The following is a 65,708-nucleotide window of genomic DNA, read 5'->3' on the forward strand; positions in this document are numbered from 1 at the left end:
CATTCCATTGGGTTATAAGCTACCAGAGTGGAATTTGGGGTGCTGTATCTCACTGTCTTCCTTCCGCCCCCCCCTCCTGTGCCCTATTTCTCTCATCCCCCTCCCCTTCCACCTTCATTCCTTCCTCTAACTTCACAATTCGCAACTCTACAAAATCTTTTTCTCACACCTTTATCCATCTATTACCAGTCAGGTTTTGCCCTTCCCCTCCTAGCTGCCCCCCCCCCCCCCCCACAATCAGTCTGAAGAAGGGCCCTGACCCAAAACATCACCTATTCACATTCTACAGAAATGCTGCTTGACCTGCTGAGTTATTTCTTTGACATATAACGTAGCTGACAATGATCTATGCCAAATATTTCACAGCAAAAATGGACTAAAACAGGAATGTTCCAGTAAGGGGCACTCCATGCAAGCCTATATGAATAGGACACGATTTTCAAGTGCTGAAGCTGCAGTAGAAAATAAACCATTCTTAGTTTTAAAGATGTCTCAATCGTAAAGTGTCCTTGTAAGACAATGCAGTTAAAGCATCAATATACTGAATTAACATTTTAAACAAGATATCAACTTCATCCATGTACACCATGTAGTACTGTTATATTTAGAGCTATAATTTAATAAATCTCCATCTAAATCATACAGAAGCATCAATTAATATCAATTATGCTTTTGAATTGTCTGCAAAAATAGCCTCTTAGCTCGAGGTCAATTCTTAGAGGTTTGGTTACAGCTAAACTGGCATATTCATACATTGTACTTTAGTTAACGCAAAAAACTCACAGGTGATCAGTAAAAAAATTCAAATTTGATATTTTATAATCTAGCTAATTCCCTCTTCAATTCCTTTGTACCCAAGGTATGTTAAATATTCACAGTTGAAGGTTTATGTGGACAAACGATTAACCCAGACACATCTCAGATTGAATTGAAAAGGAATAATGTGTTTCTGGATTAATTTTAGACAATTCTTAAATCAAGTCTAAAAAGAAATGCTTAAATATTTCTCCAGCTTTTAAATTCTTTTAGCTTCTTGATTATTATGTTAAATATAAAGCCCCTCAATGATTTGTTTTTGCCTCCTTTCTCTGAACCCTAATACCTGGCATTTTTATGTAAAAAAGACAACTTAGCCATGCAGTGGTATTTTAAATAACATCACAATTATGTGCAAAATACCATACTATACAATACAAATTAAATGGATTTTAGAATGCTGATTATGCTCTATAGTTCTACTTTCAGAAGCTGGCTTTTTATGTTTTTGTACACTGGCTTAGCAAACTTCAAAGCAGGAAGAGTAGTACACACTGCCACCAAATCCTTCTGCAGTGTGCATTCCATTGAAAATAATTATTCATTTTTAAACGTCTTTATATGTGGGCAACTAATAAGTGTTTACACTCATTTTGTAACTTAAGGTTCTTACTCTTCAATTCACATTAAAGACATAATTTAAATCATGGATCCTGCAAAATGGAGCAATTTAAAAAACAAACGCTAAACCTCATTTGTAAAAGGGAAAATAATGAAATAAATACAAATTTTCCTTAAATCGGTAACTTGTTTTTTATTTCCTTTCACATAACTCACATTTTTATATCCACATTCTGCTCTTGACCATACTAAAAATACCTACCGTTCTACTCATATGCATAAAATAGCCTTACTTTTGTTTGTTCCCCTTTATTATCTATTATCCATCATCCAAATGCAATCAAACTATTGGTAAGACAGCATTACACTGCCTCGCACAATATTAGCATAATTAAAATTTAGTTCCTTGCCTTAGTTGCTGCTTAAACAGCTGTTCAAAAGTTAGGGCAGATCGTGGACACCAAAGATCCACAATCCAAAAATTAACTCTGTTCCATTGTCTTACTGTGATGCAAGTAATCTAATCTCTCCCTCCAAAACAAAATTCTCAACTCTCATTAAACTCATAGCTTTAGTTTAACTATAACAAGCAGTTTGAGATAAAGCATTAAAACCTGGCGAGAAAACCACTTGAAATCAGAGGCTTTGATGGCTTCTCTTATATTACACCGTGTTACACTACCAAATAAGCCGGCTAGGCAGATGCAGAGGGGGGTGGTTCTGGGACGCCAGAATGCACTGCTGAGCCTACTGGAGACGTCGTGGGTCCAATCAGCGAAACGTCAACGAAAGTAGGTGCCCACTTGATAACCCCAATGACGTGTCTGCCTAGCCTTTCTCAACATCGGAAGAGCATAGGTGAGTGCATAAGCCTCCCATCACCACCGGGAGCAAGTTGACATTTGGCACTTTGGATTTCTAACATCTTGTCCTGTGTATTTGGAAACCACTCTGTTATCTACCTTGCAGTATTTTCCACGAGCTTCTTGATTAGCGGCCTACATGAAGACCTATGATTTTTCTTGCCTCAATCTTTCTAAATTTTGACATGTGATCTAAAAAAAATCCAGCAATTCAGCAGCATTTTAAAAAGGCATCACAATTATGCATAAAATACTCAAAGGTAGACACAAAATGCTGGAGTAACTCAGCGGGTCAGGCAGCATCTCTGGAGAGAAGGAATAGGTGACGTTTCAGGTCGAAACCCTTCTTCAGACTGATGTCGGGGAGGGGGCGGGACAAAGGTAGTTGGAGACAGGAAGACTAGTGGGAGAAGGGGGAAGGGATAGAGAGGGAAAGCAGTGACTATCTGAAGTTAGCGAAGTCAATGTTCATACCGCTGTGGTGTAAACTACCCAAGCAAAATATGAGGTGCTGTTCCTCCAATTTGCGCTGGGCCTCACTCTGACAATGGAGGAGGCCCAGGACAGAAAGGTCAGATTGGGAATGGGAGGGGGAGTTGAAGTGCTGAGCCACCGGGAGATCAGATCAGTCCGTTTTGACCAACCTGATCTAACATTTTCTGTCTACCTTCGATTTAAACCAGCATCTGTAGTTTTTTTTCCTACATGAAATACTCAGCATCATTACATTTATACTAAATGCTGAACCTGTTAGCACTGTTCATTTAAGAATTTTAATGCGTTTTCTTTCATGTTATCATCACTCACTTCAGAATCTGACAATGTCACAGGAATTCCAGGCTACAAACACAAAAGCAATATTGTATTTTGGCACACAAGAGTTGACAAGATAATTGTTTAAAAATAGATTTTTCATTCTATTCTGAAAAATACCAGTGCCTTTTCAGTGGGGTTTATTGCTCGATAATCCCTTTCAAATGTGTTCCCTGTTAAGCTCACGGTGATGTCTACTGGATTTCAGCTGCATGTACTCTCTCTCCCACATTACTTCCTTTCAACTGTCATTAAAAGCAGTGGGGTGTTTTAATGATACAGCAAGTTTTGACCTGTTGATCTGAAAATTGCACAGGATGGAAAATTACAGACAAGATGGTGGCTAAGGATGTAATTGGACAGCATTAGCAGTTCTACCAGAGGACAGGGAGAAGAGAGGGAATTAAATCTGTACTTGATAAAATAATTTATTTTACATTTACATCAAAAGTACCACATTGATGTACAATGTAGTAAACCATCCAATTGTATTAAAGGTTATGTATTTAACTCAGCCTTATAATTATGTACAAAGGTTTAAAGCTCAGAGATGCAATCATGCCAGTCTACTCTTTTATGTTTTAATTTCAGAATTAGTTTTCTGCAGCTGAATAAATACATTAATCAGCTCCTGCTTTTGCAAAGATTTTACAGTTAAGATGACTCAGAAGAAGCTTGTGCATCTGTGGAAATGGAAGATGGTTCTTCATTATTTGCAGTTGCCTGGATGTCAGCAGTTGTCATGGAGACAGACGTAGTATCTAAAATGAGGGCAGGGGTCTGATTGGCAGGCGGTGCAGAGGCAGAAACATGAAAACCACCTCCCCTTGGAGAGATAGCTGAAACTGCTTCAGTTAAACCAGCCTTTACCCCTGTAATCATGGATGATTGCGAGGGATACATGGTAGGCATTGTGAGGGGGAGCAGTCCAGAGAGATTTAGTGGCGGCAACTGAGTGGCTGATGGATAACCTAGGAGAAAAAAAAAATCACAATAAAAACGCACTGTAATTACTGTGCATTTCACCATTTGGATGAGCTTTTACATGCGCCACTGTCAGTGGCATTGATTTTAAAATATTCAAAGAATGGAATGTATTACATTTATTTCTAAAGTCAACATTTGGAAGTGTTATTTTAGAGAAATTAGTTGAGACGAAAAAGAAAACAATAATTTGTAAAATTGGTAATAAATGCTACAGCAGGTTGGTGAAAGATATAACACAACAGACTTGGAAGATCATTACCTTTCATGAGAATTTCAATTATTTGAAGGAGGAAAGAGGAAAATTAAAATTCCATTAAATGACCCAGAGATCTGCACAAGAACAGCAAGGTTTTCACATGCAAGTAGTGACGAGTGATAAGCGGATTTCAATTGGAACACTTACCACTTAAAATTACCCAAATTATTTAGCAATAATTATGAGATGTTTTACAATGATTATATAGATTAGGTAAAGGACATTTACAAACTTACCAGTGAGCGGAGGGACTGCACCTATTCCCGGTAAGGTCACAGGAGCAAGGTTCTGTAGAGTGATGTCCACATTAGGTAGTTTGGGTAAAGTAGGCAGTCCACTTGGTAATGGCATTAGACCTGTAATATAGTGAAAAGTTAATATAAAATATAACAAAATATACTGTTAGTACCAATAAAGAATGCCAAGACTGAAAAGTTAACAGTATATTAAATATAATTATTCAATGACTGATACAGAAACATTTAGAAATTAATGATTAATGACAAGCCAATTCATTATAACATTTAAATTTTACTTCAGAGTCAATCACAAACTAGAATTGAATTTTTGTACTCTTCTTCAGTCATTATGTGCACATTTTCATTTTAAAAGTTAGATAACGCACAGCTTGCAGTTCAAAGTAAATTAAATTGTGGAAGGAAATTTTGTGCAAATTGAAAGATAAACACTTTCATTGCATGAGGCCAATTATCGCAGTTAGCAGATTATTAAATTTTTTGAATATTATATACGATCTGGGTGAGTTTACAGGCATGTTAAGCTGCTGCAAGTAACAATTTCACTAAATAGCTGTTGGTGCACGAGACAAATTAAGTACACTTGACCATTGACCAACATCAAAATTCTTAATCTAGTTTTTCAAATTCCCTCTCAGAATTAGTCCTTTCCTTTCTCTGTATATTAAAATGTCCATAATCTGGCACACTCAACTTTGGCAATTTTTTGGGACCATTAGATATTATTCAATATATACCACATATTTTCAATTAATTTTTTGTTTGTTGCAGATGTTACACCATGGATCCAGGGAGAACTACCCAACTGGATAGAGAATTGGCTTCATGGAACAACCTCTGGATTACCTCTCACTCAACCTCACTACACCCAACGGATACTCCTACATCAATAAACCACGCTCGGAAGGCCGAGGTGGTGGGATTGCCGTAATTCACCGACAGGACTTCAAGATCAACCTCATCTCCATCTCATCTGCTCCGTCATTTGAACACCTGGCTTTCAAACTCTCTGGCCACACAAAATTAGTCATGGCAGTTGTCTACCGCCCTCCCAAACCACACCCATCATTCCTTTCTGACTTCTCTGACTTTCTGACCCAGTTCTGTTCTCTCTCCCCCTCAATCCTCCTCCTCGGTGATTTCAACATCCACATGGACTCCACTGACTCCACAATAACCGCTGACTTCACTGAAATACTCAACTGCTTTAACCTCACTCAACACGTAAATTTTCCCACCCATAACCGTGGGCACATTCTGGACCTTGTCTGCTCCACTGGACTAAATCTACATCACCTCTCTGGCTCCGACCCCACCCTCTCTGATCACTTAGCCATCACCATGACCGTCAACATTCCCACCCCAGCTCCAAAGCAAAAACGCAAAATAAACTTCCGCAAGCTGAACTCTGTTTCACCTACCTCGCTCTCATCCTCCCTCTCTGAAATAATGTCCGCCTCTCCCTTCGTTGACCTCCACAGCCCCTCTGACCTCACTGACTACTACAACCGCACTCTCTCCTCCTGCCTCGACCAGCTTGCACCTATAAAAACCAAAACAGTTTCCTTCACCCACTCTGCTCCCTGGTTTACCCCTGAACTCCGCGTGATGAAAACTCATGCCCGTCAACTTGAAAGACTCCGCAACAAAACAGGTCTCACAATTCACTCCCAAGCCTACAAAGACCACATACAGCACTATAAAGATGCCCTCTCCCATGCCCACTCCACCTACTACTCTCAAATAATTCACTCTGGCTCCGGAAACCCCAAAACACTCTTCTCTACAATAAACAAACTCCTCAGCCCCCTGGACACCATCTCCCAATCATTCACAGTTGACAAATGCACCACTTTCCTTTCATTCTTCCAAAGCAAAATAGACAACATCTACAGCACCTTAACCACCAACGCACCTGCTCCCCCTCAAACCACCTGCCCCCCCTTATCCTGTCAGCCCCTGCCTCAGTTCTCCCCAATCTCCACCACCGACCTCTCTGACCTCTTCACAGGAATAAAAACTGCCACCTGCTCTCTGGACCCCATCCCCTCCAGCTTTGTCAAGGCCTGCCTTCCTGCTCTCTCTCCACTTATCACTGCAACAATAAACTCCTCCCTGTCCACTGGCATCGTCCCGCCATCCCTCAAAATCGCTGCTGTCACCCCCATTCTGAAAAAACCTGGTCTAAACCCTGACACCCCAAACAACTTCAGACCAATCTCCAACCTACCCTTTCTGTCCAAAGTTTTGGAACGTGCTGTAGCTTCCCAACTAAAATACCACCTCTCTACCAATAACCTGTATGAAACTTTCCAATCTGGATTCCGCTCAAACCACTGTACTGAAACTGCGCTCCTCAAAATCACAAACGACATTCTCCTCTCCTCCGACGCTGGCAACCTCAACATCCTCATCCTACTTGACCTCAGCGCCGCCTTTGACACCATAAATCACTCCATTCTCCTCACCCGACTTGAAACCTCCCTTAACATCACCGGCACAGCCCTATCCTGGTTTAAATCTTACCTCTCTGACAGACACCAGTTCATCTCCATTAACAACTGTAAATCCCCCACCGCTCCGCTCCCCTCCCCCAAGGTGTCCCCCAAGGCTCAGTCCTTGGCCCCCTCCTCTTCATCCTCTACCTGTTCCCCCTTGGTCAATTAATCCGCCGTCATGGTCTCAACTTCCACTGCTTCGCCGATGATATCCAGCTCCTCATCTCCACCAAGTCAATCTCCTCCACCACACACTCTACACTGACAAACTGCATTACTGAAATAAAATCTTGGCTTCAATCAAACTTCCTCAAACTCAATTGCAACAAATCTGAAATCATCATCATTGGTCCAAAAATGCTCACCAAATCCACCCAAAACTTCATCCTCAACATTGATGGTCTCCCAGTATCCACCTCACCTCACATCCGGAATCTTGGAATCATCCTTGATCAAACCCTCTCCTTCGACAAACACATCAAACACATCACAAAGACAGCCTTCTTCCACCTCAAAAACATTGCCCGTCTCCGTCCATCCCTCTCCTCCACAGCTGCAGAAACCCTCATCCACGCCTTCATCACCTCCCGTCTGGACTACTGCAACAGCCTCCTCTATGGCGCACCCTCAAAAATCATCAATAAACTTCAATACATTCAAAACTCCGCTGCCCGTCTACTCACACACACCTCGATCCGTGACCATATCACCCCCGTCCTTTATAAACTCCACTGGCTCCCCATCCCCCAGAGAATCCAGTACAAAATCCTCCTCATAACCTACAAAGCCCTCCATAACCTGGCCCCATCCTACCTGACCGACCTCCTCCACAGGCACACTCCCACCTGCACCCTCCGCTCTGCCGCTGCCAATCTCCTATCCCCCCACATCCGGACTAAACTCAGATCCTGGGGGGACAGGGCTTTCTCCATCGCTGCTCCCACCCTATGGAACTCACTACCCCAAACCGTTAGAGACTCCCCCACACTCACCACATTCAAAACATCGCTGAAGTCTCACCTGTTCAGTACTGCCTTCAACCACTGAAGGTCACCTCACCTACTGTCTCCTTTCTCTGTTCATTTATTTATTTACTTATTTATCTATTTATTAATTTCCCTATGTTCTCAAAATCTCTGTAAAGCGTCTTTGAGTATATGAAAAGCGCTATATAAATAAAATGTATTATTATTATTATTATTATGGAAGGAAGCAGGGAATGATGCTGGAAGGTGTTTATCAGACTAGAAGCCTGTGACTAGTGGCGTACCTCAGGGATTGGTGCTGAGCCGATTGCTGTTTGTGGTTTACATCAACGATTTGTATGAGAATGTGGAAGGCATGATTAGCAAGTTTGCAGATGACACTAAAGTGAGTGGTATAATAGATAACGAAGATGGTTATCAAAAACTACAGCAAGATCTTGAGTAGTTGGGGAAGTGGGCTGAAGATCGGTTAATGGGAGTTAAGGCAGATAAGTGGGAGTTGTTACATATTGGGAAGTCAAACCAGGATAGGACCTTCACAGTGAATGGCAGAGCACTAGGGAGTATTGTAGAGCAGAGGGAAGTAGGAGTGCAGGTATATACTTCCTTGAAAGTGGCGCCACAGATAGCTGGGGTAGTCAAAATGGCTTTCGGTACAATGGCCTTCATCAGTCAGGGCATTCGGTATAGAAGTGGGATGTAATGCCACAGTTGTACAAGACATTGGTGAGGCCATATTTGGAGTTTTATGTTCAGTTTTGGTCACTGTGCTATAGGAAGGATATTGTTAAGCTAGAAAGATTACATTGAAGATTTACAAGAATGTTGCCAGGATTTGAGGGCCTGAGCTATAAGGATAGGTTAGGCAGGTTAGGACATTATTCCTCAGAACACAGGAGGCTAAAGGGTGATCAAACAGAGGTGTATAAAATCATGAGTGGATAGATAGGATGAATGCACAGTCTTTTACCCAGAGTAGGGGAATCAAGAACCAGAGGACAGGTTTAAGGTGCGTGGGGAAAGATTTAATGGAATCCAGAAGGGGAACTTTGTGGCTGGTATGTGTAATGCGCTGCCGGAGGAGGTAGGTACTAGAACAACATTTAAAAGACATTTGGACAGGTACATGGATAGGAAACATTTAGAGGGATATGGGCCAAATGCAGGCAGGAGGGACTAGTGTAACCGGGCCACCTTGGACAGCATAGGCAAGTTGGGCCAAACAGCTTGTTTCCGTGCTGTATAACTCTGACTCCAAGTGTATTTTGGGAGGTCGAGTGTGAGGGGAAGGTGCACAGATGATGACAAGACCGTTAACAAAATTGATGTGCAAAAGGATCTTGGGATCCGGGTTCATAGGTCCCTGAAAATGGCAACGAGAGTAGACAGAATGGGAAGCAAGGCAATGGAGTGTCAGACAGAGGATCTGGTCATTTGAAAGGCGGGAGTGTGTGAACCGAGCCCTAGCAAACAGGAGCGCAAGAAAAAAAATCACCTATGAAGCCAGATACCGAAACAGTAGTATTCCCAAATGGTCAGTGGATTGTTAGAGTTTTACTGTAATCTCCCCCAGCCCTGTAAATATAAGATATTGCATTCCATCCCCGGTTTTAAATCACGACTGGTTTGCCCTTTGCACCGTTAATGTCTTTTTTTTTAAACATAAAAGGTCAAATTGACATCCAAGTAAAAGAAAAATTCCCATAGTTACCTATCAAATTACAATACTTATGGTTGTAACTTACTGGTCAAGGTAGTATCAACATTTATACTTGGTGGAATTGTGCTGGAGGATGTATTTGCAGATGAAGGCAACAATGGAACCGTTGGAACACCTTTGAAAAGTTTAAAAGAAATGCAAATTTTAAAGAAATTGAATTATTTAAAAAAATTAAATTCCTACTATCTCCTGCAAACGTTAAGATAAATATATAGTATTTCTCTTGGATTGAAATTACTCACTTTTCTCAAATGTAAAAATGGATGGAAATAGATCAAAGCGAGTGAAGTCTGTGTTCTAAAGCAACCTTATTTATAAGTGAATCAGAAACCATGAATGATTTTTGTGCTGACAGCACAATGGGCAGAATATTTCAGAGGAAGCGTTACATTGCAACATACATTATGCAGTCTATTTGTTATAATAGAAACAAAAAAATGCTGGAAATACTCAGGACAGGCGACATCTGCAGGAGAACGTTTTAGTCAATGTTTCAAATCAGAGCCCCTTCATCAGAATAGTTCTAATGAAGGGTCTCCTATCTGAAACGTTAATTCTGTTTTCCTTTCCACGGAAAGACACAAAGTGCTGGAGTAACTTAGCAGGTGTGTACTTGACTCAGTCTGAAGAAGGATCCTGACCCGAAACATCATCTATCCATGTTCTCCAGATATGCTGCCTGACACGCTGAGTTAGTCCAGCATTTTGTGTTCGTCTTTGGTATAGATCAGCATCTGCAGTTCCTTGTTATAACATATTTCCATTCCTTTGTTGTGGCCTGACCTGCTGAGTTTTTTTTTGTTTTAGATTTCCAGCATCAGCAGTTTAATGATCTTCACCATTCTTTATGATGTTTGTTTCAAGTGATCTCGGAGACAAACGTCAAGCTTAAATAGTGTCGTTACTCCAATTTCACCAAAATGGTTTATCTAGTTTGTGTACAGGTCTTCTCCAGGTTACAACAGGGATCCATTCCTGAGAACTGTTGCAACCTAAATAGTTAGCAACTCAGAAATGCAGTTGCCCTCCCCACCCCAAAAGATAATAACATACCAAATAAATCTGTTGGCTGCATTGTGAAATAATTGTCTTGAGAAATTTTGCCTTTCATGTTATTTGTACATATCATAATATTATTCTCTTTCAAATCAAATGCAATGATTTATTGCGAGATAATCTTTATTGCGAGACAGCTTGTACTGGAGCCTACCAGGGAGAAGGCAATTCTGGATTTAGTGTTGTGTAATGATCCTGATCTGATAAGGGGACTAGAGGTAAAAGAGCCATTAGGAGGCAGTGATCACAACATGATAAGTTTTACTCTACAAATGGAAAGGCAGAAGGGAAAATCGGAAGTGTCAGTATTACAGTATAGCAAAGGGGATTACAGAGGCATGAGGCAGGAGCTGGCCAAAATTGACTGGAAGGAGGCCCTAGCAGGGAAGACGGTAGAACAGCAATGGCAGGTATTCCTGGGAATAATGCAGAGGTTGCAGGATCAATTTATTCCAAAGAGGTGGAAAGACTCTAAGGGGAGTAAGAGACACCTGTGACTGACAAGGGAAGTCAGGGACAGCATAAAAATTAAGGAGAGGAAGTATAACATAGCAAAGAAGAGTGGGAAGACAGAGGATTGGGACTCTTTTAAAGAGCAACAAAAGTTAACTAAAAAGGCAATACGGGGAGGAAAGATGAGGTACGAGGGTAAACTAGCCAATAATATAAAGGAGGATAGCAAAAGTTTTTTTAGGTACGTGAAGAGGAAAAAAATAGTCAAGGCAAATGTGGGTCCCTTGAAGACAGAAGCAGGGGAATTTATTATGGGGAACAAAGAAATGGCAGACGAGTTAAACCGTTACTTTGGATCTGTCTTCACTGAGGAAGATACACACAATCTCCCAAATGTTCTAGGGGCCGGAGAACCTAGGGTGATGGAGGAACTGAAGGAAATCCACATTAGGCAGGAAATGGTTTTGGGTAGACTGATGGGACTGAAGGCTGATAAATCCCCAGGGCCTGATGGTCTGCATCCCAGAGTACTTAAGGAGGTGGCTCTAGAAATAGTGGAAGCATTGGAGATCATTTTTCAATGTTCTATAGATTCAGGATCAGTTCCTGTGGATTGGAGGATAGCAAATGTTATCCCACTTTTTAAGAAAGGAGGGAGAGAGAAAACGGGTAATTATAGACCAGTTAGTCTGACATCAGTGGTGGGGAAGATGCTGGAGTCAATTATAAAAGACGAAATTGCTGAGCATTTGGATAGCAGTAACGGGATCATTCCGAGTCAGCATGGATTTACGAAGGGGAAATCATGCTTGACAAATCTACTGGAATTTTTTGAGGATGTAACTAGGAAAATTGACAAGGGAGAGTCAGTGGATGTGGTGTACCTCGACTTTCAGAAAGCCTTCGACAAGGTCCCACATAGGAGATTAGTGGGCAAAATTAGGGCACATGGTATTGGGGGTAGGGTACTGACATGGATAGAAAATTGGTTGACAGACAGAAAGCAAAGAGTGGGGATAAACGGGTCCCTTTCGGAATGGCAGGCAGTGACCAGTGGGGTACCGCAAGGTTCGGTGCTGGGACCCCAGCTATTTACGATATACATTAATGACTTAGACGAAGGGATTAAAAGTACCATTAGCAAATTTGCAGATGATACTAAGTTGGGGGGTAGTGTGAATTGTGAGGAAGATGCAATAAGGCTGCAGGGTGACTTGGACAGGTTGTGTGAGTGGGCGGATACATGGCAGATGCAGTTTAATGTAGATAAGTGTGAGGTTATTCACTTTGGAAGTAAGAATAGAAAGGCAGATTATTATCTGAATGGTGTCAAGTTAGGAGGAGGGGGAGTTCAACGAGATCTGGGTGTCCTAGTGCATCAGTCAATGAAAGGAAGCATGCAGGTACAGCAGGCAGTGAAGAAAGCCAATGGAATGTTGGCCTTCATAACAAGAGGAGTTGAGTATAGGAGCAAAGAGGTCCTTCTACAGTTGTACCGCACCTGGAGTACTGTGTGCAGTTTTGGTCTCCAAATTTGAGGAAGGATATTCTTGCTATGGAGGGCGTGCAGCGTAGGTTCACTAGGTTAATTCCCGGAATGGCGGGACTGTCGTATGTTGAAAGGCTGGAGCGATTGGGCTTGTATACACTGGAATTTAGAAGGATGAGGGGGGGGATCTTATTGAAACATATAAGATAATTAGGGGATTGGACACATTAGAGGCAGATAACATGTTCCCAATGTTGGGGGAGTCCAGAACAAGGGGCCACAGTTTAAGAATAAGGGGTAGGCCATTTAGAACGGAGATGAGGAAGAACTTTTTCAGTCAGAGAGTGGTGAAGGTGTGGAATTCTCTGCCTCAGAAGGCAGTGGAGGCCAGTTCGTTGGATGCTTTCAAGAGAGAGCTGGATAGAGCTCTTAAGGATAGCGGAGTGAGGGGGTATGGGGAGAAGGCAGGAACGGGGTACTGATTGAGAGTGATCAGCCATGATCGCATTGAATGGCGGTGCTGGCTCGAAGGGCTGAATGGCCTACTCCTGCACCTATTGTCTATTGTCTATTGTCTATTGTCTAAAATGAATAAAGCTGTAGCTCTCAAACTAAACTTTTATTGTGTCATATAAAAGCACCAAGAAATTTAAAAACATGGAAATAACATCTCAAGAGTATGAATAAATCTTTTCTTGTCAAACTGAGCCACAATGTAAGGCAGGTAATAAAATATTATTTTTCTTTAGGGAACAAATTGGTCTAGAGAAATTTACTAAAATTTCCTACAGAATGCTGGCAAATCTGTGCAGAATTACAGAAATATACTTCTGATAAGAAGTTTGTATTTTTGCTTCACCCTAACAGAGTCCTACCGTCTGCCTACTGCATTGCTGTTGAAATTAGAAATCAGATAACGGAATACGCTCAGTAGCGCCAATTAGTTTCATGAAAAATGGCTGAAGGATGATAAATTTAAGGTAATGTATATTTGTGATTTAATTTGGTTAATTTGTATGTATTTAATTGCTTTTATATGTATATATTTCAAATTTCAATCGCACATTTAATTTTTATAGCTCTTTAAATGTTTTGGATGTTTATAAAAATCAGAGACTTTCAAAATATTTGGTAGCTTTGACACCCAGTTCAACCTTTATGGTCTCAACTGATTGTCAAAGCATTCCTGTAACATTTATGATTGGAATCCCCCAACTTGCGCAGCGCATCGCCAATAATGTCTAAGCAGCTTTATTTAGTAAATTCTTTCTGGGAGATCTATTCACAGTCAGTGTGATGAGCAATGAGCACATGTAGTCACTCAACCTTTGCAATCCACATTATTCAGTAATTTCAATGAAATAATATTTTCAGAAGGCTTATATTTCACAAAGGGGGTCAGTAAACAATGTTAAGAGTAGAAAGAATTGAGTATTTGGAATTGAATGAAATACTTGCATGGATTGAGTGCTGGTAACGGGTGGAAAATAGTCGGGCTGGCGGGATGAGGTTGGTGATGTATTGCAAACATCAGTGCTGGGACACCAACCATTCACAATCTGTTTAAGAATTGGCTTAGAGAACAAAGGGCAGTGTCTAGAAAAGTTTCAAAATGTTGGAGTAACTCAATGGATCAGGCAGCATGCCTGGAGAACGTGTATGGGTGACCTTTCAGGTTGGGACCCTTCTTCAGACTGCCAGACCCGAAACACCACCAATTCATGTTCTCCAGACATGTTGCCTGACCCGCTGAGGTACTCCAGTACTTCGTGTCTTTTTTTGTAAACCAGCATCTGCAGTATCTCTAAATTTCCTAATGATTTCAAATTAATGGGAATATCAGTAGAGATATGGGTGGAAAGAGGCTTCAAGGAAACATGTGCACCTAGTTTAGTGTCATTATTGCACTGGGAAATGTCGCGTTTGGTCTTCTCAGCCAAACTGTTGATGGCGTTTCTCCTGCAATAACCCACTAATCGCAGCTTGACAGTCTGAGGAAGACCTGTTTATTCCTACTAAGTATTAACCAACTCTCAATCTGGAAACAAAAGGGACTGCAGTTGCTGGATTCTTGAGTACATTTATGGTGGGCGAGCCGGGCGGGCCCTCCTTCCTCGGTCCGTGGACGGCGAGCTGGACCTTGTGGGCTGGTCCTCGGTCTTCTATCTGGGCCTGCTGGTGGATCTGGCCGTGGCTTGCCGTGAAACCGCTGCAGGAATTATCCTGACCCACCGAGTTCCTCTTAGTTTCATATTTCTTTTCAATCTGTTTGAGTTTATTATCCATAACTCCACGTGCTCAAATTGTTTAGCAACCTTCTGATGGAACTTTATCTAAAGCCTCAAGAAAGATCCAAGTTCACCACTTCTACTTGTTTCCCCTCATCTACCCAACTATGTACATGCTCAAAGACCTGGAAAAAGTTGAATTAATGAATGGAATTCTCTACCCTAGAGGCCTGTGCAGGCTCAGCCATCGACATCTTTCACAACAGAGAATGATTGATTTCTGTATGTACAGAAATGAAAGGGATAGAGGGATAGGGCAGGAAAAATTGCATTAGAGATAGAAGGGCAGCCCTGGCAGGCCAGGTTCAAGGGCTGAATGGCCTACTTTTATGCCCTTTTTTAATCTCCTTCTTTGTTGTTGTTTTGATAGAATGCATATTTAAAGATCACTTTACAATTTCCCCCAAATCTTTCAAGTGAAAAAAAATATTTTCAACAATTCTTAGGACAAATGGTAACGGCAAAGATAAAAAGAAAAGTCAGAATCGTTGGTTATGCTCGTAAGACATCTCAGCTGCTTCCTCCGATTGTAAATATTGCAAGCTATTAATCTTGATAATTTGTCAATGGTTCCCATCTAATGAGTCGAGATTTGCTGAACCCGGATGCTCAGAATTAGCTGCAGCATGCCTTTTCTCAGACTATTAAATGAGGTTAAAAACACAGAAACAGGCAGCAGGAAGTGTACAGTAGAATAGACACGTTAGTTTGTCACCCGTGTAGTATCATATATGGTGATAATAATATTTGTATTATTTTAACAAAAGTATTGAAATGGAATGAAATGAATCTGATTATGACCATTATTTTACACTAAGATTTATGAAAAAGTGTAGCCCAATTCATTTTGAACTTAATCTTACCAAATCTTTACTATGACTAGTTTGGAGAGATTGAAATAATATATTTGAAGAATATACAACATTGATGTCAGGTATAAAGCAGAATACTAAAGTTAGTCCTTTTCCCACTGCACTACTGACTAAATATCACTCTGATCGGGCAATTAGATACGAGAAAGCAAGTTAATTCCATAGAAGTAAAATAGTTAGAAAAATGACAGCACTAAATTATAGAATGCAACAGAAGTAGACATGAAATTTAAAATCAAATCAAGGAATTCTTGGCATGTTTAACTCTCAACCCTTCTAACCTGCACTTAAGCAAATTATCATGTGGCATGAACGAATGGGAATCATCCAAAGAATATATGCAAAGGGCACAGTTATAAGCGGTGAGACGGAAAATATAATGGAGATGTGTAGGACAAGTTTTTTTTTTTTTTACAGAGGGTGGTGAGGACCTGGAACACACTGCAAAGGGTGGTGGTAGAGACAGATATGATCGTGGCATTTAAGAAGCTTTTAGATTTGCAGGGAATGGAGGGAAATGGATCAATTGGCCTCTGGCTGGGACCACCTGGGCTCTGGTTCGCAGAGCCCGCGGCCCGGACTCACCACCTGCGGCGCTGGCTGCCTTCGGAGGCTGCGAGAGCGGCTGCGACTCGTCTCCGGAGGCTTCGGCGCGGGCCGCCTGGACGTCGGAAGCCCGCTGGCCCCTGGGTGGGGGCGGACATCGGGAGCTCCGGCAGCGGCAGCATCTTCGCCCGCCCCGAATCGCGGGGCTTGGGTCGGCCCGCCGTGGACCTTTCACCTTCCGGCGCGGCCTAGAATAGGCCGCGGAATTTTCTCCGCCCGGCGGGGGCTTCAATGTCGGGAGCCACGACTGCCCCGACGTGGCAACTCCAACAGCCTGACCGCGGGAGAAGACGGCAGGCAAGAGAAAAAGACATTCTGGCCTTCCATCACAGTGAGGAGGGACTGGAGGAGACTCGCTGTGATGGATGTTTCTTTTGTTTGGTGTTGGTTTATGATTGTATGTGTTATTGCATTTTTATTGATTATTCTTATTGGTCTTATTGTTGAACTGCGGGTAATTTTTCATTTCACTGCACATTGATGTGTATGTGACAAATAAATTGACTATTGATAAATTGACTATTGAATTGCAGGCAGACGAGATAAGTTTAGCCAGGCATTATGTTCGGCGCAAATGTCGTGGGCCAAAGGGCCTGTTCTTATGCTGTGCTGTTCCATATTCTATATTCTTAATATAGGAATAGCTGCAGAGATAAAGGCTGAACTTTAGCTAAGTGGATCTTTTCCGATTTAAAAAAAACTCAGTGATGCTAAACCTATTTTGAGGTACGTACGTGCTAAACAATTATTCTTTTTTGTTTGAAGGAGAGATTTTAAAAAAAGTATTAAATATCCCCCTTTAGTAAGGATGCTATTAATACCCACCAGTATTAAGAACACTGTTGATCGAAGGAGGAGATGGACCGAGTGATAGTCCAGACAGGCTCTGCTGTAGGTTTGTGTTTGTAGCAGTTGCTGCGGAAACAGCAGAGAGCTGAACCTGCAAAGATAACAGCACTATCTAATTATCAGATAAATTAACTGAAAACATAAAACATCAGTACATTTTACAGCAACATCATCTTTAAAAGCATACTGCTACATTTGTCACAAGAATAAACAATTTCTAACAATTAAAATATTTTAGCATATTTGCTGAAAGATATTATGCCCTTAAACAGATAAAGTACAATTAAAATCTATTTAATTATTCTTTAAGATTTTCTGCAATTTTTGAGGATTAAAGAAGAGGAGGTACGGACACTTTTGAGCATTTATAAAAGTGGATAAGTCTCCAGGTCCTGATAGGATATTCCCTAGGACATTGAGGGAAGTTAGTGCAGAAATAGCAGGGGCTATGACGGAAATATTTCAAACGTCATTAGAAACAGGGATGGTGCCGGAAGATTGGCGCATTGCGCATGTTGTGCCTTTGTTTAAAAAAGGTTCTAAAAGTAAACCTAGCAATTATAGACCGATTAGTTTGACGTCTGTGGTGGGAAAATTAATGGAAAAGATACTTAGGGACAATATATATAATTATTTGGATAATCAAGGCCTGATTAGAAACAGTCAACATGGATTTGTGCCTGGAAGGTCATGTTTGACTAATCTTCTTGAATTTTTTGAAGAGGTTACCAGGGAAATTGATAAGGGCAAGGCTGTGGATGTTGTCTATATGGACTTCAGTAAGGCATTTGACAAGGTTCCACATGGAAGGTTGATTAAGAAGGTTAAATCGTTGGGTATTAATAGTGAGGTTGCAAGATGGATTCAACAATGGCTGAATGGGAGATACCAGAGGGTAACGGTTGACAATTGTATGTCAGGTTGGAGGCCAGTGTCTAGTGGAGTGCCCCAAGGATCTGTGTTGGGTCCACTGTTGTTTGTCATTTACATTAATGATCTGGATGATGGTGTGGCAAATTGGATTAGTAAATATGCAGATGATACTAAGATAGGTGGAGTAGTTGATAGTGAGGTAGATTTTCAAAGTCTACAGAGAGACTTGGGCCTTTTGGAAGGGTGGGCTGAAAGATGGCAGATGGAGTTTAATGCTGATAAGTGTGAGGTGCTGCATTTTGGTAGGACAAATCAAAATAGGACGTACAGGGTAAATGGTAGGGAATTTGAGGAATGCAGTGGAACAGAGGGATCTGGGAATAACTGTGCATTGTTCCCTGAAGGTGGAATCTCATGTGGATAGGGTGGTGAAGAAGGCGTTTGGTATGCTTGCCTTTATAAATCAGAGCATCGAGTATAGAAGTTGGGATGTAATGTTGAAATTGTACAGGGCATTGGTGAGGCCAAATCTGGAGTATGGTGTGCAGTTCTGGTCGCCAAATTATAGGAAGGATGTCGACAAAATGGAGAGGATACAGAGGAGATTTACTAGAATGTTGCCTGGGTTTCAGCACTTAGGCTACAGAGAGAGGTTGAACAGGTTGGGTCTTTATTCTTTGGAGCGTAGAAGGTTGAGGGGGGACTTGATAGAGGTTTTTAAAATTTTGAGAGGGACGGACAGAGTTGACGTGGGTAGGCTTTTCCCTTTGAGAGTGGGGAAGATTCCAACAAGGGGACATAGCTTCAGAATTGAGGGACAAAGGTTTAGGGGTAACATGAGGGGGAACTTCTTTACTCAGAGGGTTGTGGCTGTATGGAATGGGCTTCCGGTGGAAGTGGTGGAGGCTGGCTCGATTTTATTATTTAAGAGTAAATTGGATAGGTATATGGATAGGAGGGGATTGGAGGGTTATGGTCTGAGTGCAGGTAGATGAGACTAGGTCAGGGAGAATGGTCGGCGTGGACTGGTAGGGCCGGACAGGCCTGTTTCCATGCTGTAGTTGTTATATGTTATATGTTATATGTTAGCATGCAGTAAACCAACTTGAATATCACAGGTAGGTTAATCACATAGGTTAAACTTGAATTTTATGGAATAACGTGTCCACAGGAGGGAATTTGCAGCAAGACTGCAGAGAACTATTGGTACATATTCTAATCTTGAAGGTGCACTTAACACCAACACATATTTTAGGATGAAACTGCAAAGCCAGAGAGGGTAATCACAACTCCAGAAATGCAATACCAACTGAAATAGCTCGCATGCCAGTAAATCTCCAAGTCTATTTAATTAATCTTTCAGATATTCTGCAAATGCATCAATATTTTGCATTGGATAAAAATAGTAAATTATAAAATTAAAATAAGCTGGTGTCCGTTAACATTTTGCCCATGATGTACCTCTTCACAAATTGAAATAACCAAGTGCTTCAAAATGCTTGTGAAGTGCTTCAACTTTTTTTTACATTGAGAAGAAAAATATAACTGGCAATCTTGCTAATCACTTTGTATAAGTTATTTAGACCAAGTCAGCAAATTTTTCAATAGCACATAATGCAAAAATATCCTATAAATGTTTTAGCAAGTTAAAACAAATCAAGCATTACCTCTGTGAAGCCATCTTTTAATGGACTGACTGATGCACCTGGTCCTGGGAGATTGATCTTTTTACCCTCTGCAAATGGACGGGTTGGAATTCGATGCAAGTAGCCATATCCAATCCCACACCCTAAGCTTAAAATAATTTATTTACATTATTTACCAAATTGAAGAAGACATATTAAACTACGAACAAAAAAACAATCAGCATTTGAAAGTACAACACATAGATTGGGTATTCTTGGTCTATTTTCAAGATAAAGTAACTCCAGCAAAATATTAAACTATTTCTTCCTTCCAGATACCGATGAATAGTATACTTACGACGGCAGTTAAAAATTGTACAATTAGTCTCAACTTCACATTTTCACCTTACCTGCCTTCTCCACCCCAGGTGGTATTAGGTGTGATAACTACTTCCCGGCAGTTATCTGTGTCTGTATTGTAGACGTACAATTTCAACGCTTTCCCTTCATGAGTTTCTATCAGAGAGAAGAGATCCTCGGACTATGAAAATAAAATTTTCATATGTCTCAGTCATGCTATTTTCTGGATACAATTCATGCATAGACAATAACAAGATCATACAAACAAACGTTTTAAATTGCATTGTAGTATTTCCAGCACAGCTGCAGCATTTAAGTTCTATGCAAGATACCTGCAACTGAGAACATTAGCACACAACCTTACGTGAATTATTTGATTCAATAAACACAGACCCATAATTGAAGTTAGATGCACCGCACGAATATTACATCAAGATGAACAATTCCACCTGGTTTTATATAACGTTTTCAGCACCTAGGCCTTGGTGGCAAGGTCATCTTTTATTACCATTCTAATTACTTCCACAACATATTCTCTCTGCCTCTGTTGCCATCTTCACCCTTCCCTCCCTGAGCTGACTTATATCTGCCAATCAAATAATCCTTACCAGTATTTATCCATTATCTGTCAACTCTTACCCTTCCTCAGTTGTATCCACCTATTGCTTCTGTGTCTTCCTCACCTCTTAATACTGGCTTTCCCCCCCTCTGCTCTTTCAGCTCAAATGAAGTGTTCCGACCCGAACGTCAACTGTCCATTTCCCTCCATTGATGCTGCCTGACTCATTGAGTTCCTCCAGTAGCTCTCTTTTTTTTGCTCCAGACTCCAGTAAAGCATTATGTCAGCCACATAATAGTTTAAAAGCATCAAAATTCCACAAATATTCAGCAACAAAATATATGCGCAGCTTCAGCTAATCTCCAAGGCAACAGCCTTTACGGGTTTACATAAAATAAACAATTGTGGAAATTCGGCCCTCACATTTAACACACATTTTCATTCTTTCATTCTGGTAATAGTGTTGATTGCAGATCAAGATGTATTGGCTTCAACATACAAGTTAAACTCTCATGGAATAAAGAGTTTTTATAAATTGGATTGTTTGAAGAAGAAATTTAGATTCCCATCACCGTTCAAGGCTCATAACATAAGCCTTCAATAATACAAAACTTCTGCACAAAAGGTGTACACAAAATTTTTGCACAAAAATAAAAGTTCAGCCTTAATGCTTTAAACGAAAACAAGATACCTTCAATTTCTCAAAACATCTTTTATCAAAGCTTACAAGCTTTACATGCTTTGAGAAACATGTATAATTACCAGAAAATTCCTACAGCCATTCAGGTTATCGAAAACTGTCCTTACAGGATTCACCAACCGCTGCCCAGAAATTTGAGGTACAAAATAAAATTCACCTTCACAGAAAGCATGTGGATGAAAAAAATAATTTGACATTTGTTTCAACTCTTGTTTCTCCATGCAGATGATGTGGCTTTGTATTAGGGCAAAATCAGGATACAGGTTGGTTTCTAGGGACACAACCCGCTCCACCCCCTAACCTGGGAATGGGCAATATATTGCTTGATACGTATAATATGCTCCTCCTACCTCATTCATGACTGTGTCGGCTCCAATTATATAATCTGTATGAGGTCGAAGACCAGCTAGTGCAGCCGGAGAGTTTGACTCCACTTCCTTTATTTTTAAGAAACAGAAAAGTATTTTAGGATTACAAAGTAAGAGGGCAATATTATGACTTCAGAAAACATAGAACAGGAACCCATCGGCCCACAATGTTTGTGTTGAATATGATGCCGTTAAACTGATCTTATCTGCCTGTACATGATCCATCCCTCTTTCCCTGCACTTCCATGTGCCTATCTAAAAGGCTTGAAACGACACTATTGTATCTGAACTCACTATCGTATCTATCGTAATGGACCTTAAAAAGTAAATGACTCAAAAATGTATTCACACTTTGGCTGAAATTTCATTTAAATCCATTAAATAGTCGTCCACTGAAACAGTAATTTGCAAATACCCATTAAAGTACTGCAAATACTGTATGGTTTTCGTTACTGCAACTGGAAGTCTGAATAATTTAGTTCCATGAATCATAACTAATATGCCAAACTAATTTTGTTTTGCACTAAGTACAAACCATATTTCAGTGGCCTGTTCCTCACATTAATGATCCTCTCACTTAAAATGAATGTAACGAATGCCAGCAAAGAGATTTAAAGATGCTCAAAATTAGTTGCACAAATGTTGATAAAAATGTTCCATCTGAACCCCATTCTGAAATCTGTAATATCATATCATATCATATATCATATCATATATATACAGCCGGAAACAGGCCTTTTCGGCCCACCAAGTCCGTGCCGCCCAACGATCCCCGTACATTAACACTATCCTACACCCACTAGGGACAATTTTTACATTTACCCAGCCAATTAACCTACATACCTGTACGTCTTTGGAGTGTGGGAGGAAACCGAAGATCTCGGAGAAAACCCACGCAGGTCACGGGGAGAACGTACAAACTCCTTACAGTGCAGCACCCGTAGTCAGGATCGAACCTGAGTCTCCGGCGCTGCATTCGCTGTAAAGCAGCAACTCTACCGCTGCGCTACCGTGCCGCCCTATAATAAAGATTGTGGATGGATATGCTGCAAGTTTAAGATGGACACAAAATGCTGGAGTAGCTCAGTGGGTCTATGAACTTGTTGCATTGTAAACAAAAACATCAAATATGCCAACAGGAGCTTGTTGATGTGCAAGGGATTTGCTACAGTTCACAAACTTTGAATGGAGGAAGTTGGAAAGCTAGACAAAAGGCAGTAATAACAAAGACAAACAGAAGATTTCAGTGAAAGCAAGTAAACAGTCTGGGGGTCATCCAAAATAGTGTGTTGAACAACTGATGTGCTGCATATCACATTGTTCTCTGCTTCCAAAATTCCCTTCCTATGAAATCAATGCAAGCAATTTCAGAGGCAGACCACAAGGCAGATTACTATTGTACAATCTGTTTACCTCTTGCAATTAAGGACAAGTTTCCACTCCATGGTATCTATGCTTAATATTGCATACAATGGTCAAATGCCAAGGTATACAACGGGTGATGCTAACATTATTCATTTTCATTACACTGTAAAGTTATAGCTTTTGCACTGAAAGTGCACACAAGAAGTCCATAAGTTGTGTCAGAGGTTCTTTACATATGGTGTACAATGATTAATGGATTTTGTTTTGAAAGGAGTCAATGATAGCAGTTTTGAAGTAATATTGCTTCCTGATAGGTGACAGTTAATGACAACTAGCATGTAGGTCAGAGAATATAAAGTGCTGGAATAATTCAGCGGGTCAGACACTGTCTCTGAAGGACACAGATATGAGACGATTCAGGTTGGGAACCGTCTTGAATCTGAAATGCAGCCTATTCATGCTAGTTCAGCATTCAACTTTTTATTCCCCTCTAGCCTCTTCAAATTTCATTCTCCTCCTCCATGTTACTATCCCCAAACTTTGCCCTAGACATGACTGTATTATTCACAAACTTTTAACATTTTAGTTCCAGCCTGCACTATCAGCACGTTTTATTCTGCAATATTTTTCACAATAATATCATAATTTGGGCGATTTATTCAGGATCATATTTATCTCGGTATTCTCCAATTAACTTTAAACAGATAACTGGAGTTGTCAAACAAAACAAAAGCAACTGTTTATGATTAACAAATAAGGAATGTGTTAATTTCTTTTAATCAGCACTCTTCTCAAACCATCACCCACAATTTTAGGTGCATAAGCATCACAACTTTAAAAATTGTTGCCCAAGATCAATATTGGTCATGTTCAGAGAATCTTCCTTAAATTTGTAATACATTTTATTTCTTCCAAACTATTATTTTTAAGTGTGGTCAAAAGCACAAATAGCTTTAAAAATAAATTGGGACAACAAGGCAACGCTGACAAGTGTTTTTTTATAACAAATGGAAAATTTAAACAGTAAATAATTATAATTACTTTATTCTGGTCTTAAATGAAAATAGATTACCCTTCGCCTGACTACCACATTTCCCTTCTGCCTACACTGCAATACACTTACCAACACATGCCAGACATTTTCATTAGCTCCCTCGAAACTGCAGAAACGAATGCTGACTCCAAGCAAGCCTTGACCTCCCCACATGTTGCTAGGAGTGACTGTAGTTTCTCTCAATTTGAGTGTCTTGCTGCTGTAGACGACCATTTTAATTGGTTTCTCCACGTTGGCTTTCAAAAGATCTTTAAGTGTATCATTATCTTGATTCTAAAGTCAAAATGCAATATATTAAAAAAATCTATACAATGATTTTTAATGTTGGTAAAATGCTTCACAAATTAGCCCTTGCACATTATTTCTAGGCCGCACACAAACAAAGTAAATCTTTTATCAAGGAGCAGTGATAATTGCCAGGAACACCATCTGGATGAATGGCATGCTACCCATTTCTCTTCACATACAAAAAAAGCTAATCACAGTGCACACTATCTGGACATTAACAGAATTAAAGGGATCCAATTCATATCATTTAGAGGTTGTCAGATGGAACTTCAAGCGGCAAATGCATTTCATGAACAGCTTCTTATACCTGTGGGAACCTGCCAGTCTGTGGAATAGTTTCCATTTTTGTCAGGATCTATTCAGAAACATACCAACTGAGTTAATGCTCCAGAAAACATCTTCAGTGACCTTCCTGATGAGGAGCAACTGCCTAACTAATATCAAAAAGTACATCTGCTGCTGTCTCGAGTAACCTGGACACAAAGCAAAACTGATGGTGATCTTAACTGTAGCAGATTTCTTCGAGAAAGTGGATTATGGATCTTCAATTAATAACTAACATTTCCCAAATTACCTCAATTGGCAAAATAGGAGAAATGCAGTCTTGAGATACTGATGGATATAAAGATCAAAAATAGAACATCTTTGTCTACATACTTATCTGAGTGGATGCAAGGTTATAGGGAAGATTAGTCTCCTGTAAAGACCATCTTATAAGAGTCTCCAATTTAACCCCTTGCATAGATCCTTTAATGCTTCTTTTTCACAGAGAAAAATGTTTTATAGGTAGTTAGCCACTTAACATGGCAGCATTGGGCTTTTCTGATGAAATCCTGACGTTGTGGTCTGCTACTCGTAATAGTTTGGCCAAAAATGAACGGACACTGGACTTTTCAAAGAGCCAAGCAAGGGGGCATTTGCCCTGTAGTTAAACTGGGAAATCTGCCAAAACAACACAAGGGTCAGGTACAGGGATGGCAAATTCATTGATTTATGTGGGGAGGAATCACTGAGAGGAATTAATTTGGCCTTTTAAAAATTTTGCTCTAAATTGAGTTTAAAGCATAATTTTGACATTTGAGATACAGTAACAATTTCAAAGTGTTTCCAGATGTAGTTAAGTGGCCCCTTCATTGCGGGGGCAAGGGTAGACCTTCATCCCCTGTCCATCTGCTTCCTCACCATCTAAATACATTTCAAAATCGCAGCATTTTTGAACTTCAAAGACATCTTAGGATAAAGAGATGCATGAATGCACAAAATATATTTACAGCACTATTATTTGTTGGATATCGATTAAAATGTATTCATATTTGGATTAATGATTTCCAGATACAAACCTAAAAAAATTAACTTGATTGGACATCTTAAGTCTGAAAATTTAATCATGTGCTTGAATTGAAAGATTGAGTGAAAGATACAACATGGAAAAAGGCCCTTCAGTGCACCAAGTCATCACCAACCATTGATCACCCATTAACACTAGCTCTATGTTATCCCACTTTCACATCCACTCCCTACATACAAGGAGAAATTTATAAAAGCCAATTAACCTACAAACCCACAAATTTTTGCGATACAGGAGGAAACCAGAGCACCGGGAGAAAACCCACGCAAGTCACAGGTATAACGTGCAAACTCCACACAGACAGCACCCAAGGTCAGAATCAAACCCAAGTTTATGGCTCTGTCAGGCAGCAGCTCTACCAGCTGCACCACTGAGCTGAAATGTATCAGTTCAAGTTACCTAATACCACACGACTCTCTGCATTTGGACATGGACTGATAATTGGCAAGCACGAAGTAATGGCACTCTCCTACAAGGGAGAATCTATACATATATGCACTATATTTCACGGAATTGCCTTTGTGTAGTCCCTCATCATCTGCATGCTGGGTGTTACCAATGACCAGAAACTTAATTGGATCATTCACATGAATACTGTGGTTATAAGAGCAGATATCTGTAACAAGTGGCAACCTCCTAACTTTCCACATTCTTTTCCACCTCTTACAAGGCACAAGTTAGGAGCATGATGGAATTCTTTCCACTTGTCAGAATGAGTTTGAGCTGAACACAATGATTCAATACGATGGAATCAGCATCTACCTTATACATAGAGCTTATATTTAAACTAATATTTAATACAATTCATTCATTGAAATTTTGTCAACACTTCTCAACAAAATATACTGGCTTAAAAAATGAAAACAGCAATTTAGTCCAGTGGCACAATTTTAACTCGATCTTTCAAAAGATACACACTTACCAATCGAGTATTGCCAATGGAAACAACAAAATCAAAGAATGGCTCCAATCCAGCTCTGTGGCCAGGGGAATTTTCTTGAACCTAAAAGTACAACAAAATGACATTTAAAAAATAACGTACAAAATTATAGTGGTTTCAAGTCTTCATACATAAAACATGAGAACAATATTTCAAATTCTAGGATAGAAAATCATAATAGCCCAGCAGCTGAATCTAAAGAATGCCTGCACAAATTGATACTTGTCCATAGGAGAATGCTTAGCTGAGTTGGACTACAGGCAAAAAAATAGCTACTCTGATCCTCATGCACCTTGCAGCTAAACACCAGTAAATCTGAGCAACTACCAGATACAATTATCCTGCAAGTTGCTAGTCTCAGTTCACTTGATGTCATGATCCACAACATTTGTCCTCAGGAAGTCAGCTGGTAAAAAAGATGCTTCACTTCTGTGCCTTGTTCAGTCCCTGACTCCAAAGGAGGAAAAAGCTTGGGATTGGTTTATTATTGTCACAATAAAGTTTATTATTATTGTCACAAAAAAGTTTATTGCCACAGGCCATCAGGACTGTTAACTATTATAACTCCAGGGACTAAATTTTCTTTTCTGTAATAATTTTAATTTATATGCTGTAAGATTTAATGTGGGAGGCCACTGAAATTGAAAGATCAGATTGGGAATGGGAAGGGGAGTTAAAGTGTTGAGCAACCCGGAGATCAGGTAGGTTAAGGCGGACTGAGCGGAAGTGTTCAGCGAAACGATCGCCGAGCCTACGCTCGGTCTTGCTGATATACAGGAGTTGGCACCTGGAACAGCAGATACAGTAGATGAGGTTGGAGGAGGTGCAAGTGAAGCTCTGCCTCACCTGAAAAGACTGTCAGGGTCCTGGGATGGAATCGAGGGGGGAGGTAAAGGGACAGGTGTTGCATCTCCTACGGTTGCAGGGGAAAGTACCTGGGGAAGGGGTGGTTTGGGTGGGAAGGGACGAGTTGACCAGGGAGTTGCGAAGGGAACGGTCTCTGTTGAAAGCAGAAAGGGGTGGAAATGGGAAGATGTGGTCAGTAGTGTGATCCCGTTGGAGGTGGCGGAAATTATGGAGGATTATATGCTGTGTGCAACAGCTGATGGGGTGGAAGGTGAGGACAAGGAGGACTGTGTCCTTGTTACGAATGGGGGGGAGGGGGAGCAAGAGCGGAGCTGCGGTTTATCAGGGAGACCCTAGTGAGAGCCTCATCTCTAATGGAAGAGGGGAACCCCCGTTCCCTAAAGAATGTGGACATCTCCGATGACCTGGTATGGAAAACCTTATCCTGGGTGCAAATGCGGCATAGGCGGAGGAATTGGGAGTAGGGGATAAAGTCTTACAGGAAGCAGGGTGGGAAGAAGTGCAGTCTAATTAGCTGTGGGAGTCAGTAGGTTTGTAATAGATGTCAGCAATATATCAAGTAGAAATGGCTCAGCCAAGTGAAGTTGTTACAGTAAGCATGCTAGATTGTGACATTACAAATTCTATTTAGCAATTATGCAGACTTGGTATTCTAAAATGTTTAGCAATATTTTTCCAACTTACTTTATTTAGTACTTGGTTAAATTGACAAATAATTCAACCAAGATTGTCATTAACCCCTAGCTGGTCTATATTTTTCATTACAGATAGCAATGATTGCAGACAACTTTCAATGTTGTGTATAATCTGCTCATTTAATTCCATGTGCATTTCCCCCTTCGTTTGAAGTCATGGAAATATCTTTAACCAAAGCAACAAATTTAACCTTGTGCTACTAACTTTTGCATTTAATTTTAACAATTTGCATTTATATAGTGTATTTAACATCAAGACATTTCATAGATTTGAGGGAAATGAACATTCGAACAGATAAGGAATAATCAAAACTTTCGGCGCTGGAGGCAACTATTAATGAGGGTTTTAAATGAAAAGGGAGGCAGAACGGTGACAGAACGTCAAAAAATGGGACACTAAAAATGCAGCTAAGGAGGTGTGTAGGTAGTTACATGTTACAAGGATCAGAAAGGACACGAGTTATAGGGCTGAAGAAACTGAAAATAGGCTAATCCGTTGAGGATTTTAAACACAAAGATGACTAGAGGAATCAGGAGGCAATGGTGACGAGGGATTTGAAGGAGGGGGAAGAAATCAAAAAGTGTATATAAAAGGAATTTATGCTGAAAACTTATGAAAATCAGTGTCAATTGTCATTAAAGTACAAAACAACATGTAGATGCCATATGCCCAAACACCTTTTTGCATGCACCTTGTCAGGGTTGAGGGGAAGGAGCAGAAGAGGCCTTCAATAAGGAAAACATGGAAATGTCCCTGTAAAGACAAAGGATGTTGCTCCCTAATCACTTCACAACACGCTGCAGGGCCTTCCTGTCTGCAGCTAAACAGGTCCCATGCCAGACAGTGATGCAGCAGGTCAGAATGGACTCGATGGCGCATCTGTAGAACCTGGAGAGAATGGATGTACCCGGACTAACTCTCTTTAGCTTCCTTAGGAAGTACAGGCGTTGTTGCTTCTTCCCATTCCTTGCATGATCTGCAAGGAGTGGAATGACAAATAAATGATTTTTTTTTTTAAACTAAAAATAATAATAATAATAATTCTGCTGGTGCCCGACCGATTACAATACATCAATGCTATTTTCCTCACTCTCTTTGTGCAATTTCATCTGGGTAAAGAGGTGACAAAAGCAACTGCAGATACCTGATCCACTGAGGTCCGTCAGCACATTATGGCTTGAGCATAGGGGTGTCCATTTATTTGTATTGGTTTATTATCATCACATGTACCAAGATAGAGTGAAAGACATGGTTTTGAGTGCCACCTAGGCAAATGATACATCAGGTAGAGCAAAAGAAAATAAACCGATTGTAGAATATAGTGATACAGCTGCAGAGAGAGCATAGACTAAAAACAAGTGCGAGGACCGCAACAAGGTAGATTGGAAGCTCGATAAATTGTCTTTAACATACAATGGGTCCATTCAAGAATCTTCACAGCAGTAAAGCAGCTTTGAATTTTTTTAATAATCTGCTCAACATTCGAGGAGAGGAAAGAATAGAGAATTACCAGGGTGTGAGAAGTATAGATGGAATCGCCTGGAGAAATTTGGAGGGGGGGGTGATGGTTGGAGGTGGGTGAGGCTGGCTTGCATGTAGGACTGGGCTGCAGTCAAGACACTCTAAGTTCTTGTAGTCTTGGGCAGAGCAGTTCCCATACCAAGCTGTGATGCATCCAGATACGATGCTTTTTATAGTGCACTTGTACAAGATGGTAAGAATCATCGAAGACATGCTGAATTTCCTTAGTCTTCTGAGAAAGTAAAGGTTTTGTATGCTTTCTTGACTTGGTTAGACTGTTTGCAATATCATAAGCATAAAAGTTATTTTTGAAACCAATTTTAAAAACAGGGAAGTTAGAAGACTTTAAGGAAAGCAGGGCCAGGACAGCTTAAGAGTGTACTAATGGTCAACCAAAAGAACTGTATAAGCACACAAGTAGACTCAGAAGGCCAGAGTATGTGGGAGGGATATTGTGTGGAAGAGATAACATTAGAGATAGGGATATAAATGAGGAATACAATTTTAACTATCACGATTTGACATAGGACAAGAATACTGGGCAGAGAATTTTGCAGGCATGAGCTTTTGAACCACTGAAGAAAGATAGACCATAAGAAGAATTACAATGAGGCTACTCTTAATGGTTAAGACTGAAGGAGTACAGGGTTCCAGCAGTAGAGGGGAAAGGACAGTGGCACAGCAGGCCTTGATGTTGGAATGGACATGGAATTATAAACTCGACATCAAAGAAAATGGTACGCCTGGTTCAGTACGTAGCAAAGAACAAAGTGTCCGATGATGATGGCACTGATTTAAAGAAAAGTGCCGCAAAAAATCGAGGGCATCCTAAATCTTGATACCAAACTGTATTTGTCATGGTGTGCAATTGTTATGAGAATTGGTAGAGTAGTATAACTGAATACGATAACTCTAAATAAATGTGCTGCAGTAAGCACTGCCAAGGAGAACAGAAACGTAGAAGGGGAACAGGAAAATTGTCTTTCTGCAAGCCCAAAAGATAAAAAAAGTAATTGCTGAAGCAACTTCTTACATAGAGTGGGAACACAAGGGATGCAGGAGGATCCTCAGGTGCTTTATTGTCATATGTCCCAGAACAATGAAATTCTGAGGTGTGGCAGCAAAACGGAAAACGTAAACATCATTCTCTGTAAACAATATCATAAATGAAAATTGTATATACACACACATACACACATTAAAACAAACAAACATTAAAAGTGCAAAAAGACAATACCAATGCCCCAGAGTCAATGTAGTTCAGAGCTTATTTGGAGATTGCAGCTTTTAATTGCCTGTTGGGAAGAAACTGTCCTTGAACATGAACTTTATAGTTTTCGGGCTCCTATATCTTATGATCATGTGAACATTGAAGAGAGATAGGAGGGTGACGAGAAAGATGAAGGCACTATGAAAATGTTAGCCATAAGGTGAAGATGCCAAAATGGACTGAGATAAATAGAACGTTATGAAAGAAATGGAGGAAAACTTGAGGGACAATGACATGTTCAAAGATCTTGGAGATCTAATTTTGCAAAATTGTTCACGAACCAACTAAAACCACCAAATTATTTCAGTGAGCCAATAACGTGACAGCAGAACAATTTTTATTTTTACTGTGCCAAAGATACAGGTGTAATCCAAGAAAGGTCAGTACTTAACAATTGAGCCTGAATATCTTTCACAATAAGACATCCCTGACAAACTCAATTACCCTTGTAACCTCAAAACATGGATCACTTTGATATCAATGTAATTTTTTTTTTAATTAAGAAATAATGTTTTGCTGAAATATGAATATAAAAATAATAAAAGATGAGTGATTAACTTTTTACAATCTATATACTAAAAATCTTGTTTGTTTCTGAACTACAGCCAAAACGGTACACGATAGCACGACAGTTTTAGGCCCACCTCTCTCACCGTCGTCCCTTTGGTGCTAATGGAAGAAGTTTCATTGAAATTGGTGTTATATTTTAAAAGTTATTCACATTTTAAAGTTTAAATCGAACTCCTAGGGAGGGAGGAAGGGGAGAGGAGGGGGGTTGAGGGGGATGGTGGTGGGGAGGGGGGGGGAGGAGTGGGAGTGGAGAGGGTGCTCCACCAATGCAGGAGAGGTTTGGGCCCAACGGGTCCACTTGGTCTAGCATATTAACAAAACTCATGATAAGCTTAAAATTCTGATTTTCTGAAAACATAATGTTGATAATAGCATGGTCCAACCATGGTTGGAGGAGGCTTCAAAATAATTATACATCTCCTGTAATAAGTCATTGGCTTTAATTTCTGAAGCATCAGAAAAAAGACAGGTTGCTGTATGATCTGAAACTAACCTTTATTTGAAAAAAAAGTGTTTTGTGCTCATTAATGTGAGGGATCTTAATGCTCCTGAAACAGACACTTTTACATTCAGGCAGTAATCATTATCAGTAAGGTTGAGCAATCAGATGCCACTCTTTTTATTCTTCTGGGTTTTTCAATCCTTGCCTCAAGAAGGATTCCTGGCAGACAGGAAGCAGCATGTGAGGCTGGGAAAGCACATCTCGGACCCGCAAACCCTCGGCATAGGAGCACCGCAAAGCTGCGTACTCTCCCCTCTCCTTTACTCTCTCTACACCAACGACTGCACCTCCACAGACTACTCTGTCAAGCTTCTCAAGTTTGCGGATGACACAACCCTGATTGGACTGATCCAGGATGGGGAGGAATCTGCCTACAGACAGGAAGTGACACAGCTGATGTCCTGGTGCCATCGCACCATGGTCTTAAGTCTGTGGAACTGATTGTAGACTTTAGGAGAGCTCCCCCCACTCACCATCAACAACATCACAGTCACATCTGTGGAGTCATTTAAGTTTCTTGGAACCATCATCTCCAAGGACCTTAAATGGGGGGCCACCATCGACTCCACAGTCATAAAGGCCCAACAGAGGATGTACTTCCTGCGGCAGCTGTTAAAACACAATCTGCCACAGGCAATGATGGTCCAATTCTATACTGCCATCGTAGAGTCTGTCCTCACCTTCTCCATCATGGTCTGGTTTGGCTCAGCCACCAAGCACGACATCCGGAGCCTGCAACAAATCATTCGATCAGCGGATGGCTGCAACCTTTCCCCCATTGATGAACTGTACACTGCAAGGGCCAGGAAACGAGTAGGTAAGATCATCTCTGACCCCTCTCACCCTGGCCACAAACTCTTTGAAGCACTTCCCTCTGGAAGGCGACTCCGGATTGTCAAAGCAGCCACAGCCAGACATAAAAACAGCTTTTTTCCATGAGTAGTAGCTCTACTCAATAACCTGTAGTCTCTTTTTGTTCTGGTTTATTTCACTCACATGTTTAAACTCTAATGTTGTATTCTTAATGTTTTAATTGTTTTATGTATTATTCTTAATTGTTTACTGTATGTTCTTCTTGTTACTTGCGAGCGAAGCACCAACACGCATTCCTTGTATGTGTACATACCTGGCCAATAAACTTATTCATTCATTTATTCAAGAAAACAGTTTCTCAATGACTTAACAGTTTCTTTGAACAGGGGGTGCACTATTGGAGAACATTTTGTATTAAGAATCACAAAAAAAAAATTAGAGCAACTTTAATAATAATTTGATTGATTTCAAGCAAAACACAAAGTGCTGGAAGTAACTCAGCAGGTCAGGCAGCATCTGCGGGGGGAATTGATAGGCGACGTTTCGGGTCGAGACATTTCTTCAGGCTAACCTTAGAGGGGGGAGAAAGCTGGAAGTGAGGTGGGGACAAAGCTTGGCACGCGATAGATGGATACAGGCAAGGGAGGGGTGGTTTGTTTGCCAGATGGGTGGAGTAAGTGACAAGGGCCGAAAATCTAGGCAACAACAACTTTAGGCACCTCATGTTTTACGTGTTTGACTTATTTGTCAGAAATAACGTGCTTTCTTAATACAAAAATCTAATTGATGCATTGTATTTTTTAAATAACACACGCAAGTTTAAGCTTAAATTTATGTTTAATTTGCGTGTTTTCGAATTCTGCGCTGCTTTTCAGGAACTTAACTGTCGCATAAAACACGAGGTGCCCACACACTCCCCGACTTACGCAAAGGTGACTTACATAAACTCGCACTTATGTAAACAATTCAGTTCCTCGTACAATCAAGGCAGTTTGTAATTTCCATAACTACAATCACCCAAGTTTACATCGGAAACAAGCCGGCAATGGCGGCGATGCTTAAAATAGGCCCTCACCTCTCCTCCACCATTACACTGAGCACCGGCTCACCACAGGGCTGTGTGTTGAGCCCCATCCTTTACTCCCTCTACACTCACGACTGCGCCCCCACCCATCCCACCAACACCATCATCAAGTTCGCGGATGACACGACTGTGGTTGGACTCATCTCAGAAGGAGATGAGACAGCCTATAGGGATGAAATCCAAAGGCTGGCAGCATGGTGTTCAGTGAACAATCTGGTCCTGAACTCCTCCAAAACAAAGGAACTTATAATTGACTTTAGAAAAACCAGTGGAGATTACGACCCACTCTACATCAATGGGGTCTGTGTGGAAAGGGTACCAGCTTTCAGGTTCCTGGGTACGCACATCGCAGAGGATCTTACCTGGTCTACCAACACCATCACCACAGTAAAGAAGGCACAGCAGAGACTCCACTTCCTGAGGATCCTCAGGAAAACCAACCTGCAGGAGAAGCTCATGTTGTCCTTCTATCGCTGCTCCATCGAGAGTGTGCTGGCATACTGTATAACCACATGGTATGCCAGCTGCTCAGAAAAGGACAGGAAGGCCCTTCAGAGGGTCATCACGACGGCCCAGAAGATCATCGGCTGCTCACTGCCCTCCCTGGAGCACCTGTTCAGACTACGCTGCCTCAGTAGAGCAGGCAAAATAATAAAAGATCCATCCCACCCCGGCCACCGTCTGTTTGTTCATCTGCCCTCTGGTCGACGTTTCAGGTCGATCAAATCCCGAACAAACAGACTTAAGAACAGTTTTTACCCCAGGGCCATACGAGAACTGAACACTACCTTTGCACTAGGCAACACCGTTAAAAAATCTTGTACTTAATATAATTGTATTTAATTGTATTTATGTATTTATTTGTTTTTGCATTTATTGCATATATGTTTGTACGCACCGTCAGGATTGGCTATTTTTTAAATTCGTTGTACTCGTTGCAATGACAATAAATGAATATTATTATATTATTATTATTATTACCCAGAAGGACTTGCTCCACACAAAGTGCCCCAACACCAAGATGGAACTCAAGCCGACAATAGTGGCAGTACTTAGACAGAAAGCCGGACGCCGCAGAATGTGTTCCCAGACACAGCCGGACGCTACTGAGACAGTTAATACTCAGTGACTTAAGTAAGAATTCTGAAGGACACTGATCAGGCAAACGAGCTTAGGCAAGAAATCATCAAAGGTCTAGCGAACATCAACCGATCCATGTTGCCTGGAAAGCTGAAAATCTGGTGCCTGCAGTTTGGGTTACTACCTCGCCTTATGTGGCCACTAACCATGTATGACATCACCCTCACAAGAGTTGAGAAGATGGAAAGAACAATCAGCTCTTTTGTGAGAAAGTGGTTAGGTGTTCCTCGATGCCTGAGCAGCATAGGCTTGTACGGTCAGGGGGTACTTCAGCTGCCTCTCTCTAGCCTCACAGAGGAGTTCAAGTGCACTAAAGTCAGACTAGAGATGACCCTGGCAGAATCGAGGGACACTGTCATCCGAGCTGCTGCCCCAACCCTGGCAACAGGAAAGAAGTGGACGGCTAAGAATGCGAGACAGCAGGCAAAATCTGCTCTCCACCAAGGCGACATGATTGGGCAAGTCCAACACGGACGAAATGGCTTGGGGCTTGGCGGAAAGCGACCTTGCTGGAACAAGGCAACCTCACTGGAGCGCCGGAGGTTGGTCACGGCCGAAGTCCGCCGACAGGAGGAGTCGAGTAGGTGTGCCAAGGCTGTGTCGCAAGCTAAACAGGGCCAGTGGATGAGATGGGAGAGTGTGGAAAAGCGGAAGATCAGCTGGAAGGACATGTGGGAGATGGAGGCAAGCAGGATAAGCTTCCTCAATCGGGCAACCTATGATGTCCTTCCTAGCCCAAAAAATCTCAACCAATGGCTGGGCGAAGATCCATCATGCCCCCTGTGTTCAACACCAGCCATGCTTAAGCACATCCTCACTGGGTGTAAAGTAAGCTTCTCCCAAGGACGGTACACCTGGAGACATAATCAAGTGCTCAAATGCCTGGCAGCGACTCTGGAAAGCAGGAGAACAACCAACAATGCCCTGCCGCCCAGAACAACCAACCCAGTTATGCCAATTGCCTTTGTTCGGGAGGGGGAACAAAAGCAACGGAAAATTCCACCAAGGACAAGGTTTGGACAGCTGGAGGCAGCCCGGGACTGGCAGATGCTGGTGGATGTGAACCAACGGCTTACAGTTCCATCAGAGATAGCCATCACCAACTTGAGGCCTGATCTTGTCCTCTGGTCCAACTCTCAGCGCATGGTGTATTTTGTGGAGCTCACAGTCCCTTGGGAGGATGCTGTGCAGGAAACCTTTGAAAGACAGAAACTGCGCTACACAGAACTTGCAGCGGAGGCAGAACAGCGGGGCTGGAGAGCAAAGATCTGCCCGGTAGAAGTTGGATGTCGAGGATTTGTGGCAACATCTACCGTAAGACTGATGAAGGACCTGGGGATCAGCGGACAAGCCCTACGCCAGGCTATCAAGGAAACATCACAGGTGGCAGAGCGGAGTAGCCAGTGGCTCTGGCTGAAGAGGAAAGACCCCATCTGGTCTCCCAAATAAGCCGGCTAGGCAGATGCAGGGGGGGTTCTGGGACGCCAGAATGCACTGCTGAGCCTACTGGAGACGTCGTGGGTCCAATCAGCGAAACGTCGATGAAAGTAGGTGCCCACTTGATAACCCCAATGACGTGTCTGCCTAACCTTTCTCAACATCGCAGGAGCATAGGTGAGTGCATAAGCCTCCCATCACCACCGGGAGCAAGTTGACATTTGGCACTTTGGATTTCTAACATCTTGTCCTGTGTATTTGGAAACATCAGTGACTTAAGTAAGAATTCACGGAACATAACCCTTATCCAAGTCGGGGAATGCCTATATTAATACATTTTTCAAAATCCAGGCTCCACTTTACAAACTAGACAAAAGCAGCTGGCATTTTTGAAAAAGCTTGATATGCAGCAATGAGCATAGATGCCCCCAAACCTAATAGGTACACTATGGTTTCTCTTCAGATCATGTAAATCTTTTTCCTTTTATCTAAAGATAAACTATGCACCTGCAATTAGAAAACATCCAATAAATTCACTATTAAAACATTACACTGATGCACTGTACACATGACAATGGTACAGAATCTTATTTCCATGCTAAACATTCAAACAGATAAATAGCAAAATAAGTGCAAATCATATTAGCAACTTAGAAATATGATATTACACTACAGTTAGGTACATTTGCTTAAAAGGATCAAATTAAATCAGAATTAAAGAACAAAATGCTGGAAATATTCACGTGCCATTGCATCTCTACTGGGGCTTCAATTTATGTCATTTATATACATTATAAATAGACAAAATGCTGGAGTAACTCAGCAGGACAGGCAGCATCTCTGGAGAGAAGAAAAGGGTGACGTTTCGGGCTGAGACCCTTCTTCAGACTGATGTCAGGGGAGTGGGCGGTACATAGATAAGGAAGTGTGTAGATAAGGTTTCAAGGTCAGTTTATTGTCATATGCAAGTGAAAGGTGTGAAAACAGGACAAAGGGTACAAAGGCCATCAGGACTGTCAACTTTTATAACCCCAGAGACTAAATTTTTGTCGACACTAATAGTGACTTATTAACTTTATTTATATGCTGTAACTGTAATTCTTTTTTGTGCACAACCCGCAGGCATTGCCACTTTCATTTCACTGCACATCGTGTATGTGTATGTGACAAATAAATTTGACTTGACTTGAAGTTCAAGGAAAATGTAGCATAGATCATTGTTAGTTGGAGAAGGTAACAACAAAGCAAACAGAGATAAAATGTAGTCGGAGATAGTAAGACTGGTCGGAGATCTGGGAAGGAGAGGGAATGGAGAGAAAGGGAAAGCAAGGGGTACTTGAAGTTAGAGAAGTCAATGTTCATACCGCTGGGGTGTAAGCTGCACAAGCGAAATATGAGGTGTTCCTCCAATTTGCACTGGGCCTCACTGAAAATGGAGGAGGCCCAGGACAGAAAGGTAAGTGTGGGAATGGAAGGGGGAGTTAATGTGTTGAGCAACTGGGAAATCAGGTAGGTTTAGACGGACTGAGCAGAGGTGTCCAGCGATGTTTCCGCTCAGTCCGGCCAGCCGAACACCTCTGCTCAGTCCGCCTAAACCTACTTCGATCCCCATGGTACTCCACGTTACATCCCTGCAGTCTGCAATGGACCCATTTGTTCCAAGTCTGTTTGCTATGTGACAGCTAGTTTTCAATCCATGCCAACACACATCCTCTGATACCTTGGGCTCTTGATTTATACACCAGCCACTTTTGTGACTCTTTCTCAAATGCCTTTGAAATTAAAAAAACCGTGACATCTATAGGTTCTCCTCCATCAACTCTCCACGTCACTTCCTCAAAGAATTCAAGATTGTCAAATATGATTTGTCTTTCATCAAAAGTCAAGTGTGCTTAATTGCCATATGTACCAAAATGGAATGATGAAATTCCTACTTGCAGCAGCACAACAGGTCTGCAAACACCGTACTTAATAGATGACATAATAAATAAAAAGTTCAATAAATAAAAAACCTCAATATTAATGCAAAACAAAAAAGGTCCAAAGTCCATAATAGTACAAAACAAAAGCCTGAAGTATCCAGTGCAACCAAGACAATTTGCAATTTGAGGTTTAGTTGGTGTTTGTAATGTTCAATGGTCTGATGGTTGTTGGGGGAAAAAGGTATTCCTGAACCTGGAGGTCAGTTTTCAGATTCCTCTACCTTCTTCTGATTGCAGGAGTGACATTAAGCTTTCTTAAATACTTTGTTACCAATTATGGAATTTTTAACTATAGATGCTAAACTAACTGGCCTATAGTTTCCCATCTTGTCTTCCCTTTTGAACAAGGGAGGCACATTGTTTTCCAATCTACCAGGAACCATCCTGGAATTTAGCTAGATCTGAAAGTTTTCAACCAGTGGGTCTGCAGCCTGGTTGCTCTGCACCCATCTCCTTTAAAGTCCTCGGATGTAGGGCACATTGTGTCTCAGCAGTTTCTCTGCCTTTAGCCTTTCAAGTTTCTCTAATACTCTAGCATTTGTAATTGGGATATTTTACAAGTTGCTCCATGTTATTTGAAATTAGTCCATTTGTTATCAAAAAGATATTTGCAGTGTCCTCCACAGTGAAGACTGATGCCAAAAAAGTTGATTTGGGATATCTGCCATTTCGACGTTTCCTATTATAAATACACTGAAGGTCCCACAACTACTGTGGCCACTTCAGCCAATTAATATACCCAATGAAACCTTTACTGTTGTTTTGAAATTACATGCAAGTTCTCTCAAAATTTGCTGATCATACAACATTTAGCGAGGAGAGCAAGTCACGAAGAGGACTCGAGGTTAAAAGGAAATATTGGTAGAGAAAATAAGTGAACAAATACATAATAAACGTGGGAAATTGAGAAATTGTCCATTTTGGCAGGAAATTTAAAAAAAAGGCATATCATCTATATGATGATAGATCACAGAGCTTTGAGATACAGAACGATCTATGTGTCCTAATGCATGATTTTCAAAAGGCTAGTTAACAGATATGGGGTGTAACAGAAAAGCTAATAGAATTGTATTGTGCGCTATGAGAGGTGCTGAATACAAAAACCCGCCACTGTTATAGAGGCACGTGTTAACACATCTGGAACACTATATGCAGTATTGGTGTCTATTCAAAAGTGTAAATTCAGAAGTATACTGGACAGATACTTCTTGCATTAACATAGAACAGTACAGGAACAGGCTCTTCGGCCCATGTGCTGAACATTATGTCAAGTTAAAACGATCTCATCTGCCTGTACATGATCATATCCCACTATTTCCTGCATATCCATGTACATCGATCTAAAAGTATCTTAAACACCACTATCGTATCTGCCTCCACCACCACACCTGGCAATGTATTCCAAGCCCCTACTATGTAAAAAAACTTGCCTCACAGTTCTCCATAAAACTTGCCCTCTCTCACCTTACAGCTGTGCCCTCTAGTTTTGGACATTCCCACCTTGGGAATAAGGTTCGTACTGTCCACCACATCCATGCCTCATAATTTTATATACTTCTCCCCTCAACCTCCGACATTCCAGAGAAAACAATGTAGGTCTATCCAACCTCTCCCTTTAGCTGAAACCCTCTAATAATAATAATAATAATATAATAATATTCATTTATTGTCATTGCAACGAGTACAACGAAATTAAAAAACAGCCAATCCTGACGGTGCGTACAAACATATATGCAATAAATGCAAAAACAAATAAATACATAAATACAATTAAATTAAGTACAAGATTTTTTAACGGTGTTGCCTAGTGCACAGGTAGTGTTCAGTTCTCGTATGGCCCTGGGGTAAAAACTGTTCTTAAGTCTGTTTGTTCGGGATTTGATTGACCTGAAACGTCGACCAGAGGGCAGATGAACAAACAGACGGTGGCCGGGGTGGGATGGATCTTTTATTATTTTGCCTGCTCTACTGAGGCAGCGCAGGCTGAACAGGTGCTCCAGGGAGGGCAGTGAGCAGCCGATGATTTTCTGGGCCGTCGTGATGACCCTCTGAAGGGCCTTCCTGTCCTTTTCTGAGCAGCTGGCATACCATGTGGTTATACAGTATGCCAGCACACTCTCGATGGAGCAGCGATAGAAGGACAACATGAGCTTCTCCTGCAGGTTGGTTTTCCTGAGGATCCTCAGGAAGTGGAGTCTCTGCTGTGCCTTCTTTACTGTGGTGATGGTGTTGGTAGACCAGGTGAGATCCTCTGCGATGTGCGTACCCAGGAACCTGAAAGCTGGTACCCTTTCCACGCAGACCCCATTGATGTAGAGTGGGTCGTAATCTCCACTGGTTTTTCTAAAATCAAATATATCCAGGCAGTATATTGGTAAACAACCTCTGCACCCTCTCTAAAGCCTGGACATCTTTCCTGTAATGGGCGACCAGAACTGCGCTCAATACCCCAAAGTCTTGTAGAGCTGCGTCATAACTTCCTGACTCTGATACTCAATGCCCCTAGCAATGAAGGCAAGCATACCATATGTCTTCTTTACCAACCCCATCTCCTTGTGCGGCCACCTTCAGTGAGCAATGAACTTGGACTCAAGATCCCTCTGCTAAAGAGGAAGATTGGACTTTATTGCCTTCCAGCACAGTGAGGAATGTGGGGAATCCACTGTGGTGGATGTTTATGTTCACTTTTATGTAGTTGAGTATCTTGCTTTTTTTTTTAGTATGGCTGTATGGTAATTTGAGTTTCACTGTACCTTAATTGGTACATGTGACAATAAACTGTCCTTTGAACCTTTGAACATCAATACTGTTAAGGGTCTTGCCATTAACTGTACACTTTCCCCTTCCATTCAACCTCCTAAAGTGTAATACTTCACACTTGCTTAGGTTAAACACCATCTGCCATTTCTCCACCCATTTCTGCAGCTAATCTATATTCCACTGTATCTTCTGACAGCCTTCCATACTGTCTGCAACTCTTCCAATTTTGGTGTAGTCGGCAAACTTACTCACCAACCCATCTACATTTATGTCCAGATAATTTATATATATTACAATCAGCAGTGGTTCCAGCACAGATCCCTGTGTAACTCGGCATTACAGACCTTCAACCACAATCCTGTCTTGGGTGAATAAGCCAGTTCTGATTCCATTAAATCAAGTTATCATGAATCCTGTACATCTTAATCTTCTGGATCAGCCTATCACAAGGGACATTATCAAAAAAATTACTAAAATCCATGTATACAATATTCACTGCCCGACCTTCATCAATCTCCTGCGTCACCACCTCAAAAAACTCAATCAAGTAGTAAGACAATACCTACCAATTGCATGGCTATCCCGATTGGGCTATCCCTAATTAGCCCAATCTTTTCCAAATGGGAGAAAATCCTAACTTGAAGAATTCTCTCCAAACAAGGCAGGATTAGACCATTTAGATTTATATCGCTGTAAATGTGAGAGGAGAGACACAAGAAACTGGAGATGTTGAAATCACAAAGTGCTGGAGAAACTCAGTGGGTCAGGCAGCATCTGTGGAGGGAATGGACAGATGATCTTTGCCAAATACATTTGATGGAGGGATTTGATTGAAGAGATCCCCAGTGGCATTGAAGTAAGTGAATGATTCCTCTTGTAGGAGAAGACCGGTCAGGTTTTTTTATTCCCTCTCGGGTCACAAATCGTTGCAACACTTTGTCGCAGGGTGGTGGATGTAGAATTTTCAAATTTTTTAAGACAAGAGTTAGATAAGTTCTTAATAAGCATGAAAGGTTACCAGAACAGCCATCATTTTGTTGAATGTCAGAGCAAGCTTGAGGAACTGAATTGTCCACACACCTGTTTGTAATTCTAATGTTCATGGGTATTTTACCCCACACAAAGCAATTGTGAATTTACAGGCTGCCACGGAAGTAGAGCACCAACATCATATCCCTGGAGGATATCAGGTCAGGCAGCATCTGTGGCTGGGAGTAGACAGATTGAAATGTCTCAATCCAAAACATCATCTGTGCACATTTCCTCCACAGACGCTGCCTGACCCAGTTTCTCCAGCAAAACTTTTGCTGGAGAAACTGCTCAAATATTTGCTCATATATATATATATTTGATGGAGGGATTTGATTGATTGAGGGATTTATATTATATATAAATAATATGCAACATCAAATCCCTAATTTGCTTTTTTTGTGAAAAGTCGAATGTAAAAGTAAATAAACTTCAGTTGAGATTCGAGTTCATCTGAGAACTTTAGACCGTGTTGTGGTTCCAGCATTAAGCAGAGTCTTGCTGTTTTGTAGGGAGAGGGTGGTTTCTGGCGGTGTGTGTGGAGGAGCGTGTCCCAGGCAGATGGGACGAGGAGCCGGACTAACTGATAGTTGCACCCCACCGCCTCCCGGCTCAGACCCGGCCCCGGGGAGCCGCGGCGCTGCACCGCCCAGAGCCAGGGGGAGCAGGCCGCAGCCCAGGCCTGGACCTCGCGCACGGACTGGCAGCCGGCGCTGCGGGCCGGGACGGCAGGTCGGGAGCCGGGTGGAAGCGCCTTTAGGACACAGAGCTACATACCCGGAGGACGTGGTACCCCTCGTTGCCGCCGCCCGGTATCTCCACGCTCTGCGAGCCGCCCATCGCCGCCCAGCTCCGTCCGCCCGTCCGTCCCCCACCCGCAGCCTCTCCCGGGACGCGGCTCCCAGCCCTGACGTGGCACCGCCGCCACCGACACGTCAGTGCGCCCGGCGCCGCGCATGCGTGGCTCTTATCTGCACCTGGCCCCTCGTCCCATTGCACCTGGTCCCTCCATGCAGGTCCCATTGCACCTGGTCCCTCCATACCAGGTCCCATTGCACCTGGTCCCTCCATACCAGGTCCCATTGCACCTGGTCCCTCCATACACATCCCATTGCACCTGGCCCCTCCATACCAGGTCCCATTGCACCTGGTCCCTCCATACAGGTCCCATTTGCACCTGGTCCCACCAAACAGGTCCCATTGCAACTGGTCCCTCCATACCGGGTCCCATTGCACCTGGTCCCTCCATACCGGGTCCCATTGCACCTGGTCCCTCCATACCGGGTCCCATTTCACCTGGTCCCTCCATACCAGGTCCCATTGCACCTGGTCCCTCCATACATGACCCATTGCACCTGGTCCCTCCATACCAGATCCCATTGCACCTGGTCCCTCCATGCAGGTCCCATTACACCTGGTCCCTCATCCCATTGCATCTGGTCCATCCATACCAGATCCCCCTGCACCTGATCCCTCCACACCAGGTCCCCATTGCACCTGGTCCCTCCATACAGGTCCCATTGCACCTGGCCCCCTTGCACCTGATCCCTCCATATCTAATCCCATTGCCCCTGGCTCGTCTGCACCTGATCCGTGCTCCCTCCACACGAGGTCCCATTGCAGCTGGTCCCTTGTCCTATTGCACCTGCTCCCTCCATATCTGGTCCCATTGCCCCTGGCGCCCATTGCGCCTGGTCCCTGATCCCTCCACATCTGGTCGCATTGTACCTGGCTCCTCTACCCCTGGTCCCTCCACACCTATTCCCATTGCACCTAGGTCAATAGACAATAGACAATAGACAATAGGTGCAGGAGTAGGCCATTCAGCCCTTCGAGCCAGCACCGCCATTCAATGCGATCATGGCTGATCACTATCAATCAGTACCCCGTTCCTGCCTTCTCCCCATACCCCCTCACTCCGCTATCCTTAAGAGCTCTATCCAGCTCTCTCTTGAAAGCATCCAACGAACTGGCCTCCACTGCCTTCTGAGGCAGAGAATTCCACACCTTCACCACCCTCTGACTGAAAAAGTTCCTCCTCATCTCCGTTCTAAATGGCCTACCCCTTATTCTCAAACTGTGGCCCTCTGCACCTACTCCCTGTACACTGTCTCTTCTGCACCTGGTCCCTCGTCCCCCAGTACTTGCTCCCTCCACACCTGCTCCCTCGTACCTCCACACTTGGTCCCTGCACATCTGGTCCCTCTGCACCGCAGCCCGCTCACTGGCACTGTTTTCTCCATCTGCTGCCATTGAAGCAAACCACATCAAATCAGATAATACTCTACATAAATACAATCAAGCCAACTCGCGTACAATAGGTAGAGCAAAGGGAAAGATATAGAGAGCAGAATTAAGTTCTCAGAGTCAGCATTGTTACGCATCAGTTCCATAGACAAAATCCAATGTCCTCTATAGGATCAGGTTGAATTGGACAGTTCCCAGTTTAGGAAGGACTTTTCAGAAGTCTGATAACAGAGGGGACAAAGCTATTCCTGAGTCTGATGGTGCATGTTGTCAAGCTTCTGCACCTTCTGGAGATTTTCATTACTGTGGTTGCATTGGTGCCCTTGATAATCATGCTAGCAATATTGAATGTACAGACACGAGGAAAGTATTAAGCGTTTTTTTGCACTTTTTCTGTTTCGTATAAATTTTTAAATCACAAATAAAGTTTACATTTGGAATTTTAAAAATCATGTTCAAAATCTCCTGGCTCTTGGAGTAGGAGTTAAACAATCAACCCCAGCATCTTCCTAATCACAACTGATCACTCAGAGATCATACTCTTCAAGAGTCAGGAATTTGGTTCAATTTAGAGATACAGTATGGAAATGGGTCATTCAGTCCACTGAGTCCATGCTGACCATCAATCACCCGTTCACACTAGTTCTATGTTATCCCACTTTCTCATCCACTCCCTACACATTAGGAACAATTTACAGGGACCAATCAATCTACAAACCCTCACACCTTTAGGATGTGGGAGGAAACTGGAACAGCTAGTGGAAACCCTCACGGTCACAGGGAGAATGTGCAAACCACACAGACAACACACTAGGTTAGGATCAAAGGTAGACACAAAATGCTGGAGTAACTCAGCGGGTCAGGCAGCATCTCTCTCCTTTTTGTATCTACCTTTGATTTTTTTTAATTGGTCTTATTGTTGGACTGCGGGTAATCTTTCATTTCACTGCACATTTATGTGTATGTGACAAATAAATTGACTATTGACTATTGATTTAAACCAGCATCTGCAGTTTTTTTTCATACACAGGTTAGGATCAAGCATGGGTCTCTGGCCCTGTGAAGCAGATGTTTAATTGTCAAATGTACTGACAACAGAACAATGATGTTTTTACTTGCAGCAACTTAACAGGCCCTTGAACACAATACACAGATAGTATGCCTTATTTTAAAAGTTCAATAAGTTAATAACTGTAATACTAGTGCAATAAAAAACAAAATCCTTAGTGCAACCCAAGGCAGTTACGAGAAGTTCACAGTTGCTGAGGTTAGTGTTGCCTTGTATACAAGAGCCTAATGGTTGTTGAGAAGAAACTATTCTTGAAGCTGGTAGTCGCTTATAATCACTTTACCGGCTCTCATAAGGTTATAAGTTCATAAGATAACCCCTGAAACCCTTACTATTCTCTATGCACAAGGACTCATGTTTTTATTACTCAACTGTTAAGGAGTTCTTTATTTCTTAATCAACGAATTCAATGCTGCAGACAAGGTCGGAATTTGTTTCCCATAGAAAAGTCTTCTTGATCATTTAATTTCCGAAACTCACTTTCTATAGAACCAATGCTCACTTTATTGGTCTTTATTATAACTTTATGGAAATTCTTACTATATTGATTTACATTTTTAGCTGGCTTAGTCTCATATTCTAATTGTTTATACCATTGAATGCTTGTATCATATTTTTCCGTTTTGTCCAATCCTACAATGTGCCACTAATTTTTGCATAATTTATTTAATTTTAGCAGACACAAGCTCTTCCCAGGGTGATTTTTCTTTCATTTTGGAATGCATCTACATTGAGTATTTTAGAAGCTATCCTTTAATCTCTGCCACTGTATTTTCATTGATTGATTACTTAACCTATTTCACGTTAGCTCATTCTGTCTTTGTGTCCTCAGAATTGCCCTTATTTCAGGTTAAAACATTAGTCTTGGACCTATTCTTATCTCCTTTAATGTAAAACTCAATCAATCCACGATTGCTGATATCTAGGGCTGCATTTATTTTCCATTTAACTTTTTTCTAGCCTTACTTATTATGCTTAATCAAATCCTATTTTTCAGACCATGCCCACGTTCGGAATAATCTTTGAATAATCAGAGCTAACGAACCTCAGCAGAAATCAAAGGCAGCATTCACCAAACAGGTTATTGGGATGCAGTTGCTTCGTAACTCTAACGGCAGCCTCATGCATCACCAATTCTGATGAATGGTCATTGACATGGACATTACTCTCTACAACTGCTGCTGTAAGTCGGCACAGTGGTGCAGTGCGTTGTGCTGCTGCCTCTCAGTGCCAGAGAGCTGGATTGATACTGACCTCAAGTGCTGTCTGTGTGGAGTTTGCTCATTCTCCCTGTGAGAATGTGTAGGGTTCCCCCGGAGTGCTCTGGTTTCCTCGAGCTGCTCCAAAATATGTACGGGTTTGAAGGTGAATTAGCCTCTGTAAATTGTCCCTTATGTGAAGATAAGTGGTAAAATCTGTGAGGAATGGTTAACAATATGGAGAGAATAAAGTTGGATTGGATTAGTGTTCGATTAGTATAAATAGGCGGTTGATGGTAAGTTTAGAAATACAACGTGAAAGTTGGCCCTTCGGACCACAGAGTCCTCGCCGACCATTGATCACCCAGACACTAGTTCTATGTTATCCCACTTTAGCATCCTACACACTAGAGGCAATTTATAGAAACCAATTAACTTACAAACCTGCACACCTTTGGAACATGGAAGGAAACCGGACCACCTGGAGAAAATCCACTGTGTCACGGGGAGAACATACAAACTCTACACAGACAGCACCTGTAATCAGGATCGACCCCAGGTCTCTGGCACTGTAAAGTAGCAGCTCTACCACTGCGCTACTGTCCGTCCTAAAGCATGGATTGGCCTGGATTTGGTGGGTCAAAGGGCCTGTTTCCGTGCTGTGTTTATGTATCTCTGTCTCACCCAATGATTATTTTTAATATGGTTTCAAAGGTCTTTAATTATCACGTGTACCAATTAAGTACAGTATTGTTCGATTTACCATACAGCCATACTGAAAAAAAGCAACAAGAGACACAACTACATAAAAGTTAACATAAACATCCACCACAGTGGATTCCTCATAATCCTCACTGTGATGGAAGGCAATAACGTCTAATCTTCTTTCTCTTTATCTCTTGGTGATCAGATTTTTGGCATTTACATTATTGTGTTTTTGATTCTTGCATCTCCTTCCTGGTGAATTTGAAAAGGCTATAAATATAATTGGCAAGACTGGGTTTTGACAATTGCTTATAGTGATAGTCATACAGCATGGAAACAGGCCCTTTGGCCCAACTTGCCCATGCTCCAACATGCCCCATCTACACTAGTCCCACCTGCCTGCATTTGGCCTATATCCCTCTAAACCTATCCATGAACCTGTCTAAATGTTTCTTAAACATTGTAATAGTACCTGCCTCAACTACCTCAGGCAGCTCATTCCATACACCCACCGCCTGTTGTATAAAAAAAGTTACCCGTCAGGTTCCTATTAAAGCTTTGCACTCCAAAGGACCTGAGTCTCCTTAGCAGATAAAGTCTGCTCTGGCCCTTTCTGTATAGCGCATCGGTGTTTTCAGTCCAGTCCAGTTTATTGTTGAGGTAGACACCCAGGTACTTATAAGAATCCACCCTCTCGATATCCATTCCCTGGATGTTCACCGGTATCGGGGGGACCTGGCTGCACCTGCGGAAATCTACCACCATCTCCCTGGTTTCCCCCGCGTTTATCCAGAGGCAGTTCCGCTGGCACCAGTCCACAAACTCCTTGATCAGTTCTCTGTATGCCCTGTCCTCGCCGCCCGTGATGAGGCCGACGATGGCAGAGTCGTCAGAGAACTGCTCAGACAAATGCTATTATTATTCATTTATGGAATGTGGCCAATGCTTATTCTTCATTCCTAACTTCCCCCAGAGTGTGATGATGAACTATGTTGCTCAACTACAGAAGTCATGTTTTCCAGTGCTATTGTGAAGGGTGTTGCAATATTTGGAACTTATATTGGTTGAAGAAACAATGATATTTTACATAATGAAAAAGATGTGTAACTAGCAGTTGTTTGAGTGGTACTGTTGAAGAAGCCTTGATGAGCTGTTGGTTTTGAATTTTGTGGATAGGATACAAGAAAACCAGATGTGCCCTGGTAGAGGAAATAAACATTTAGGGTAGAGGATCAGTACCACGTTACTTTGTACTGGATACTGTCAAGATGTTTGCATGTCAAACTCCTGATTTGTTACCTGTAGATGGTGGAATGCTTATAGGAAGTAGATGAGACTTCGCCACAGGGTACCCAATGCATGTCCCACAGTTTTTATATGAAATGAAACAGATCTGTAGAGGTAGAACAACAGAGTTAAGGTTTGAAGTCCCTAAATTCTAATCAGAACCAGAAATGCAATGGGTTTTTTTAGGTTCCAAATATCTCCAATTCAGAATAAAATTACAAATCATACTTCAAGATATTTTTTTCCAGGGTCCAAATATCTCCGATTCAGAATAAAATTACGAATCATACTTCAAAATATTTTTTTCTAGGCAGTATAAGGTTTGCCACTGTATCAGTTGTATCTGTTCAATCATTTCTAGAGTACTTTAGTGCTCTGCTCTATGAAGCTTTTTGTTCATCCTTGGATCTGACTCAAGTGTATGTAGCACTCCAAACATGCAACCTCTCACTTGCTTAGGGTTGTAGACTAAAGATTAAAGAATTAGCTTGTGTTAAAAGAGAGCAGCTGGTAGAATAGCTGGTAGAATAATTCTTGATGCCAACAGGTCAAAATTAGGGGTCAATTATGAATGATGAAAATTCTCTGACTCAGGCAAACCCAACAACCATTTCCTGCTGCTTCCAAATGTCCCATTGAAAATATGGTGAAAGTGTTTGTTCCAGAGAAAGTAATGTAGGTGTTTGTCATCTACGTCACACAAGTATGAGGTTGAGACTGATTGATGTGGACAAAAAGGCACAAAGTGCTGGAGTAACTCAGCAGGTCAGGCAGCATCTCTAGAGGACATGGATAGGTGACTTTTCAGGTCGACCCTTCTTCAGATGTCCCCCAGCACCCCCCCCCCCCCCACCCTTCTGATGTCAACAAGAGATACAGTCATTTAAAAAAAATACAGAACAGCACTTAAGTAATCGGTCTTTAAGTATGCACCAAGCACCGGAATTGCATTTGTTAATATCCTAAATCTGAATTTTGCTCACACCAGCTGTGTCTCTGGACTACCTCAATTAAAGATGTGTGAGATTTCACCAGCTATCTGGGCATGGGATGAGACCAGTTTCTGCTCCTTCATCTTCGCTGTGAAAGATGTTGCACCACAAGGTGTTCTTTCACAAGGTATGGATAATTCCACTCCCTCATATCTTAAACCACTATCCATGATGAGGTACGATCAGATGAGAATGGCACAGAATGGGAGAAACCAATCTTGTAATCTTGTGCAATCAAATGTTCTTTGAAAGCTGTAAAATGAAATACACAATGGACTTTCGTAATAATCCTGAGTCACCTTTTTATTTTCTCTTGGTCTTCTTATTAATACATAATGATGACTGAAATGATTCTATTTATTTTAGAGTTCTATCAAGATAGTTTGCCATATGCTGTGTCTGATTGTTGTCTGACCGGTGTGAAATCAGAATCTGGCAATTATGTGGATAAGTGAGTGAAGTCTTCCATATGCATCACCTTGGAGAGTGGTAATAAGCGGTGGGGGCTTAGCCACTGTGTTTAAGAAGCATTTCAACTGCCGCCTCCTGAACACTGATCATTTCTCCAGTTTCGAGGTGCAACTAATTAAAGTAGGCCTAGCCTATCCCCTCTTAATTGTTCTTGTGTATCGCCCACCAAAAATGCATAAGGACTTCATCACCCAATTTGCTGATCTGATTTCTAGCATTTTGCCCAAATTTGACTTGTTCATGATTCTTGGTGACTTTAACATTCATGTTTGCTGTCCCACTAAGCCTCTTGTGAGTGAATTTATGCACCTGGTTGAGTCCTTCAATCTGACTCTTCACACCACGGGACCCACTCACAAGTTAGGCCATACTCTCGACCTAGTGTTATCGTCCGGATTCCCAATCTACAACATTGAAACTACTGAGGCCTGTCTATCGGACCACAGCGCTATCATTTTTGACGCATCTCTGCCTTTATCTCCCGCAAAATCTCATCTCCCTGTTCGTTACTCCCGCGACATAAATTCATTGACTGCCAGTAAATTCTCCGAGGCTCTCACAGCTGCCCCCAACATCTGCACTATTGAGGCTTCTCCCCCCCATCTCAGCACTGAGGATCTCACCTCTTTATTTAATATCACTTGCTCTTCCATCCTGGATTCTATCGCTCCCCTTAAAATGAAAAAGCCTAAGCCCAAAGGTCGGCCTTGGCTCAATGACACCACCAAAGCCCTAAGAAGGGGGTGCAGAAAATCAGAACGGAGGTGGAAATGTGACAAGCTTCAAATTTCCTTCGAAATTCTGAGAAACAATCTTCTCAAATACCAGGAAGCAGTAAAGTCTGCTAGAGCACAATACTTCTCCGACCTTATTTCCAAAAACTCTCATAACTCCAAGGTCCTATTTAGCACAATTACCTCTGTCATATGTCCTGCCCCCAGTACCAGCTTAGTTGGGTCCCCTGCTAAGTGCGAAGAATTCGTTAAATTTTTCACCAGCAAAGTTGAGAACATTAGAATGAACATTTCCCCTCCCACCCGTGACCTAGCTGCCTCACTAGTCTGTTCATCCAAATTGGACTGTTTCCAACCCGTCACTCTATCCTCCCTTGCAAAGCTTGTCTCCGCTATGAAACCTGCAACCTGCCCCCTTGATCCTGCCCCCACTGCCCTTCTGAAGGATGTCATTGCAATAGCCGGTCCCAGCATCCTCTCTATTATCAACAGTTCTCTGGTCACTGGCACTGTTCCAACCTGTTTCAAGCACGTGGTGGTCCAGCCCCTATTGAAAAAACTTAACCTAGACCCCACCTTGCCTAGCAACTACAGACCCATTTCCAAACTGCCATTCCTGTCAAAAGTCCTTGAAAAGGCAATTCTAAACCAATTAGTGCCCTACCTACACCAAAACACCATCCTGGAAAGTTTCCAGTCAGGTTTCAGAGCCCACCACAGCACAGAGTCTGCCTTGTTGAAGGTACACAATGACCTGCTTCTCGCCATCGACACCGGCGACTGTGCAATCCTGCTCCTTCTCGTCCACAGCGCAACGTTCGATACAGTGGACCACACCATCCTTATTGACCGTCTCCGGTACGCGGTTGGCATTGATGGCACTGCCCTGAGCTGGTTCGCTTCCTACCTCAAAGATAGGAGTTTCGCCATCAACATAGGCAGTTATTCCTCTGCTCCAGCTAGCCTCTCCTGCGGAGTTCCACAGGCTCCATCCTAGGCCCCATTCTCTTCTCTCTATACATGCTCCCCCTTGGCCAAATCATTCAAAGGCACGGCATTTCTTTCCACTGCTATGCCGATGACACTCAGCTTTACCTCCCCCTGAAACCCAACAACCAATCAAATTTAAACAGTCTCTTACACTGCCTTGAGGACATAAAATGTTGGATGGCACAGAACTTCCTCCAATTAAACGAGAGCAAGTCTAGGTCATCCTATTCGGCCCCCCCGACTCCATCAAATCGATAACAGGCAGTCTTGGAAGCCCATCCTGCCTAGTCAAACCGCATGTCAAAAACCTCGGCGTGATATTTGACTCTGCATTAAAATTTGACAAGCAAGTCAACGCTGTGGTAAAAGCCAGCTTCTTCCAACTTCATACCATAGCTAAAATCAAACCTTTCCTCCAATTCGACGACACTGAAAAAATCATTCACGCTTTCATTTCCTCCCGCCTAGACTACTGCAACTCCCTATACACTGGGATCAGCCAATCTTCCCTGTCCCACCTGCAACTGGTCCAAAACGCCGCAGCGAGACTCCTGACGGGTACCCGTAAAAGGGACCACATCACGCCGATTCTGGCCTCTCTCCACTGGCTTCCTGTACGGTACAGAATCAACTTCAAGCTCCTCCTATTCACGTATAAAGCCCTAAATGGACATTCCCCCCCCCTACATCAAAAATCTTCTAACCCACCTCTCTAACTCCAGGTCCCTCAGGTCGGCCGACTTGGGGCTAACTCACTATCCCGCGGTCTAGGCTTAAGCTCAGGGGTGACCGCGCTTTTGCGGTTGCAGCTCCTAGACTGTGGAACAGTATCCCTCTCCCCATCAGAACTGCCCCCTCCATCGACTCCTTTAAGTCCAGGCTCAAAACCTATTTCTACTCCCTAGCGTTTGAGGCTCATTGAGGAGGCGCTGTGAACTGTTTTGTATGTGCTGTTATGTTTACGTGCTACTGTATGTTTCATTTTTTCCTTAGTACCTAATCAGATGTACAGCACTTTGGTCAACGTGGGTTGTTTTTAAATGTGCTATACAAATAAAATTGACTTGACTTGACTCCAAGACCTTCCTCACATTACACAGGGTCAGCATCACTAAAGCTGGCTCCTGTTTTTATCCAAATGCCTGGTGATGTGTGGCCAGAACTCTCCACAGTGATTGAGATAGTGTGCAAAGACCTCCAACATCTGTAGGAAGGGACTGCAGATGCTGGTTTATACCAAAAACAGACACAAATGCAGGAGTAACACAACGATTCAGGCAGCATTTCTGGAAAAAAAGAGCAGGTGACGTTTCGGGTCGTAATCCTTCTTCAGACTGCTAACCAGAAGAGTTCCGACCCGAAACGTCACTTATTATTTTATTCCAGAGATGCTGCCTGACCCGTTGAGTTACTTCAGCATTTTGTGTCTATCTTCGACTTCCAACATTTGTTGGATTCTGTGGTCAGCACCCTTGAAGAACTGGAGTTTTGAATGATTTTAAAATATGCTTGGCACTCATGAAGTAAACCACTTATATAAATGTGATTCAAATGTCCATGCACGTAGATATAGAAGTTGTGCACCAATGCTATAAAAGCTAATGGGGGAAATGATTATAAATTCTATATGCAATGCCATTTTAGCATGTTTTTCTTGGCATTCCATTTTCTGACCCAGTAAATTAGAAAGATGTATATCACTAATACAGACTTCATCATTTCCATTAATGTATCAGTGAGCAATTATTTGATGTATAAAAGCTGAGAATTATTATCATGAAAATTGTGATTAAACCTAAAACAATTTACAAGAAATAAATTTATTTGACCGTAACATTGAAATATTTTGTGTCGGTGACCACACACAGGCTATGCTGGAGGATCATTTTCATTGTTGCTTATTAATTATTCTTCATGGGCAATAACCTTCACTATTTGCCTGCCAACAATCTGCCCAAATGTGTAAAATGGTTTTCAGGTTTGGAATTGAATTTAATTCCAGATATAAGAAAAAGTTATGATTAGTGTAATTCTTGCAATGTAATAGAGAAGCCATTGGTCTTATATTATAGGAATGGATTTCCAAATGCAATCACAAATGATCTTTGGCCAATATTGTAATACAACTTTCAGTCATAATTTATTTTAGGTGGACTAGTACTTACAGAAAATGACAAAATAATGATGTAATTAAATTTATTTGCTTCCGATGTTTGAAACATTTTCTTAATTTGAAAAATGAAGATCTAAATAACTGCCTGATGAGTTACAACACATGACGTTTTATGCTAAATACGGCAAAATATGTACATAGACCAAATTGGGAAATGTGTATTTATAAACTGGGGACAATTATGTTCAGTCATTTAGGCTGTTGAACAGCCATTGAACCTGTAAATACATTAGGCAAAACAGTATTGTGACTGGCAAAAATAATATAAAAGATTGAAAGTATTCTGAATTTGACAATCTATCAGGAACATGTGCTTTTCAAGTACAAATGGGAAAATCTTAGTTCTGAAAGTAAACATGGAAAAAGGGGCAGATATTTTGGGATCTACTTTCTCCAGAATCTCCGGACTTCCTTCTAGAATGCTTATCTTTCCTTATTACTTCGCAGACTGAGGGAAGAAGGTGACATTTTCCCCTTGGATCATGTAATGGAGCACAGTACTAGAACATATGACCTTCTCAGCCCAGCTCTCTCTTATCTTGGATTCAAAAAGAGACAATGAGCAGGAACCAAAAAATCCTTTTTGCATATAAAAATGACATAAAGTGCTGGAGTAATTCAACGGGTCAGGCAGCATCTCTGGAGAACATGTATAAGTGACGTTTTGGGTCGTGACCTTTCTTCAGACTGCAAGTGGTGGTGGGGAAGTGGGGGGGAGGGGGCAGGGAGGGGGGGAAGCTGGAAGAGAGGAGGAGCAGGACAAAGCCTGGCAAGTGATAAGTGGATACAGGTTTTGGATAGGCAGATGGTTGGACAAAGGCCAGCGATGAAAAGACTAAAGGTGTGAGATAAGGACAAAAGAGGGTGTTGGAGTGGATGACATCATTCCACCGGCCTTCTGTTCAAAGTGAGCATAGAATGCATCGTCAAGGAGGGGTGTGTTGTTGCAGGCAATACTGCCTGACTTCACTTTGTAGTCTGTTGCAGTGTGCATATCTTCACAATTGACGAGTGTCCATGTCATAGTCAAAATGTCATGGAATGAAACAGCATAGAAACAGGCCCTTCGGCCCAACTTAACCATGCCGAACAACATGTCCCATCCACACTAGTCCCACCTGCTTGCATTTGGCCCATATCCCTCTAAGCCTTTCCTATCAGTGTGCCTGTCTAAGTGTTTCATAGACAGTGCACTTGTCTAAATGTTGCAATAGTACCTGTGTGATATACCTGTGTGTGATATACCTGTGTGTGATATACCTGTGTGTGATATACCTGTGTGGGTATCTCACTTCTCTAGCTTAGTCCCTCTTGGCATCCTTGATGGCTTTGTGAAGTCATGAATACATTTCACATACCTACCACTCAGTATAGTTTGACTTAAATGCTGCAGACTTGGATTTCATCTGAGAATAGAGCTTGCAGTTTATTCGTGGTTTCCAGCTGGGTGTAACTCTCATATTGTCTTTGGCACACATTCCTCTACATACTTACTGTGGCAGCAATGGAATATACGTTTAGGTTGGCAGCAGATTCTTTGAACATGGGCCAGTCTTTAGTTTAGAGATACAGCGTGGAAACAATCCCTTAGGCCCACCAAGTCCACGCTGAGCAGCGATTCACGTACACTAACACTATCCGACACACTAGGGATAATTTTCAATTTTTTTTACCAAAGCCAATTAACCAGTTAAGCTGGTTAACAGTGGCTTGTCATTGAAATTATATTATTGAGGTTGCAGTATTAAAGCTCCTCTCTTTAAAAGCAGATTTTAAAATTGCCTTCTCATCTTAATGACATGGTCAGTCAATATTTTGAGTCAAACTGTCTGCAAAGAGATAATAATAATTGATGAAAATTTTCTCATTTGTCAGATTCATTTCAGTAAGTGGCTGATTTGGTCCTGCATGCTGATTAAGAAAAAAATCTGAGATTTCAAAGAACAGCAAAGAATCTAACCACTAGTTTTGATTTGAAGGAAAATTATTATGTCCTTGAACACATTGGTTGACATCCCAACGACGTTTCTATCTCTTGGCAACACTTTGTAACATTTTGACCAAGTGGTGATGCTTCTTCAGCCTGCATCCAGGCAGCCACTGAAGAGCACAGCTCTTGTTTATTTCTTCTGGAAAAGCACCAGTGGAACACGGACACTCGAGTAGCTCAGAACAATGGCTATGATTGGAACACTCTGTGTACCTATTGTTACAGTGTCCCCCTCCTTGGATACCTCTCTGATCCCTATCTCCGGCAGACTGGCCAGGAGGAGTGCTGGAAAGGGTGCAGAGATTTACGAGGATGTTGCCAGGACCTGAGGACTGAGCTAGAGGGAGAGGTTGAGCAGGCTAGAACTCTATTCTTTGGAGCACAAGAGGATGAAGAGTGATCATATAGAGGTGTACAAAATCATGAGAGGAATGGATTGGGTAGACGCAGAGAGTCTTTTCCCCAGAGTAGGGGAATCGAGAACCAGAGGACATGGGTTTAAGGTGAGGGGGGAAAGATTTAATAGGAACACGAGGGGTACCTTTTTCACACAAAGGGTGGTGGGTGTATGGAACGAGCTGCCGGGAGAGGTATTGAGGAAGATACTATCGCAACATATAAGAAACATTTAGACAGATACATGGATAGGACAGGGTTAGAGGGATATGGGTCAAACACAGGCAGGTGGGACAAGTATAGATGGGACATATTGGTCGGTTTGGGCAAGTTGGGCCAAAGAGCCTGTTTCCACACTGTATGACTCTATGACTTTATCAGAGGCGAAACCTCAGCATAACCGTGCTGCCACAGCTAAATAAGTAACAGTTGTGTCCAATTACCTTGACATTTCCTTGGAGTTTAAGCTTTGGACAGGTTTTATTGTCCTGTTCTCAGAAAAGCAGGTTAGAAATTGTGAGCTCGTGGTAAGTTGCTGGCAGGAACTGAGCAATTTTATCTACCTCTCCCAATTCCCCCCCCCCCCCCTCCCACCCCCACCCCAGAATGACAATGTTATGGATGAGGTAAAATTCCTTCTGCATAAACTAGGAACTGCACAAGCTGGTTTACAAAAAAGGACACAAATATTTTGAAGTATGATTTGTAATTTTATTCTGAATTGGAGATATTTGGACCCAGTGTTAGAATTGGGCCTTCAGTGTAATGAGGGGATTGACTCTTGTGATGGAAACAATAATGAGAAGCCCATTGTGTTGATAAATCTCAACAGCTGCTCATTGAGTCTCGATTAATCACATACCTTGCAATAAAATCATGACAACATCTGCCCTGTCCGACTGTCAAATAAACAGAATCATGACAACATCTGCCCTGTCCGACTGTCAAATAAACAGAATCCTCTCAAAGACCAACATTGTTATTCTTGCATGTTCTTTGCTGGTTAGTAATAACTAGAAAATGATAATTTTACAGTGTTGTATAAATATCTAAAACTAACTCTGGTTTAGAATTGAAGATATTTCATTAATATTTGAAGATAGACAAAGATAGAGATGATGCCTGTCCAGTTTAGTTACTCCAACTTTTTGTGTCCATCTTCGGTTTGAACCAGCATCTGCAGTTCCTTCCTACTCATTAATATTTGATCTAGATGAAGATATCAAGCAAAGCCATATGGCCAAGTACATTGATAGGAAAGGTTTATAGGCATATGGGCAAAATGCGAGAAGGTGGAAGTAGTGTAAATGGGGCATCTTGGTGGACATTCACAAATTGAGCTGAAGGACCTGTTTCCTTGCTGTATGACTAGACTCCATTATTTTAAATGATCTTTTGGGCAGAAAAATGGCAAATAGAAATCGACCTGGAGAGGGGTGACAGAATCTCTTTGGAGAGGGCAGACGAGATAAAGTGCAGAAGGCCAATTCACTGGATGTTTTCAAGAGAGAGTTAAATTTAGCTCTTAGGGCTAAAGGAATCAAGGGATATGGGGGAAAAGCAGAAACGGGATACTGATTTTAGTTGCTCAGCTATTATCATATTGAATGGTGGTGCTGCCTCGAAGGGCTGAATGGCCTGCTCCTGCACCTATTTTTCTATGTTTCTATGTTTCTATACCAAGGAGCCTAGGGAAGCAGAATCAAGGAATTGTAGTGGAACTTAGAGTGCATGATTATGAAATATTAGTCATATAATATCTAAAAGAGAATTTTTAAACAGTACATTCATCAATATTAAATTGATTTGTAGGAACTGAGTTATTAATAGACAAAATTAGAAAAAAAAAGTAGACGTTATGATTGTTGCCTGAATGAATTAAATTGTGTTGTTCCCCGTGTCTTCCTCCACCCTCAAATCAGTGATCAAATTTCTGTTTAATCTCCAGAGTTTTCTTGCTCTGTTAAAACAAAGCTGTAAAAAATGCAATTATCATTACCACTAGTTAATTTGACTTTTATGTCTAAATGGACATTACCAGCAGGGTGTAAACTGGGACTTAGAATTGCCCACAGGCATGTTATCAACACAGTGTTCTTTCATCTGGAGACTGTTAAATCTGTTCTGAGCACTAATATACCTTACAGGAACTGATTAGGATCTTCATTCCTCCAAGTTTGCTGCAAATGAGTCAAAGCTGAATGGAATTGCTTTACTTTCCTGTGGTACAATTGCCACTCTGTTTTTATATTTTCATTTTCGATTTTGGTATGAAAAGACTTGGAATAATAAATATCTTGGCATTCTTTGTAATGTCACACAGCATGGAAACGAGCACTTTGGCCCCAGCTTACTCATGCCATGGATAAGACCTTGGCTCACACCTGTTTTCATTTTTTTTAAAAATCATTTACATTATGCCCCACCTCAGTAACATCATTTGAAAACACATAATCATTGAGAAGACTTGTGTATTGTCAGCACACAAGTGAAACATGACAAAATCATGACACATTAGCTCCAATTTTTTATACAGCATCAGTTGTGCAGAATTTTCCGTCAGGTAAATATTAATAACTCTAAAGCCAAGCTAAAACTTTAGACTAAAGAAAGTCTTCAGACCCCACCATAAAAATCAGTCCCACTGCCTCTATCTTTCTCATTTGCCTATGGTTGAATCAGACTGTCTTTCACTTTATATCTAAATGAGTTTCGAACAATGTATCTACGATGTCACTAAGACTACCTGTTTCCACCTCTGTAATAGTTCCCTATACCCCTGGCTTCAGTTCATCAGTTTAACTGGTCTAGCATCTGTGACTCTGCATTGAAGGGCAGGAAACAAACTGGCAACAAAACATCTACACATCGAGCCCCCAATATTGCCACTGGGCTCACCACTATGGACATCCCGCCCTTGGCTTTATGCGAAGGATGGTTAGCGTGAGAGGTTTCGTACAGATGATGTTGATGACCCCCGAGTTAAAAGGCAAGCACAGGTAAATGTTTATTTTTCCTTTCATATTTCTTTCATGTATTCATTTTAATAACTTTTTATTTTTAATTATTTAAATCAACTGCAATAGTTATTAAATGTCTCTGTCAAAATGTTGTTACCATTGTTTTTTGACTAGCAATATAACCCTGTTATTTACCTTCACGCAAGTAAAAGGCCTTTTTATGGATTGGCTGGTACAATGAGTTGCGACATTGATGTCATTTTACGAGTTGGAAATTTTGATATAGAAATTGTATCAACAAGAGGGAAGAGCAGATGATCGCAATTTCTCTAAACAATAGAATTTGGAAAAAAACAAATATAATCTACTTACCACTTTTATGCTCTGGCATATGTTGAAATGATTTCCCAAAGAATCAAAGTGGCTTTCTAGAACTTCCCTCTAAACTGCAGAAACTATCTTCTGGACAAATGGATTATGATAACTGTTAATCTGCAAAATAAGTTGATTATTATTCTAGGAAGAGTTAAACACCCAATCATTAATTTTGCACCACAATATATTTGTGATGTTATGATTAAAACAGGGCTCTATTCAATCTCAACTTTACTTTACATCCTAACACCAATCTTTAAAGAACAGACCCTGGAGATTTTAAATGTAGTTTATGATTCAAAGTCAGTGCCATGAAGATCGGACACTCAAGAGTCTTCTGACTTCAGGGCTATTTTGAGAATTTATGTTGTGTAAAAATTTCCATTTCAAAGATGATGGTGTTATAACCTACTTGTGGTGTGTCGGGCTTTTGCTGGATTTTCCAGTGGAGCGTGAATAAATGCACATAAACTGTGGAGATTAAAGGACCCCGTCTGTTCCTTGTGGCTGGTTCTCATCTGATTATGACAGCTTCTTCGATACGATACTATACGATACGATAAATCTTTATTCGTCCCCGGAGGGAAATTGTCTGCCATCAATCACAACATACAAGAAGGTACACAAAAACTTGAAATTAAAAGTGAAAAAACAAGAAAAGGACAAGAGACTGTTGGCTGGCTGCCGTGTGCACAACGCCTTTACCGGAACAAACCGGAATGAACAAACAACCAAACACAGACTTATCCCCTGGGCAGAAGATTCTAAAACTAAAGTGCCCTCCCTCCTCCCTTTGTCCTCCCACCATCCCTCACGGCAGTCCCCCCACGCCGGGTCCCCATTGTCTTCCCCCCCCCCTCCCCCCCTCATGCTCCACCACCATCGAGGCTCCTGCTGCTGCCGAGGCTCCTGTTATCAGGATATCAAATGCTCTCTCATAATTGTGTCCAAATTAAAGGAGGTGCCGGATCAGCAGTTGCCAGAAAATCAGTGCATGCATTCAGGAACCTATTTACAAGTCACTGGTCGTTGTGTCCACAGAGACCTCCTCAAAGGAACAGCTGCACCTTTTGTACCTCTTGTACTCTTCTGGCCTTCTGAAGAATCAAGAGTTTCTTCATTTGTTTTATAATCCAATCTCTGTATTTGCCATAAGTGGGATATTTTTCCCATTGATTCAAAACTTTCATGCGTACCACCAATACTCTTGTTCTTTTCAAAGCTGCTGCTAAGGAAAATTAAGATCACACAACTTTGAGTGTCCCTCTCTGTAGATTCCTGTGCTGCTTGTTCTATAATTAGATTCCCTCTCCTTCAAGTTCAACAATCATATTACCTTGAGATCACGAGTCAACTTGAGAAGCAGGAATTCTAACAGCCAAAATCATTTATGTGGAAAGTAGAGCTACTGCCTTATAGTGCGGGAGACCCAAGTTTGATCCTCACAAAGGGAGCTGTCTGCATAGAGTTTGTATGTTCTGCCTGTGACCGCGTGGGTTTTCTCCCTCACTCCAAAGACGTACAGGTTTGTAGGTTAATTGGCTTCGGTAAAATTGTTCCTTGTGTGTAGCATGGTGCTAATGTACGGGATGATTGCTGGTGGGTCGATGGGCCTGTTTCTGCACTGTATCTTTAAAGTCTGAAGTCTAAAGAAAGTTCCGGGCAACAATGTTCTGCAAACTTTCTTGAGCTTTCTTCCCAGCTGCATACTTTCTTCAGATTTCACTCAAAGTGCAGGTTGAAGCTTCTTCTTGAGCAGATCCATCTTCTTCACTGCATTTCTCAACTGTGGGGACTTCTTTTTAATTTCCTGCTCAAAAAAAACTGATATGCGCAAGCCACATTTTTGGAAACTCTTTCACCAATATCATTCATTTGACAATTTTCCAGCATTTCACAGAGATCAGCGAGTTATCCTTGTAAACCCTTCGTCTCCAAATAGGGACTTAGCTTTGTTTCCAAGATCTCATTATGGAGTGAAAAGGATTTTGCTTGACCAGACGACATATCACACTAGCCTTCCATGGTAATCTCATATCCACAAAAGACAATTGGGAAAAAAAAGCAGGATGTAAAAAGGCAGCGGTTTCGTTATTGCCCATTTTGCCACATTGTCGAAGATCAACTTCATCACTAGAGCAGTAACTTAAGTTGGTATTGCACAGAAAACAAAATAGTCGCTGAATAAATTCAATAGACAGGAAGCAACGATTGACGGTTGGTTGTGGAGTGAATTGCTGCTGGAAGAAACACCTATTTCATATTTGTATACAAACCACACAAGTGGTGGGCGGCATAATAGTGCAGTTGGTACAGCCGCTGACTCTTGGGGCCAGAGATCCAGCTTCAATCCTGACCTTGGGTGCTGTCTGTGTGGAGTTTACAAATGCTCTCTGTGACTGTGTGGGTTTTCTCCCACATCCCGAAGACGTGCGGGTTTGTAGCTTAATTGGCCTTTTTTTGGGGCCCTAGTATGCACCGAGTGGATGTGAAAATGAGATAACATAGAACTGGTGTGAATGGGCGATCAATGGTCAGCATTGATTCGTTTGGGTGATCCAACCCCTTCCTCCCAGCACAAATCACGTTCTCACCACTGAGGTGCTAAACAATCTCTCTAAAGCCAACCACCAATCAATTCCTGCTTGCCTGATTGCACCCATCCACCACTCCACCAATTATGTATCTCCCACTCAACCCTCCTCGACAATAATAAACTGAACTAAGATCTTGTCTTTTCCGATTAACTTTGTGCACTTTTCCATTAAAGAAAATTTGAAGTGTCTTTTAGAATGTAAAGTCTATTCAGTATTAAACATCTCAGTTCTAGTATGCCATGTCAAACAAAACATTTGTTGTACATTGGTACATTGGTCCATTAACCCACTTGAACAGGCAGATTAAATATCTGATCCAAAGATTGCATAACCAGTTTGGTACAGAAATCTCTTGCATCATCACTCCACATCAATGAACAGCATCGACATTCAGCACCTCTTCATTCATTTGCAGCACACACTCAGACACTGCACAAAGCTCCATTGAGGGAGGAGGCATTACTAATGCAACTGATGAAGCGGATCAAATCTGTGCAGTATTATAATACTTTTGAATTAATTGCTTGTGAATTGACTATTTTAATATGTCCTTCTCAACTAGCTTTGCCACAAAAGTGAAATGTGCCTTTCATTAGCTGTTTTATTTACATCACATACAAGTAATTTATCCATTCAATGTTTTGACTCAAATTTAAGAAACAAAGTACAAAAAATGCTTAGCCTAATTATGATTGATGTGATAAGAAAACTGCAGCCCTAGAATAATTTTGCAAATCAATCAACAATAACTGGAAGACTAATTGCTCTAGTTTGAAATGTAATAGAAGTAGGAGTATATTATGCATTATCTAATTTGTAGGGGTCTATCATACGGAATAAAAATAGACTGAAATGTCCTCAGTGTCTTGTTTTAGTTATATTGTCACCTACCCAGTATGCCACGTTGAATATAGATGGCATTATATGATCACCACAGATGGTTTTTTGGAGGACCACAGGCTGTTGATGAAAGCTTTATTGTATTTCAATTATTTCCAATGTCTGAAACACCTGCTTCCAAATTAGTTATACAGTCATGCAGAAATTCAGTCTATTGAATAACCTTTCTATTCTGGCAATGTGAAACATTTTAGAAATTTGTACACATATAGAATAAAATATTTGCATGTTATAGGACAAACAATTAAGTTGTCAAAATGAGACAGTAAAACCTGAAGATCAAAACCTAAATGGTTTGTGATTAAACCTGAAGTTGTGTCAGACTAACTCTTGAAATAATTGATTGTGCTTTTCAAAGCAATCTGCGATACTGTGCATCCTTTGGTCTGCTGCTTCTCATCGTAATGGTTCAAGTGATGAGGTACTGATGCAGTTATAAAAGGTGATAATGATAGGAATTTCAAAGGATGCTCTTAACTCTACTCACCCTTGGGAATTGGACGGCTGAACAGTTCAAATTGTCCAGGTTACTGGCTTGTAGAAAGAAGGAACTGCAGGTGCTGGTTTGCAAAAAATAACACAAAGTGCTGATGCAACTGAGCAGGTCTGGCAGCATCTCTGGAGAACATGGATAGGAGACTGAAAAAGGTTCCCGACCCAAAATGTCATCTATTCATGTTCTCTAGAGATGCTGCCTGACCCGCTGAGTTACTCCAGCACTTTGTCTCCTCCAGATGACTTATATGTCCTGGTGTAACAGCTTTTTAAAAAAATGTTCTCAACGACACCTGACCAAAGCCAGAAAACTGCTTTATTCCTTTAGCTAGCAAATTCCCTCTCTAGCTTCACAACTTGCCTTCTCTTCAATCCTTTTTTCGCACAACTTTTGACTTTTCATCTCTGGCCTTCGTCCACACACCAATCAAAGATCCCTCCTCATCTGTATTGATCTATTACCTGCCAGGCTCTGTCCAACTTTCTTTCCCCCCAACCCGCTCCTTCACAACGAGTCTGAAGAAAGGTCCTGACCCGAAATGTCACCGATCTCCGGTATCTACAGTTCCTTGTTTCTACATTAAACTGCTTTATGTTTGCCCAGATTCATTGTCATCAATGTGTAATTTTAACTCAGTGTCCTGAGGAGGAGGCAACAATGAGCTCTAAACAGAATCTGGGGGACAGATGAAGCCAAAACAAACGTAAACTCCCCCAGTCTGAAGAAGGGTCTCGACCCGAAACGTCACCCATTCCTTCCCTCCAGAGATGCTGCCTGTCCCGCTGAGTTACTCCAGCTTTTTGTGTCTATCTTTGGTTTAAACCAGCATCTGCAGTTCCTTCTTACACATAAACTCTACTGTATTTGTTTTAACCTGGTACACCAGGATTCACAAGGAAAGCTTAGACTTACCCTCCATGAATTTGTCCTGTTCTTTCTTGATCAAGAAAAATCACATAGGATGGTTTTGAATTGATTGCAGATTGGTTGGTTCATTGACCTGCAAAAGTTGCTCTTAATTTTAGTGAGTGGTAGGGGTGAATTGTTGGGAATGTGTGGGAAAAAAAGATTACAGGGAAAACCAGTGGAGGAATGGGATAGCTTTGTGTTTGCATGCAGTCATTGGGCCAAAATAGCATCCTTCAATGTCAAATGGAAATATGCATACAGTCATAAATCGAACCAAGGAAAGGTTTCTTGTGAGATCATGCATTTTAGGGAAGGAATTTCACACCCTGGGCACATGGTGGTGAAAGCTCACCATCAGTGATATTTGGATATGACCAAGAGGATTAAATTGGAAGAGCAGCAATATCTCATAGAGTTGTAGGGCTCGGGAATGTTACAGAGATAAGTGTGGTGATGCGGAAGTGCAAGTTCGTATTGATCTTCAGGAATTAAAAATTGCAGCAGTTCTTAAACAAGACCTAATGTGTGTCAGTGAACAGAGAGATGACAAGTGATGGGGGTAGTGTAAAGTAGAGAAGTTCACTGTTACCAAACTGATGGATGGTAGAAAATGGAAGGGCAGTAATTGAGTGGATAATTCAAAAAGCAAGGAAATCATGATGCGGCTTTGAGTTAAGTTCGAATTAGGCAGTTGGGA

General features: G+C 41.6%; 1 protein-coding gene across 1 annotated transcript; it reads right to left on the reverse strand.

The window, feature by feature from the left end:
* Positions 1-266: 266 nt before the first annotated feature.
* On the reverse strand, positions 267-43,446 carry gorasp2 (golgi reassembly stacking protein 2). Its single transcript, XM_078403916.1, has 10 exons — positions 43,299-43,446; positions 26,833-26,913; positions 24,344-24,547; positions 21,838-21,924; positions 20,279-20,409; positions 19,911-20,037; positions 17,347-17,461; positions 9,783-9,872; positions 4,533-4,652; positions 267-4,024 (listed from the first exon to the last, which is right to left on the reverse strand). Exons 1-10 carry the CDS (start codon positions 43,359-43,361, stop codon positions 3,708-3,710), a joined length of 1,335 nt encoding a protein of 444 aa, XP_078260042.1. The 5' UTR covers positions 43,362-43,446; the 3' UTR covers positions 267-3,707.
* Between the last annotated feature and the right edge of the window lie 22,262 nt (positions 43,447-65,708).

The sequence above is a fragment of the Rhinoraja longicauda genome, chromosome 8, assembly GCF_053455715.1.
Source record: "Rhinoraja longicauda isolate Sanriku21f chromosome 8, sRhiLon1.1, whole genome shotgun sequence".
Lineage (NCBI taxonomy): Eukaryota > Metazoa > Chordata > Chondrichthyes > Rajiformes > Arhynchobatidae > Rhinoraja > Rhinoraja longicauda.

Excerpts from the sequence above, each read along its gene's own strand:
- gorasp2 (XM_078403916.1), bottom strand. The coding sequence starts at position 43,361 with ATGGGCGGCTCGCAGAGCGTGGAGATACCGGGCGGCGGCAACGAGGGG. Across the intron at positions 24,548-26,832 it reads CCATTGGCAATACTCGATTG|AATCAAGATAATGATACACT; the intron begins GTAAGTGTGTAT and ends TTTTGACTTTAG. Across the intron at positions 17,462-19,910 it reads TAAAAGATGGCTTCACAGAG|GTTCAGCTCTCTGCTGTTTC; the intron begins GTAATGCTTGAT and ends TTATCTTTGCAG.